General features: G+C 38.1%; 1 protein-coding gene and 2 long non-coding RNA genes across 4 annotated transcripts; 2 read left to right on the top strand and 1 right to left on the bottom strand.

Annotated features, from left to right (window-relative positions):
* Positions 1–3,023: 3,023 nt before the first annotated feature.
* LOC110569135 (uncharacterized) lies at positions 3,024–4,540 on the top strand. Its single transcript, XR_002479285.1, has 2 exons — positions 3,024–3,201; positions 4,298–4,540. It is a non-coding gene; the product is annotated as an uncharacterized LOC110569135 (long non-coding RNA).
* Positions 4,541–19,145: 14,605 nt separating this feature from the next.
* FOXG1 (forkhead box G1) lies at positions 19,146–22,141 on the bottom strand. Its single transcript, XM_012468285.3, has one exon. The coding sequence runs from the start codon at positions 21,542–21,544 to the stop codon at positions 20,069–20,071; it is 1,476 nt and encodes a 491-aa protein (XP_012323708.3). The 5' UTR covers positions 21,545–22,141; the 3' UTR covers positions 19,146–20,068.
* Positions 22,142–23,424: 1,283 nt separating this feature from the next.
* Positions 23,425–59,355, top strand: LOC105728025 (uncharacterized). 2 transcript variants are annotated; one of them, XR_010342024.1, is made up of 4 exons: positions 23,425–23,727; positions 26,416–26,558; positions 48,638–48,839; positions 59,175–59,355. It is a non-coding gene; the product is annotated as an uncharacterized LOC105728025 (long non-coding RNA). The 2 variants fall into 2 exon arrangements; XR_010342025.1 differs by lacking the exon at positions 26,416–26,558.
* Positions 59,356–72,089: the final 12,734 nt, after the last annotated feature.

The following is a 72,089-nucleotide window of genomic DNA, read 5'->3' on the forward strand; positions in this document are numbered from 1 at the left end:
TTTAGTCATGTCATCCTCTGCTCATAGGGCCACCATGAGTCGTTATCATCTCTATCAAATGGAAGCTCCTCTGAATGGTCTTTAAGTTTTTGTACAATTTACCACCAAACTCCATCTCATCAAAGATATCTTTCTCATCTTATGTCCCCTTTACTCTCTCACACACAAACAGCTTGCATATTCCAATCTCCATGTGTGACATATACAGGACAAATTCATTTCCTATAGTTTTACTAATTATTTCTTCTTTACTTCTTAGCAATATCATATTCTAGTCTAAAAATGGCAGGACTGCAATTATTGTGAGGTAATTATTTACTGAATGCCTTCAATATGCCAGACACTGAATATTGTTTAGTAGCTGTTTCTGTCAATTTACATTTCATTATTTTGCCCAACCAGATTGTAAGTTCCCAGAGGGTAGGAGCAGATCTTATTTGTATCCCTCTGACACCTCTTAATAATGATGCTAATAAACACGGTAGACCAGGTGCGGTGACTCATACCTGTAATCCTAGCACTTTGTGAGGCTGAGGCAGGCAGATTGCCTGAGCTCAGGAATTAGAGACCAGCCTGGACAACATGGTGAAACCCCATCTCTACTAAAATACAAAAAAAAAAAAAAAAAAAAAATTAGCTGGCATGGCAGGTTGTGCCTGTAATCTCAGCTGCTCAGGAAGCTGAGACAGGAGAATCACTTGAACCCAGGAGGCAGAAGTTGCAGTGAGTCGAGACCCTGCCAGGGTGACAGAGAGAGACTCTGTCTCAAAAAAAAAAAAAAAAAATTACTTTATATTGACTTGCAGCTATAACATTTCAAATTACTGTCACGATTACTAGCTCACTGACTGTATATTTTCAGTATTTTACCGTCAATGAACGTGGGTCATTAAATGCTCTAGGAACCAAAGACTGTTGGTTACAGAACTAGTACTCAGTAGATAATGTATTTAATACATGATGAGTGACTGAATTCAGTCTCACAACTTCACAACTTTAAACTGGTTACAAAAAATTATTTTGGCATTTAATAACAAAAGTTATTATAGAGAGCAGAAACTGTGAAATGATGCAGAAGACACAACACAGAAGTGAATTAAGGTTCACAATGGTTAAACTATAATAGGGCAGGAGGAAAAGCAAAAGAGGAGTCTTAGTTTCTCCCTCAAATTCACTATGAGAATTTAAATCCATTTCAAAAGGTCTTGACCTCTTATCAAATAAAACTGTTTTAAAAGCAAAATACTGGGCAGGGTTGCACATGCCTGTAATCTTAGCACTTTGGGAGGAGGAGGCGGGAGAATTGCCTGAGCTCAGGAGTTCGAGACCAGCCTAGGCAACATGGTGAAACCCTGTCTCTACTAAAATACAAAAAATTAGCTGGGCATGGTGGCACACATGTATAATTCCAGCTACTAGGGAGGCTGAGGCAGGAGAATCACTTGAACCTGTGAGGCAGAGGTTGAAGTAAGCCGAGATGGCACCACTGTATTCTGGCCTGAGTGACAGTTGATAAAACCCAGTATCTAAAAATCACAGCATTTTACCTCATATGTATAAAGAAGTTCAAGAAAACATTTTCAGGCCGGGTGCGGGTGGCTCAGGCCTGTAATTCCAACACTTTGGGAGGCCCAGGCAGGCAAATCACCTGAGGTCAGGAATTCCAGGCCAGCCTGGGCAACATAGTGAGAACCTCTTTGACAAAAAATTAGCCAGATGTGGTGGTGGGCACCTGTAACCTCAGCTACTCGGGAAGCCGAGGCAGGAGAATTACTTGGGCCCGGGAGGTGGAGGTTGCAGTGAGCCAAGATCGCACCACTGCATTCCAGCCTGGGCAATAGGGCAAGACAAACGAACACATAAACCTATATATATAGGTTTTTAAAATTATATATATATAGGAGCGACCGGTCTGCAAGGCCTCCACCCAGATCCGCATCACTGACAACATGTTCTGTGCTGGTTACCAGCCTGATGAAGGGAAAGGAGGGGATGCCTGTGAAGGTGACAACGGTGTGGTGGGGGGGCGGGGAGGGACCGTTTGTCATGAAGAACCCCTTTAACAACCGCTGGTATCAAATGGGCACTGTCTGTTGGATTGAAGGCTATGACCGGGATGCAAAATATGGCTTCCATACACATGTGTTCCACCTGAAGAAGTGGATAAAGAGGTCATTGACCAATTTGGAGAATAGAGGAGCCACTCATATTCTGGGCTCCTGGAACCAATCCAGTGAAAGAATTATTTTTGTGTTTCTAAAATTAAGGTTCCCAATAAAAGTGACTCTCAACGAGCAATATAGATAGACAGATAGATAGATAGATAGATAGATAGATAGATAGATAGATAGATAGATAGATAGATAGATAGTTGAAATACGTACATAGTTCAACAATCTTTAGAGATCCTCAACACCTGTTTGGGGGAGTCCCTAAATAAATAACACTTAAGTCCCTGTAAAAACCCATGTATTTATCAACTTTTCAACTGAATTCAGCAAAAAACAGAAGTTAGTTGACTTGAGGACTCCTACTAACCCTAAGCACAATATGCCTAAAGACAGAATATCTTTTATCCAGTAATTCCTACAATATTGCATGCCTACTAAGTGCAGACACTGGCCTCGCCCTGGAGGAGAACAAAGAAGCCTAAATCTCAGTTGCTGTATGAATTTGTACAGTGAATTCAGAAAGGGGCAAGTGATCTGAAAATCCAAAAAATAATTGTCGTCAATGGCCCTTTTCTCTCCACTTCTAGCTTTCTCGACCCTCAAATTTAAGGAAGCAAAAAAACAAAACAAAACAAAAAACCTAAAGGACATTCAAAATAAAGAGAAATGAAAGAAACAAGTTAAGATCTAACCAGACACCTGGAAGATACAGAAAACAGCTCCCAACGCTATCCGTCATCCATGTGACTGGGCGGAAGTGCAGGAGAGCAAGGGGGCCGGAAATACAGGGCCCGGCGCGGGGGAGGGGAAGAGTCACGGCCGCAAGGGTTGGAGACCGGAAGTGCAGGTTCTCCTGTGCGCGGGAGAATGTCCCTGGGCAGGGCGTGACTCTAAACTCAGGCCGCACGAGGTCTCTCAGAGGTTCCTCCCACCACAAAGCCCCATCACATTACAGAAGGCTTTTTGCAAAATAGAGATTTCTCAGCTTTTCCGAAGAGGTTCCTAAATGTGGCTGTAACCTTGACATGAGGTTTGTAGTGAAGGGGCGCGCTCTTCTCCCAGGGTTTTCTTAGGTTAATTGGCGTCGCCCAAACCGGACGGGCAAGGGAACGGACCCCTGGGCCTGGAGCCACTCGGGTGGGATTGGGGGTGCTGAACTGCCCGGGAAATGCGGAGCGGCGCCCCCTCCCTGAAGACCGAAGGGAAAAGAGAAACGGGGTTCCGGCGGACGCGATCGCAGAAAGAGGTCACTCAGGGGCACCGGAGCTCCGGTGGGGGCACCGAAAATGTGTCTGAGGGAGGGGCTGGCAGTGGCAATTTTGGAAAGAGGGGCGCTTTATGTTCGCCTGCCTCCTTCCTTGAGGCCGGGGCGGCTAGCGTTGATCCGGGGCGGCTGGCGGTGATCCGGGCCACAACCGGCCGGGCCTCTGCGGACGCCCGAGGCTCCGGTGGCGCTTTGTCAGCGGCCGCTGGGGCAAAAGGGGTGCGGGGCCGTACGCAGGGGCCTCTTTTCAAATTGAGTTGTTCAGAATAAGGTTGTCTTCAGTTTTCATCCGAGGCATAGAAAAGAAACTAGAAACTCGTAGTCTCTCTGTCTCTGCCCCAAATTAATTGAGAAATTGTCAGCCTGTCCTGCAAATGCACTTCTCTTTCTCTCTCTCAGTCTTTTTCTCCCTCCTCTCCCCACAGAATCGCTCTTCCCCTACCTTCATCCCACAGACTTCAGGAGGCCCCTACGTATTCCGCAAAACCCAAAACGACCATTTGGGCCACTTCACTCCTTCTCAGCTTTAGATGACTGACATACATCCGAATAAAACTAGAGTTTTTTGCTGGTCTTAATGTAATTAAAATGTACCATCCCTGTGTCTTCCCAAAGGTGTGGGAGGGAAAGCGTTTGGACAGGGGACTGATAGTCAGTAGGTCTTCACGACGTGGTTTATAAGATCACTTTTAAGCTCTCCTCCACCTAGTTGTCACTGAGAATTCGGTTTGAGAGGAAATGGTTTTCTAGATGATTTTTTGTCTAGATGATTTTTCATCATATTAAACTTAAGAGTTTTTCTTATCCTCTAGCTCTGTGAATGTCCAAAGATGTAATACAAACTCTGCATTGATTTCCAAAGGTCTAATTTCCAGAGGAGCCCTAACTCTCCTGTCCTGCCTGCATTGCCTGCCCTCTGACATCCTGGGAATGGGAAGAAACACTGGGATCCGTGATGGCAGAACTGCGGACCCTGACAACTTCTGATTGTTGAAAGGGGGAGGGGAGAGTGGAAGAGAGGAATGGAAAGGCAAAAGAAAAAACATTTGTGTTCATTTACACATTTCCTGTGCAGAACAAAAAAGTCCCACCATCAGCAAAAGAAGTCTCTTCCTCCAAAATAGCAGCCAAAGAGGGAAAATTAGAATATGCATAAAGTCTTTCATTTTCATTCGCACAGAGCACGATTTCCAATTTCCGGCAGATTTGTATTTAAACTGCTCGATTAATCCCAATTTCAGAACAGCATTTTACTTAGCATTTTCCTAAAACTTACCTAAAGAGTTATTACTCCCTTCCCATCACCCTGTTTTGAAGCCTTCCTTTTCCGTATTCTTCAACTGCCGATAAGAATTTCATTGATAAGACTGTAACTTTATTTTTCCGGTCCATTATTTTCCTTTTAAAACTAGACCGATGCATTGGACCACACTTGACTGCAAGCTGGCTGCTGTCTGTGAAGCCCCAACTGCAAATGAGAGCCCATTGGAAAGGATGTGTTTTTGAAATGTGTATCTAAGGGAGAATAAACATGATAGGGCCAATAGACTCTTGCAGATCCTCTCCTGTCATCAAAACCTTTCCTATTCTACCCAGGTCATATCTTTTCACGACTAGCAATAGCTGAGATGCTTGGACATAATCTACCCTCCAAACCTTTCCTTCCCTCACCCCTTTTAAGGAGTTTGTTAGAAAATCATACAATCCTCTTCAAAGGAATATTACTCTTCTTAAATATTCACAGTGTCAGTCCATTAAATTCCCCTACAGCCCATTACTAAAATATTTTGCTTTGCCACTTGTGCAACAGATCTGGCTGTATCTGAAATTTCCTTTGTTGGAAAAAATGTTATTGAGCATCATTTGAATATCTTCTCTGAAATATTATCTCTTGACTTGAGCTTACGGCTCCTGCTTTTGAAACTGTATATGTTTATTTTACTTAGTAGTAGAATGTTAAAAGAATAAAATTACTACATCTTGACTTACAGAAAAAATATATATCCTAATTCCATCCACCCCTAAATTCCTCACTCTTGCACATCCCAAGACAGAAATAAACTTTTATTTGATTCATAGTGTAATCTAAGCAAAATGTAGTGGTTCTGGCTTTCCTTTAGTGTTTATAGATCCCATGTAAACCCCAATTATAAGTAGTAAAAACTTGGAAAATACTAACATTTGTTTAGCTTTCAGTTTCTGTAAAAAAAAAAGTACGTATTTGAACCATATGCAGCATGGTGTGTAATATAGGTGCATAAGCATTTAAATATGTAGTTTAAATATCTGGTTAGATAAACAGTCATTAAGATACTGGGATATAGATGCATATTAATTTTGTTAAATGGGTGCATAAACTCTGCATTTGTGATAGGGTCTGCATGACTTACTACCTTGAAGTAACTGCTTTTATCGTTTTCTTTCTGTCATGATAAAAGTATTACACAACTTACTTTAGTTATGCATTTTTCTATTGACTTGGAGGTTCTCAGTTGAATACTATTAAAACCAAAATGTTGGGAAATAAATTCTCAAAAGCCATTCGATAGTAAAGGTAACAGGATTGAAAGCTACTTTTACTGGCAGTGCTGATTTCTTTTCTTATTGAAATAAATGATTGTTTTTTAACCAAAGGGACAATTTAAACAAATAAGAAACAATCACCATAACCAAGTTTATTTCTTAAGATTTTATTTTAATTAGAATTTCCTTATATATGGAAAGCTTCTATTTGATTTCAAGTTGCAGAACTACTTCCAGAAGAGTATGAGTGACTTTAATAGTTATGATTAGTGTAGTGAGAAAGCCTGGTGTACCATTGAAGAGTAGATTGATACACAGTTACAGCCAGAGCTGCATTTCTCTCGTTGCAGTCTTAGGCAAGATAAGACTGAACGTCACCTCAGAGAATTTATCATCAGAAATGAAAGCTCCTCATTATTTGCTGATCTTTAGTGAAATAATATTCTCATGAACTGGAATTTTTTTCATACTTTTTACAATGAAAAGACTAGAAAGAAATGAAACGAAAAAAGATTGTTCAGCCTCCCTGCGGTGAAAGGTTAAGAGACAGAAGCATGGTACTACAGCAGGGAAGTTGCATCCTTTTTGTTTTTAAATCCCTCCCTTTCTTCCATCAATTACTGTTTGGTTTTGTGATAGTGTGTATATGTCAGTTTGAAGAAAATATCTTCTTTAAAATTTTCTAAAGGTTAAAACTTGCTATTGATATTTATGTCTTTCTTTTTGTAATTTTTAAGGTGTACAGATCTTGCTTTTTACATACATTACTAGGGCTATATTACTTTGCAAGAAAGCAGAACAAAGAAAATATGTTTAACGGTTAATCTTCCTTGATCTAAAATTGTCCTTCTATAGCTAAGATCCTTCTCCATTTGGCCCTAGCTGCTGGACTGCCAAAGAATTTCTGTCACAGTCTCTGTTCTCTTCTATAATCATGCTTCCTTTCCTAACCAGCTTTCTTTTCCCCTTCACAAAAGAAGGCAGTTATAAAACAACTTGCTTTCACCTCAATATCTGCCTGATAAATATTGAGTCTAATTTTCTCCCAATTCACTTTTTAATTTTCGTTCATTTTCTTTATGGAGGGATAATGGCGCCTGGGGGTTCCTAAGATGGGAAGAACATGGGGCTGAGAGGAGAGTTGGATTACTGCAGACACAGACTTGCTGGCAGATACTTTCAAGCTTAGTCCTAGGAACTGGGGCTGGTCTTTCACCTAAACAATAAACCTTGGGAAGTTTTCAGTTCACAAAAGCATTTTTCGCTTCTTCTGAGGAAATGGGCTTAGCTTTACTTGCCAGACTACCACCAGTTACTAATATCTTTAACTTGCTCTCTTCCCTCCTGGTATACTCCCTTCACTTCATTATCCTTTTTATGTCTCTCTATCTCTAAAGGAATCAAAAGAGTTCATCTTGGGGGGGCCTAATTCCTGCTTCTTGTTTCTTGTCCTATGGGCTGGCTTCCTTAGGGCCAGTGATCCTTTTGAACTCTTAGGAACCTCAGTGACTTAGCCCTTCTCAAACTCCTCAGCTTTGTGAACTTGCGTCTCAAATAGGACAACTTACCCACTCACCAGCAGAGCTCCATCCGGAAGGCACCTGAGAATCCCTTCTACCCAAGAATTCCTTTACATATCTGCCTTCGAACCCAGTATTTTTTTTCCCCAGGTTGGTTTATTTGGGAATGTCATCTGCAGGGCTGCATGTCCATAGCAATAAAGGGGAGTGGATACAAAAATACTCAGTGCCATTAAAAAGACCTACGATATTAGACCAAGGGAGTCTCTATTAGGAAACTTGGGTTGGAACAGATCATCCATCTAACCAGTGAAACAAGAAATCAGAGAAATGCCTGACTGCAGCTGTGAAACACAAATTTCAAACTGAAATGGATTCCATCATCCTGTCAGCCAGATAAATTATTTTAAAATTGTTTCTGCTATTGTTTGCATTATTATTATTAAGTTTATTTTTATCATTATTGTAATTTTTGTTATTTATTTTTGTTGTTGTTGCAGCTATTATACTATTCAACAGAAGTTTAGAAAGATTAGTCAGATTAATTAGTTTATTGGTAATTTAAAGCTGAAAGCTAGTAATTAAGCCAAAAACTAAAAATGATCAGGGATGATTCATACTAATGTAGGATTTGGGAGGAAGAGAACCTAAATTTTGGACATAAAATTTGGCAGCTGTGAAATAAATAGGACTTGGGGATAAAAAATATGATAACTGAAATTTTCTGTCATTCAACCACCTCCCCTCCCCCAAATTCAGCTAAGATTATTCTGTGATTTGCTTGGTAGAGGGAAAAATATTCTATTTGTTTTTGTCGACAGGGAACAAAGATCCCATGTATATTCTTCTTGTGATTTGCATTTTCATGTGGATACCCTCTGCTCAGAACCAACCAAACATTTAAGATCACTCCCCTCCAAGTTTGACTCTTTCATCTCTTTGCTCTTATTATGCACCTCTCTGAAGAGGGTGCATCATGTAAGACAGGTATAGAATTTCATCCCTCTCAGACAAATTCTGTGGAATGTAAATTCAATAATGCAATTCTCTTCACAACACGCTCTGTTCTCTTTCAAATATAATTAATGTTTTGATAGTGTAGTTCTTTAACTACATATATACACACAAAAACAGACATACCCTCTAGCTTTGCTGTTTGTGTATCTAAAGTAGAAATGGATGCAGTTCTTTGAGTGACTCCTAAAATTCCTCAGCTCAGCCCACAGAGTAGAGATCTGTTTAGGTAAAAACTGCATAGTCTGTTGCATGCCCAAAAATATTTAAAACAATTAAAAAATGCAAGCCCCTAGTTTTTAATACTAATTTTTCTGTTAAATTTCATGGAAAATAAAGGATATTCTGAATTGACATTCTGATACAGACATTTACTAGAGAACAGTTAAAATAAACAAAAACACTGTCCTAAAACCCTGGTTGTCTTTTCCAAGTTTTGATGATGAAAATTGAATTTCAATCTCTTCCATTTTACCTAATTGGTGCTAAATTGACACAGATGTATAAAAACTAGCAACCATAATAACATAAGTACAATGACTTACATGAGAAATTGCTTACTCTATCAAATACCTCAGCTGTATGTTTTAGGTGAATTAACTCTCTTAATTGCTATCGGTTGTATATAGACATATTTGTATGTGAAATAGATGGTCACAACAGACAGACACAGATATGTAGACATTATGGCCAATAGGAGGTAAGTGAGCAGATGCTGAGCTTCCACATTCAAGTGTCTTATATCCCCAATATTTCATTTCTCCAAATGGATTACAATTATAAGAGATAAAATAACCTCGCAGATTATAGGGCATCATATATTTTCTGTCTTTCATATAGAAAATACATAATATATAATAATCCAATAAAAATATCAACCTTGCTCTCCCTATATTGTTACTGAGTTGAAGAAGCTAGATCTGTGGCACTAGGACACTGATTTCCAAGCATCATGGCCATTTTGTTTGAATTGTGACTATATAAAACATGTTGGTAGGGGAAATATTTTACACATTTCTCCTTTCCACAGGTTTTTTAGAGGTAGTGTGTCAAAGATTTTTTAAAAAATCTTTTGAAGTTTTTTCTTAATCTTCATGTGATATTTAATGTTTGGAATTGTGAAAGAAGATACAAGAATCAACAAAGAAGGGAGAACATGTGACTGATTTCAAATAGGCCTTCTTGCTGGATGAGAAATAAACAAAATATTTCCCAGTGCAGTTTTGCAAAAAAGGGGGAGGGTATAATTTGTGAAAATCTCATTTGTAACTTTTTGTTATGATTTTAGATAATAGCCAGCTAGGGTTCTTTTTCCATTACTTTCCTCCAAACTGTTTTCCTTGAAAGCATAAATGTGCAAACGACTTATGCCTTCATTTTCTCACAGGCTATTAGACAAATGACAAATATTTTCGTTAAATTTTTGATAGTAAAAGCCTTTACAGGTCTACAAATTCAATCTTAGTGCAAGACTAAATTACCAGTCCAGTTGTTTACATACAAGTAGCCTAATATTTGTCTTTAGTGAGCTACGAAGTAATCTATAAAAGGAAGATTTTTACAACATTGATCAGCAATGATGTGTGAGCTATCAAGAAGAAATTATCCCTCAGATATTTTATATTTGTTCTGATTTCTTCCTGCTTATTCCTTTCTTCCGATTTGTTCTTTGAGACAGACACGACTAATTCTCTGATTCTCCAAATGAAGTTTGGTTTGGCTCAGATTAATATTAAAGAAGATCACATACACGGTCGAAAAATATTGTTATTTTTCTTTAATGGGGAAAATTGGACTCCCGCGTGTCAGATCTGTGGATTTCTGAAAGGCAATGGAAATGGTACTGACATCACTTTGCACTTTAACAATCGGATTTGGTCAGGGTACAAGTTGTTTGTTTAACCCGACAGCTCGGTGCACCCCGTCGCATGCTTTGCACACTCATTAAAACGATTATTCACGACCTGTCGAGTGTTTTCTGGTTCATTCACAGGAAAGGCTTGGAGCGAGGGAGAGCAATTCAAGTCAACACTGTCCACTACCCTGATGCACGTGAGGACGAGTTGCTGCGTGCGTAAAACGACGGAGGGAGGGGAGGGTGAGTACGCCTTAGCTATAAGTCCCCTTCATCCGATGTTCTGGAATCACAATCTCGACAGAATGCCAAGAATGCTTGGTCCTACAAGGACCACGTCGTTGCTAGGATAACTTCAAGGGCTTGGCATAAGACAAAAAAAAAAAAAAAAAAGGAAAATAAAATAAAATAAATAAACTCAAAACTCTCCCTCTGCTCCTCTTTTCAACCTTCTGCAAAACTTTTTAAGTACCAGGACTCGCCCACTTTCTGCCTGCAGCCAGCCGCGGGACTGAGCGGTTCTACCTCTCAAAATGCGGATGCTAAGGAAAACTCGCCAGGGTGAGACGATTAATTCCTTTTCCATCTCCCAAGGCCCTATCATTCTTTAAAAAAAAAAATGGTTATGGTTATATTCCTTGCACAGACTGGGGGCAGGGGTTGGCGCAAAAGATGAAGAATAATAGGGTTGTTAACGGTATTTGGTAAATGTATTCTGAATTGTTAACAAGGAAGAATTAATCCTCCAAACTTTAATAAAAGCTCTATGAAATGAGGATTAAATAGCCCTCAATAAATTAGGTCACTTTTTTCTCTCAATTTTCAAGTAATCTTTCAATATTTTGTAATGATAAGAGAAGTACAGATACTAACACATCTCAATATCCCACTGTTGCTCTGTACTTATAAAAGGCACACTACCAGCTCTTTAGTTTTCCTATTTGTTCAAATGAACTCTGATATGTAACATTCCTGTGAGATATTAGTTCAAGAGAAATGTCTATCTTTGTAAGTTATCATCACACATAATGCTAAGTAATACAAAATATGAGTATATAAACTATATACTAAAGAACTCCGGATTGTCTCATTCAGCCTAAGTACCCCTGGCATAATTTAGAATTAACAGATGTTTTAAAACACAAGTATTATGTCTATATTCAAATGATTCCTACTTGATTTTTCATAAACAGCATTAATAAACCCAATGGCCAGCTTATTGTTATGAGGGTAACTTCATCATGCCAATGGAAAAAGACAACAAAGGTCTTTATCAGTTTCATTCTATTATATCTGACATCACAAAATCATCTATTTTTCTATTTTATTGAAACACATCAATACATAGCATGAAGAAAAGAATGGACGTTTTCAAGCAGCATGAGGTTTTAATCAGAAACATATTCCTAATTGCTAAAAAGCAAGTATGAATAAGTAATTTCATAATCTCCTTGGGTTGCCGTAATTCACTATCAGGTTTACTTAAAATGGATCTGTCAAGTGTGTTTCGCTTCCTATATAAGCTCTTTCAGTAAAAGCAACCCACGATAATAATCAAGAGGCAGATGCTGAAATATCTAAGTAAATAACTGAAAGCCTCTGCATAAATAAACACGAATCAATGTAGTAATAAACAAACTATTGATGTAGGAATGATCGATTTTAGTTTTCTAACCTGCAATCAGAGCTTGCAATGTATAATTAAAAGTATATTTTTCAACTTCACTAATACTACTACTACTGGAATAAATAAATAAATAAATAAACAATTCTTTCTGCCGGTTCTACCTGTATCTACTTTATTCCTTCTAGAGTATTTCTGATGGGATGGGAGGAGTACTCTGTTTTTTTCTAAGAAAGCTTTGCCAAACTTTAAAATGACATAATTATAGAAATTATAAAAGTATCAAATAATAAAATTACCACCTAATTCTTGCTCTGAATTTTTCAACCTTTATCCCAGCCTCTAATTATTCATTCAGTACATTTTAATAGGAAAAACACACAATGGTGCTTATTAATTTTAAAGATCTTTTTCAACGGCTGTAGTACATTTTGGTTTAAAGATTATTTGGGTCTTTTATTAAAACAATAAGATGTCATTTCCTCAATACACTACGGAAGCTCTCACACCTATACTTGCATATGGAGGCACCATGAAACAAGCAAGGAGAAAAAAAAACTGCATTGTGTTAATATTTTTTCGTATAATGATTGCAAAACAAACTAGTATCTGACTCAAAGAAATAAATATACTTTATTTCTAGATGTGATTTCTAGAAATTCACATCTAAAACAATGTTTTAGATTTTGCTAAGAGTTAAATTTTCTTTTTGAGAATATGTATCCCTGGAAGGCCGAATTGATTTAGATTAGCAAGCACCAGTATGTGATGAGTTTGAATATTTAGATTCTGGAGAGTAATGAAAATACAGTGTTCATATTTTTTCTTCATCAACAAAGATGCTTATTTACATTCATTCTTGAATCCAGGCTTCTCAAGCACAAGCCTTTAAAAGAATGTCTTCTTTATGAAATTCAGCTACTTTGAAAGGGATTTTTTTTCCTATGTGATATCACTGGCACACAAATATTGATTTTGATTATCTTTATAATATTGTATCACAAAACACCCTCTCAGACTTCTCTCCCATCCAGGGCCAAGAATTCAAGGGCAACCAAATCCAAAAGGAAAATATCAGTTATTATTTAGGGCTAATTTAACAGATAATTTAACTTCAAACAACAATGATCAGGTCATTAAATTTCACAGCAATGAGAAAATGAAAGAACTGAGAGACAACTCTCCATAACCCCATTACAGTTTTTAATCTTTGTGCTCAATCAACGGAATCAAAAACGTCTACGCAGGAAGATATGTTTGCACCTTAAAAGCATTGATTCAAAGAATGATACAATAGGAAAAGATGAGGAGGAATAAAATTGAAGATGACGACTCCAGTTTCTGGGAGTGACAGTGGAGTAGGCAAATTCAACCTAAGCCGAAAATGAATACCCAAATATGTTTGGTAACTAAATACTCCCTTTCATTCCAACACGAATCTCAAATCTGTAAACGTCCAACATGCTTTCCTCCTATGGGGCTTTTCTGCAAGATAGGGAAGATAGGACCAAAGATAGGGAAAAAGATTTTGTGCTAAGCAACAGACCACGATAGCTTAACCCACACCCTCACAAACATAATTTGTGAAATGTTATTATTGTAAATGCCTGTTGTGATCACAACGCTTTCAGAATGTCTGCCTACCTCAAGGTTTGATAGAGGAGCGGGTGAAGACGGTATTGAATTATAGAAATTGAGTCTTACTTGCAGGGCAGGGCGGGTGAGGGGGAGTCGGAAGTGGACCACCTCTATTCTGCGTTGCCCTTCCTTCCCATCACCTTTCCAAGATTGAAGATTACCGCCTGAGAATCTACGCACTGGCGGAGTACTCTGCCCTGCGGAGCCCCTAGGTCCCTCTCGCCAACAACGGTCCGCCCTCAGTGCTATGGGAATTCCCGACCGAGGCTACCTCTTTTCCTGTAAGACCCCTCCACCTTGGACCACAGCCTTGGTCAGAGAGAAGCAAAATGGGGTAGAAAGCGAAGGGGGAGTCGGGTAGCAAGTTGAGAGGAGAAGAGATGTCCATTATAGAGCAAATAGTTTTCTCTATTAGCCGAGAAGTGCTGAGATCTGAAACTGCACCGGGTAAACAAAAGGAAACAACTTTGGGAGGGGAAAAAAGGTGGCGGAGGTGGTGGTGGTGGTGGTGGTGGTGGTGGTGGTGGTGGTGGGGATGGCACACAGAAAATGAAGAAGAAAGGGAAAAGGTGGGGAAGTGCGCCAGTCAAGGATCTGAAGTCTCTCTTCCTGGCATCAGCCAATGTGAGCTACCAAACGTTCAGCTCTGCTTGTCCTGGGCAAGAGCGCCCTCACGTTGCTGCTCCTTGCGCAGCGCCCGGCTTCGCCTTCCGCGGGGATCTCCGCCGCAGCGTCCCGAGAGCGCCTCTCCTTCCCGGCCACCGCGCAGCCAGCAAGGCCCCAACTCAGCAGCCTAAGTTACTTCTCCACATCGGTCCAAAACCGAGAAAACAACGCCGCCGGGTCCCTACCACAACGACTTCAAGTCCCGCTATTATGCCACCTCTCCATCTTCGCCCAGGAGTCCCTGAGGCGCCGGGAAGGCCAATTAATAGGACACCGCGACTAGAGTCCCAAATTCGCTTCGGGCCGAGCCAACCTGTATCTGGCGCGTGCTCTCAGCCACTCTGGGACAGCGAGGCTCTCGAGCGTACACTGACGTCTCCTAAGTGTGCATTAAGAATCAATTATTTGCCTGAGATTTCCAAAGCCATGAACTGGGATACTCCCAGCAGGGACAAAGTCAAGCCCAGAACGGTGTTCATTTTCCTAGTCTTTCGAAGAGACGGAAGAGAAGACTCCCACACGAACCAGTGCCTCTCCCGACCCAGAGCAGCCGGGCTAAATCCGACTGGGAGCCTGGTGTGACCCATGCCAAGGAGCTGGGGGCCAGGGCGAGCTCTAGGGAAGGTTGGCCTTGTTAGTGTGCAAATAGAGAGAGAAGAGCGATCCAAAGAAGAACTTTAGAGAGAAGCAGGTTCTTGGCTCTAGAGCAAAGAGCCTTAATTGAAATAAGGATAACTAATAACCCTGTGTTTGAGCGTTAAGAACGTCCCGGAGTTCCTGCAGCAACCATAAGAATCAGAACTCATATTTCCACAAAATGAATTAATTTACAGTTTAGGACCTATTTCAGTCTCCCAGTAACCTTTCTCCGTATAAATGTGTCTCGTTTTCTCTCCATATTCCTTTGCCGTGTCTACATCCTTTTGACCTGGGGATTCACTGTGATTTCTGTCAACGTGGAAAACATTATGCATCCTTTCAGCTACTGCTGTTGGTAGCGCGCCTGCTAACAAACATTTTCCAAGAAAAGATGAACACTTAAGCCCAGGACCCCAAAGTCACGCGTTAAAACTCAGTCAAAGCAGTCAGTTACACATACTCCCTACTCCACCCCTTCCCTTCGGAAAAGCACTTTCACTTACTGATCTCGTGGTAAGAGCACTTCCAGTCCTGATATCCTTTTCCTCGGCATACTTCGGACAACCTCAGGCAGAGCCTTGGGTGGAGGGGAAAAACAAAAACAAAACACAGTAGAAATCGGGAGGGAGACAAGAGACACAAAACCTAACAATACATGGTCTATTTGCCAGCCTGGAGCCCGCTTGGCCTACATCCTCAGAATAAGGTCCCTAGAACTGACCGCTAGGGTGGGGAATGGGTGCCTTCGGGAGCCAAAATCTGAGGTGGATTATTTTAACTGCTGGTGATTGAGGGGAAAGAGCCCTGAAGGGAGAATAAAAATGGGGAATGATTGGGATAGAGAAAATAAATCCTTTTAAAAAAATGCACGTAAATGAAAATCTAGCATGAAGTACTAACTGGAAAAGATCTCCAGTGCCTTTTAACTCTTACAGGTAGGTAGCCTGAGGAAAAATGCAGACGTGTGTGTCTGAAAGAGAATCTAAATAACCTCTATTCTTCCATATCTCCAGGATCTGGCCTTAAGTAGAAAAATAAAGAGGGGAGAATTTTAATTCAAGTTTCACCTACCCTGCTTGTTGGAATGGCTGCGCAGATTTTCATGCTGGAGAGTTCCATCTGTCTGGCAGAAGCTGAAGTGGTGTTGGGGGCAGGTTATCTGGTGAAGTAGGAATGTACAGGAACCCCGCCCTCTAGGCACAGTTACACAACCCCAGCAACCCATCTCAGCCAGCTCTAAAACCTCTAATGATCTTCACCTTCACCCTTTGTTAGCCTAATTCTCCAACAGGCTTTTTAGTCTCAAACACAACCAGCCACTTTAGCTATTCATAAAATTAATTTCCCAAAAGCAAAGTTTTCTCAATGCATGCAAATTCCTCAACAATGATGTAGAAAACACATTTTAAAAACCACACTTCTATAGACTTCGAAATATATTAAATTTATCTATGTATTTGGGTGAAATATGCACCAACTTAAATATATGTTAATCAATACACTGCAAGACTAAATTTTTGCCTCTCTGCTTTTGATTTATGCAAGTCACAGAAACTACATGAAGGCCTCCATGACCATAAGTATATTTGTATTAAACCTTGTTCTAGACTTTATGTTCACTTGGTTCCCAATTTTGTAACAGGCTGAAGAAACACATTTGAAATAATACTTTAACTCCTCAATTACATAATTTTTCTGTGTTTTACATATTAATATTTTTGTTAACTTTACAACAGACAAATTCAAGTAAAATACTTTAAACTTTAATTTGGGATTTCAGGTTTTAAGTTGCGATCAGTTTTAGTTCCAAAATCTCACAAAGGAGAAGCTTCATCTTATTAAAAACAATTATAAGTATGAAAAAAACCTCAAAAAGTTTTGAAGTGTATTTCTGACAGTAACTAATTTTAACCGTCAAAGGTTGGAGACAACAAGTAACACAACATTACAACCAATTCGATGCAATAATGTATTACATGCCATTCCAGACTGTCATGTGTTTTTTGAGAAGGTAAGTTGAGGGATGATAGGATAGATCAAGGGAAATGAGATGTTCATACTGGGTTTTAGGAAGCCTTTACAAGGTTCTCTCTCCATATATCTGCCTTCATGTCTAGTATACCTAACAAACTTCTAGGCATATCCATTATATGTAATTTGGACATGGGTCCAAACAGAACTTTTACTCCAGTACTTCATTTCTATGAATTAAAGAAATCAGTTTTACTCTTGATTTCAAAGGATGATGTTTGCCATTAAAATTATATTTATCTGTCAGCCAAATGAACACTTATAATCACAAATAACTATAGTTATTTAATGTGGCCAAAAAAAAAATTCATGCAGGAAAACTTTCTTCTATACCTATATCCCTTTACCTCACCACAAGAGTTCAACTTTCTTTTTAACATTTGGTAAGCAAAATTCTGTATTTCTCCTGTGTTAAAACATTCTTATTCCACAAATAAAATCCATGGCAAAAGCAAGTAATAAATCATCACCTTTTTTCAGCTTGGACACATGCCTCTCTTTGAGCTATTTCAGTTAAAAATGTGTAATGGGATTTCCTTTGCCTAAAACCATTCACTTGGATTTTATTGCTATTTTTAATATCGGCCATAAATTTGGCTTTTAAAACAATAATTTGTTTGGGAGATGTTTTTATGCTTCATTCTGAATAACTTAAATTTCAAGGAAACTTGGACCTCTGGTGAAACTGTTCTAATACTAAGAAAATAAAATCATGTCTAATTGCTTAAAGGAGATAATTAAACTAAATGTCTTGGTCTATTTTTGTCCATTCCCCGTTTGTGTATATTTGGTTCCAGCTCTTTTAATTTTCCTGGCCCTTATATTCTTTCTTAGGCCTCTCTCTCTCTTTATCACTCACCTTATCTCTCTCTCATTCACTCTTTTTGGTGGCAATTATTTTTTCACCACAAAGATCCTCTCTCTTTCTCTCTCTTTTCCTGTCTCCGCTCCACAATCCACCCCCTTCTATTTTCCAGTATTAAGTATTCAGCATTTCAATTTCAAATCTATTCCAGTAAGCTTGCTTCTCCCTTAGGTTTTTTTTTTTTTTTTTTTTCCTCCTCCTGAGTAACTCTCTAAGTGTTTACTGATAACATCTTAGGGACAGATTATTTTTCACTGGACCCATTGTAAGAAGTAACCAGCTTATTGCAGTACTGCAGAACACATATCAGACTATACAATTGTAACAAATGAACAACTTGTCTTCCACAGATTCACCACAGGATCCAATTAGTTACTAAATCTTTTACTAGGGTTTTCTAATTATTTTCTGCAATTATAGCTATTGGGCTGCCTGAAACAATTCAAAAAATGTTTTCATTTTGTCTCACATATATACACATATACAGTATATGCATACATATGCATATGGCAAGTTAAAACAAAATTATGACTAAGCAAAAGGAACAAATCTCTAGATTGAATTACACAGACATTTAAAAGGGAATCAAAGAAATACCTCTACATTGTGAAAATTAAGAAAAGAGGCATTTTACTTCTGAATGTCTAGAATTCTAAATTGTTATAATTTCAAACTAAAATATAAACATTGATCTGCAAGTCATTACAACAGGTGATCACTTCAGCAAAATCTATATTGCAACTTCAGCACATCTTTATTAGAACTCTTTCATTGTGGGTAAACAGCCACAAAAATAAATGCTGACTTCGAAAGTATAAATACAAATATTTAAACAAAAATGTTTGCAGCATTCATAGCGCAAATTGTACCTGAACTGAAGGGCTCTGTGTGTCTATATATATTACATATGTGTGCATTATATTCACTTCTATCTAACCATATACATATATTTATTTATAATTTGCCAAGCTCTATTAACAATATACCTGAAACAAAATATATAAAAAGCATTCTATTAAGTGATTTGAAAATAAACACAGGGTAAACAACTATGCACATAAAAATTAAATTATATCTTTTTGCTGTATATCCACAGAAACTTACAGATACCAGCTGAAAAGCCTATACTTTGTTTAAAGCTAGTGTTTAAATAGGCTGCTCCTTGTAAAATTCATTCACAAAGGGAAAAATACTATTTTTATTTTTAGAGTCAGTTCAAATTAAAGGAGCAGTTTAAATTTTAGTTTGGCTGAAAAAGCCTTTGAATTCCCTATAACTTGATAGGTCTTTAAAAAATTAGCTCTACTTAATAAAAGAGACAGAAGTATCAAGATATATATGAATTTAGCCTATTTTTTATTTCTGTGTGTTCATAGTAAACATTTTTGTAAGTGACAAACACGGGCATATGACCACAGTATCACAATCAAGAAATTTTAAGACAACATTAACAATCACTCAAATTTATGCGGCATTTGCGCAACACAGGTTACATATTTGCAAGGTTTACCTATAAGTACAATAGGTATTAACATTTCACTACATTTAGAAAAAATAAAAGTGACCTGTTAGTGACCACATACATCAAAATATACACAACACAAACTGAAGGCAATCGTTAATTTTGTCCCCTTCTGATTCAATTGAATGGGCAGTGTTGCCAACTGAAACAACTTTCCTTTTTGTTTGTTTTAATACTTAGTATACCAAGTGCATTTTCTAGAACCCAATCTTTGGTCTAAAAGTAAACAAAAGAAAAAAAAAAACAGTTCTTTAAAGAAAAGGACAAAACAGTAAATGGCCAAAATAATTTCTTGGGCACCTTTACTACGAATGCTTCTTAAATACAAATTACAGTTTAACATTTTAAAACTCTCCCCATAATTTAGGTTGTTATCAAGGTCTGCGTCCACCATATAAATCCATGATAACTTATAATACTGCACACATGGAAATCTGGCGGCTCTTAGAGATAGACTTCTCAGGTTTGAATGAAATGGCAAAGCAGTCACTATTTAGATACACATTCTACTATAATTTTGACTTCCAAACCTTATATTCTACAATGTATTCTCCCCACATTGCACCTCGCTGACACTCCACACCTTGTTAGAATAATAAACAACCCTAGAGACTGAACAAACGTACAGAAATGGGAGGGGGGGGCTTAATAAAAAATACCTGGACTTATTTTTTTAATTATCATTTACAATGCAAATGTGTGTAAAACGTTCACTTACAGTCTGGTCCCAGGGATGTTAATGTATTAAAGGGTTGGAAGAAGACCCCTGATTTTGATGTGTGAAATAATCAGACAGTCCCCCGGACAGTCCCGTCGTAAAACTTGGCAAAGAGGGTCTTAAAGACTCACAGGGCAGGGTCGAGGGGGCCTGCGGCGACGTGGAGGAGGACGCGGCCCTGGCGCTCATGGACGTGCTGCTCTGCGAAGTCATTGACGGGTGCGGGACGTGGGGGAAAAAGTAACTGGTCTGGCCCGCGAGCAGGTTGACGGAGCAGGGGTTGAGGGAGTAGGTCCCGGAGCAGGGCACTGACAGGCCGCAGGGCACGGAGGCGGCAAGCGCGGCGGCCGTGAGGTGGTGCGTGGCGTACGGGATCTCCCCGTTGACCAGCCGGTCCACGCTCAGGCCGTTGGCCGTGGAGAAGGAGTGGTTGTTGCCCAGCGAGTTCTGAGTCAACACGGAGCTGTAGGGCATGGGGTGGCTGGGGTAGGCCGACGTGGTGCCGTTGTAACTCAAAGTGCTGCTGGCGCGGGGGTGGTGCAGGGACAGGAAGGGCGACATGGGCCAGTAGAGGGAGCCGGCGCGGTCCATGAAGGTGAGGCCGGTGGAGGTGAGGCGCGCCCCGCGCTTGAAGGCCAGCTTGGCCCGCGACGTGGTGGAGCGGCGCCGCAGCTTGCCCGTGGTGCCGCCGATGAACACGTCGTCGCTCGACGGGTCCAGCATCCAGTAGTTGCCCTTGCCCGGGTCGTCGTAGTGGCGCGGCACCTTCACGAAGCACTTGTTGAGGGACAGGTTGTGGCGGATGGAGTTCTGCCAGCCTTGCTTGTTCTCGCGGTAGTAAGGGAAGTTCTTCATGATGAACTCGTAGATGCCGTTGAGCGTGAGCCGCTTCTCGGGGCTCTGCCGGATGGCCATCATGATGAGAGCGTTGTAGCTGAACGGCGGCTTCTCGTACTTGCCGTTCTTCTTCTCGCCCTCCTTGCCCCCCTCCCCGTCCTTGCCGCCCTCGCCCGCCCCCTTCTTCTCCTCCCCCCCGGCGCCGGCGCCCTTCTCCTTCTCGTCCGGCCCGACGGGCGCCAGCTCCCCGGGCCCGCCGCCCGGCTCGCCCTTGCCGCCCAGCCCGTCAGCTTTGGCCCCGTCCAGGGCGGCGGTCGGCGGCGGCGGCGGCGGCGGCGGCGGGAGCAGCAGCTGCTGGGGGCCCTTGTCGTCGTCGGCGGCCGGTGCGCCCCGCGCCTGAGGGGGCTGCGGTGCCGGGGGCGGCGGCGGCGGCGGCGGCTGCTGCTGCGGCGGCGGCGGCGGAGGTTGCGGGGCGGGCGGCGGCGGGTGGTGGTGATGGTGGTGGTGGTGGTGGTGGTGCTGGGGGTGGTGGCTGTTGTGGTGGCCGTGGCTCGCGTGGTGGTTGTCGTTCTGGACCGCCTCGGGCACCAGGCTGTTGATGCTGAACGAGGACTTGGGGATCATTTTCACCTCTTTCCTATCTCCCATGTCCAGCATCACCCAGTCGTCGGGGGGAAACGGCGGCGGCGGCGCGGAAGCGGGACAGCGGCGCGGCGGGCGGCTGCGACCGGTGGGTGCCGAGCGGGGTGCGGGGGGCGCGGGCGGCAGCGGCGGCACTGAGCGCTCCGGCAGCAGCGCAGTTGGACCGCAGGCTCGGGCGCTGGCAAGTCATGTAGCAAAAGCAGCAACCACCCCTCAGGAATTAGAAAAAAAAAAAAAAAAAAAAGGAAAAGAAAAAAAGAAAGAAAAAAGAAACAACCACCGCCCCGGGGGTGAAGCTCCCTCGCTCCCAACTGTACTTCTTGGTCTCCCCCCCACCCCCCGCTCCCCCCCCCGCTGCTTCCTCCTCCTCCTCCTCCTCTCGCAGCAGCAGTCACAGCAGCAGCAGCAGCAGCCCAAAGGGGGGGAGAGCCGGGCGGCGGGCGGGCGCGTCCCGGAGCGGCCGCGGCGAGGCTGGGGAGACAGCGATCGAGGCGGCTATAGCCACAATTAATTTTCCGAGCTACAGGCGCACACTAGGGCTGTAAAAAAATTTTTGGTTTAACCTTTCCTACCGCTGGGCCAATCAGAGCCGGCGGCGTGCGGGAGCGTCTCTTTCGCCGTCGACCAATCGGAGGGGCCGGGCCCACCCACCCCCGCCCCGCCCGCCGGCTGCCGCCCCCTCGGGCGCTCGCCTCCCCCTCTCCGCGGGCCTCGGACCCCGCGGCCGCGCGGAGCCGCGTAGGGATACGCCGGCAGGAGCACGCGGTGCCGCAGCCCTTCCCTGCGCCCCTGCGCCCCTGCGCCCCCGCCACCCCCTCCACCCCGCCGGCTCCGCTCCACCGAAATCCCCCTCCTAGGGCCAATAGCTCACATTTCCGGCTTCCTCCTCATTGTACTGGGTCATTTTCGTTTGAGCGTCAATATTTGTCCTTAGTGATTAAAGTTTGTATCCAATTTTATTTTTGAAAGCGGGGGTGGTAGTGGTGGTGGCAGTGGGAAGAGTGGGAGTGCAGGGAGAGGATGCAAGGAGAGGGCAGGAAATGGAGGAGGTAGAGAGGAGAGGCACTACTTTTCCGAGTCGGCCCTGCAGGCCCGGGTCTGGCATTTCTGAGCCCTTAGGAAAATTGTGCCCTTTGTAGGTAACATTCTAGCGCAGCTTTGGATAAGGAGGGATTCGAGGCCCAACGCTGGCTTGCGTGTGTATGTGGAGGGGTGTCCTTTACCTCGGGGGAGGAGAGTGTGGGAGATTTTTTGGAGCTATGGGATGAGGAGGAAGTCGGCAGAGGAGCGCGGGGCCAAACAGGGGTTACTTACTCGATTCCTGAGGCCTGGGCTGCGGCGAGCTCCGGGCTCCGGCGGCGAGCTCCGGGCTCCGGCGCCGCGGGGAAGCCGAGCCTGGGGCTCCCGGTGCTGCTGCGGCGGGCGGGGGCCGCTCAGTAGTGGGCGTCTCTGATGGCCTTCCGAAATGAGAGGTGCCCAGAGAGAAAACAGTACCAAACAATCTCGAAATAAATCAGGTAACACATGCTATATACGTGTGTCTCTTCCTTTCCTTTCTCTCCTGCTCCAGAACGTCGCTCACGCGCGGGGTGACTCGATGTCGTTTTCTCCTTGCTGCTCCAGTCTCAGCTTTTAATCCGAATTGGAAGCGGGTAGCTGCGAGCGATCACCCTGGAAATATTTTCGTTTTGCTTGTTGACAACGGAGGGAAAATAAGGGTGGGCGTCTTATTTCTTTCCGGGTTTTTTTTTTTTTTTAGTTTCCTATTTTCACTCCCTCTTTTTTTCTTTCCGTTTCTCAAATGCTTTTATTTTGTGCGGGCCTCATTCCTGAAATAACAGTATACTGAAGCCAGCGCTTACCCACCCTGAGTGCTGCTGGAAAGCACCAGGGAGCCTTGGGAACGTCGATCCCACAGTCTCAGCTTCTTGGGCTTTGGAACTGGGAAGGTTCGGTTGAAGGTTGAAGTGAATGGGAAAATTGCGAATCGGGGGCTTTAAAAGGATCCCGTGGCCAGGGGCAGGGCTAAGGCCCAGCATTTCCCAGGGATTGGAATTTAGTGGGGAGCACATTGATCAAAGGCTGTTTCATCCCACTTGGGCACGAACCACACCACATTTTACGGAGGATGTAGCCCCAGAGAAGAGGGAGGTGGAGAAGAAGCATAAATGAAAAGCACTTTTCCCTTCCTCTGTAAGGTAAATAATTATCAAACGTAAGCATTTCTTCACTTTGATAAATTCTCAGTTAAGATATCTGGCAGATTTGGTATTTAAGCAAATGAAGGAAGGAAAATTGGTGCTTATGCTTGATATTAAAGTTAAATTGTAACATAAAGAATGCAATTGATGAATGCTTAGGATAATAGGGGGTTATTCCGTCCTCCCCACCCCCAGTCTTGAGAAAGAGAGAGAGAGAGAAGGCGGAGGAGGAAACTTTGGAGAGAATAATAGATAATTACAAATAGCTAGTGAATTTTAAATATACATCTATTAGGAATGCCACAAAGGGGCTTTGAATATTGGACTAACCTCAAATGTCCTTCCACTGTATGTATGTATCTTTTCCTATGTCTACATATCTTCTCACTTTAAAACAAACTGTATTTACATGTGGAAAAATTCAAGGGTTCCAACAATCAGTGCTGATAGTGACATGGCCCCAAACATTGATTTCCACCCTCTGAATTTCTCGCAGAGTCGGGTGAGCTAATGGGCTTTGCCTACGGGCTGGAGAGATCTGTGGGCCTTCCCCTTCCTGCTCATTTTTCCTCCTCCCACTCTTCTCCCCTCCTCAGGCCCGTTCTTCCTACTTTTCCTCAACTCTCCTTCCTCCCTCCTCCCCTCCTTCTCCCTCCTTCCCCCTTAACTCCCCCCACCCCTTCCCCCTCCCTCCATTCCTCTCTCTCTCCATTCCTCCACCTACTCCTCCCAATTTCTCCCCCTATAGCCCCCCTTCTCACCACCACTTATAATGGCACACAGGGCTCCCTCTGAGGTGGACGGCCCGGTACGTTTTCGTAGTCGGTCTAGCGTGAAATGATTCGGTGTAACCGGATTCTTGGGAAAGGACAGGTTACGTAAACATTTACTGATGTGGAGTAACTATACTATTTGTACTCTGATATGCAGGAAGGAAAGTGTTGATTAACACAGAAGAAAAAAAAACGAAATTAGCTGATTGCATGCTCATAAGTGCAAGCTGTCATTGAACTGCTTTTAAAATAGACACAGCTGGGTGTTTGTGTTGAAAAATTTCTTGTGTTTTTGCTAATACTGAAATAAGCATGATTTTGTATACCAAACATTTTCAGATCATTAAAATTTGTAATCTGTGCTGGTTTTAAACACAAAGAAAAGAAACAGAATCATTTCGATGTAAAATTTGCTGATATTATATTAACTCAATCAGGTCTGTACAAATTGTGCATTGTGCCTCCTAAAATCTGTTTGATCAATTTAATACACAAAGTGCCAAACGTGGGTATTGTTTGTTAACATTGGACATTTTATTCAAATCCGAGCTCAGCAGCAAACTGGGGGAGCATTCCTTCAATACAACACCAACTCTGACTGATGAATTTTTAATGTTTTAAGGTGTTTCTTAGGTCAAAGCTGAGCGTGCATTGTTTTGTAATCTTGTATAGAATTTTAGCAGGTGAAAATAAGTTTTTCTTCTGTTTACTTTCAAATAGCAAAAACTGGGGTTTGCTAATGAGCACTGTAATAATCTGATTTTATATGCCAGGAGCTCATATTAACTGGGAAAATGTTTTGCATTCAAATTAAGAATGTGTTATATAGTGTAAGGATTGCATGAATGCAAGTCTCTCAAAATAGGATATTCTTATAGGAATAAATAGTATATGGTTTAATATAATATTTAAAAATCTGTTCTTTCTAATGACAAAAGTTATTTGTAATCTGGCAAGAAGTTTTAATTCCTTTTAATAATTTCAATTGCACTTACGTTGAGATAGGGTGATATATATATATGTATATATACACATATATATGTGTATATGTATATATGTATATATAGCTTGTTCAACAAAACACACACTGTTTACTCAGCAGCCCCTGTTTATCTCAGCAATAGCTTTTTTAAAGAACTGTTACTAGCTGACATGGAGGGGGAGGGGGGTCCTGGACATAGTATTGTGCAAGTTGAAAGTCTCTGGATGGAGCTTTGTATATCCTACCTGCCAATTTGGGTGCAAATTGGATTTGAAGGCCTACCTCTGTCCACTTTGGGCCTCTTCCCAAAGCACTTGAAGCCCTATCTCCAGCCCCACTCTGTCCCTGTGATTACCTTCAGAAGACAGAGGGAATCAGTTGTCTGAGACCTGAAACAAATTCTCTATCATTGTAATTTTTTTCTCATGATCAATCTAACCTTGATCTCTCACACAGACATCTACAAATGTGTATGTGTACCATTAATGAATAAAAACAGAAGTCAGAGTAAATGTAATTTTCTGGTATATATCACAGTAAACTTCTCTCTTGCTCTGTCTGCAGTCCCCCAGCTCCCCCAAAGAGGTCAGGCCCTGTAAAGAGTGAGCAGTTCCAAGGGAAGAATTGCTTAGGAAATGAATTAGATTATTCCTTCTGGAGTTTTAATTAATAACCAAGGCTCCACAGCATAATTCATCCGAGTAGGGAGCAGAACATTTCATTTTTCCATTTGGTGGTGTCATTTAAGTCTTCCTTAGGGCCTGTTTCCCATTTTTGGTCAGTGATTTGCCTCTTTTCTTCTTGCTACCCGCTGGTTAAAGGAGGGTGGGCCCCACTTACCTAAAATCCACCCTGCTCTCCACTCCCTGGACAGGGTGTCCTTGGAGCAGCACCCAGCACCAAACTCTAGCTAAAGCTCTCTTCCTGCAGATGCACAGAGAATTTCTGACCTTGTGACGTTTGGGAGTGAGGGGATCCTATGCAGAGGCATCAAGGTATTTCCAGAGATCCTGTGGTAAGCGAGGTCTGCCCTCTCTGGAGCCAACTCGTCTGTAATATCTTCCTAACAGCAGGTAATGGTGCTAACATTTAGTGATTAGAAGTTACTCTTTAGCGTGTTGTATCCTTGTTCTGTGGGTTTTGGTTACAGGTTATACGATTAGGTTTGCGAGAACAGTAGTGAACTAAACTTCTCAGTAAGAGGTCTTCACACCAGGGAAGTGTTACTTTTCTGCAGCAGCCCTGCCTCATCACTCATTAGGGAGCTGCAGGTTGTCAGCGGCTGCTCTCAGAGCGCGCGCACCCTCAATGTCCCCGGGGGCGCGCACATTCGCGAGTGTGTGTGTACACACACACACACACACACACACACAGCACTAAAACTAAATTAAGAAGCCGATGATTAAGACAAGCGTCTACTAGGCCTGTCATTTCAGCATCCTTCCATCATAACATTGTGGCACCGGCAATTTTGCTTGAGAACCTCGAGTAAAAAAAATCTATGGGAGAGCCTCGTATATGAGAGTGGAAATGTTTAGCTTGTATAAGCTAGGGAGCCACTTCAAAAGCGAGAAAGTCCAAGGTGAAGAAGAGGAGCAGGAGGAGGAAGAGGACCAGGATGAGGAGAAGGCCTTGACAGAGACCCCTGGGGCTCTCCAGGAAAGTCTCTGTGAGCTGCCAGGTGTTCCAGGCTCTCTGAAGCCAAGTACATCCGCAGCCAAGAGAAAAGTCCCTGTGATCTTCAGCAAAATGTGCATGGGAGAAGCTTTGTCCCGACATTACCCAAAGAAGAACCAGGCGCAGAAAGATCCGTGATTAAATACCACCAGAGGCCCAAGGGACCTTTAGTCTCTGGAAAAACTTCTCAGTCGAATACTCTGTACAGCGTCTTGTGAACATTGTAAACATAATGTCCACTACCCTTTCACTTGTTTCTCATTATTTGCCAGTGCCCTCCAGAGGGTAAGTGATTTGCTGAAGGACTTGAGTCCCTGATAGTGTGAGGACAGACCTGTTTCATTTTTAAATCTGATCTAGTTGTGAGAAATGGTCCCACACTGGGGAAGTGCCCCTGAGACGCCAATTCCTATTTTTCCTCTAGTTGCCAAAGGAAATGGTGCAGTCAGTCCTTCAAAGGAGACAGGGGAAGCTCAAAAAAAACAAACAAACAAACAACAACAACAAAACAAAGAGTTGAACGGGTGTTGGTGAACTAGAATGAAGGAGGCTAGAGCTTAGGTTCTTAGTTTTAGCCCCCAGCTCTATTCCATAAGGGAGAAAGTGAGACTTGGCAAAAGCCAGCCCACAAAACAATACTACCTCGGATTTTCCATCAGTGGGGCACTGAAAGAGAAAAAGGAAAATAGCTTTATAAATATATATCTAGCTGAAAGAAAAATTTACAGGGCTAAAAATGCTGACCTATTAAGAGTTGGAGCTCCTAACTATCCCCTAACTGTTCTTAATTAGTTGGAGCTTCAGTGCGATTTCTAATAGAAGCCTCAATCTACTTCGGGAAGTGTTATAGGATCTTTTTGAGAACCTGTGTGCCTGTGTGGGGGGGAGGGGAGCGGTGAACCAAGATTTCTGTTTCGAAACACACCTCCAAATGGTCCCTCAGATACCAGTTGTGTGAGAAAAGATGGAAAGGTGTGACTCCCTCGCAATTATTAGCTGGTCACCTTTGAACTAGTCACCTCTTAATAGTTAAATGTACACGGAAAACACTCCGAACAGTTCAAGGTCCGTGTAAGAGATTAATAAGTATCTTATAGGAAATGCTTGCACCCACTGAAGGTCTGAAAAAATGAAAGGAGAGAAAACTTCCTAAGTCTGTAAGCAAGACAGGAGGCACGCAGAGAGCCCTTCACCCCAAAGTCTCCCTTCGCATGGGGAAAGTCATATCTACTAATCAGATTTATCTGCTTTCTTTCAAAAAACCTGGGTGGACAAACCAATGGGCAAATTTTTAGTTTGCGCTCATCTTACACCCACTTGGCTCTCACTCTCCGGTGTCGGTTCCGGAAGGTCTTCCCACCCCACCAGCCCCCGCCCCGCCCCAGCCCCAAGCCAGGGAAAATCTGTTGGAGCAGCGTTTCTCAAAAGGTCTAGCCCTTCTCCCTCCGCTGCCCACCTCCTTGAGGTTGTAACTGTGAGGGTTTCCTTCGAGGAGCATCGCGGAGCTGGGGCTCCCAGGTCTGCGCGCCGCTGCTCCCTGCGCTTACCCGCGCGCTCGCCGGGCGCTCCTTTGTTGCAGAGGCTTGCCGAGCGCAATCGAGCCAGAGGCCTTCATTCTAGGCGTCATCTCTCCAGATGTCCCCCCCTTAAAGTTGGCTTTTCAGCCTAAATATCTCGTTTTTTGGCACATCAGACCGGATACACTCACATATCAATAATTTTAGGCTAAGAGGTCATCTGCCACGGTAAACGCGGGGAAATAGAAAACAGTTATTTGGAGGTTGTATTTCCATAAGGCTCGAAACATCTCAGAGTTAAAAGACTGAGGTGCATGCAGGTGACGTGAATTCAAATATTCAATTGCACATAATGGGTATTGAACCCAGTCGGAGAGAACAGTCATACCCGTATTTCTCTCCCGCTCTTTGGAAGGAGTCGTATGCGGGGAGGAGAGGAGACGACAGACTAAGTTACTGATAGAGTGGCATCAGGAGCAAGTTACCGTTATCTTGTATAAACAAATCAACTCCACTCCTTCCACTCCTTTGTGTCAGAATCAACAACATCAAAGGTGTGGGTATTAGGGGCCGGGTTACTTTTATTTTTAAAACAACCCTAGATTCTTGTTCACCAATTTTAGCATCTTCCTTCTGGGTTTGTCCTAAGGCACGCAGGAGAGAAAGTAACGTTCGAGAAAAAAGCTGGGTCGGCAAGTTTGGCTCCCGAGCCTGTGAACTATGAATCACCGCGGTGAAGAGTTTTTCTTTTTTTTTTTTTTTCTCACCCTCTTCTTTTCTCCCGGAGTCTGAACTTGTTAGATAAGATAGAGGAGGCTACAAGGAAATAGAAACGCTGAAAAAGCCCAGCTCCTTTTGGAGAGCAGCCTGTGGGGCTGGCAGGCGGCGGCCGCGCGCTCTCCCCCAGCTGAGGGGCACCGAGCTCGCTCCGGAGCTGTCCCAACTTGGGCCTCCTCGGCTGCCCGCAGTGCAAGACACCAAGCTCACACCGCTGCCTTGGCCGTCTTTCCTTTTGGCCTTAGAATAAACACTCCGAAAGAGGAGAGAACAGCCTCTATTTGAGCTGAGTGTCTGTTCTCCCGCTCGAAACACAAAACAGGGCCCGCAAGTTTTCCTAGAAAAAGTCCCAATCACAAAACAGTCGGAGGGTGGGAAACACTAGAGAAGTCTGGAATTACACATGAAATATTATTTTCCTAATTAGTTAAAAATAATTCTCTTTTCCTATTTATATGCATATACACGCTACTGATTACACGTCCCTATTTACTTGAAAAAAATACTTGGAGTATCTTTAGTACACACTGCTTATTCTTTGTCCCCTTGAACATTTACAGCTGATAGTTTGGCTGGTTGGTATCAATTAGCACTGGATTTTGTCCCAGGATTGCTCCCCAGGGCGGACAAGTGGAGTCAACTCATCTCCAGTGACTTTTTCTCTGCTCACGTGCATATCCACGCCAGGGCTTCAGAAGCAGTTCAAAATCTCCAGCCTCGGTGTCACTTGATTTTGTTGTTGTTATTGATAAATACTGGGTCATACACAAGCCACTTGTCAGAGCCTTTGGCTCCATCTCGCAGCTGCAGCTCCTATCGGGACATTTGAGTCCTGTCCTAGGAACTGGAAGGATTTACTGGGAAAAGAATTACACATTCTCTGCTCCTTCAGTTTTGGAGATGGTCCCTTAAGATCATCACGTCTGTCTGTTTGCTGTCACATTTATTTCTTGATTGTTCTGCTATGTGAACAATGGGAAGATGTGTGCATCTTTCCCCCTATCTTTTTAAAACAATTATTGAAATCGTTTAAAAAAAGGGGTGGGGGGAGAAAGTATTGATCCCAGTCCTTTCCGTATATATGTAACCAAAAGAACATAGGCAAACAGATAATTGTTTTAATTGGTGAGGGGTGGGTGGGTTGGTAGGTAGGCCCTTTGGGGCTTGTGTAATTGGAGTAATATATACAGTTTATCTTTTAGTTGCGCCGTATATATTCTTTCCCTTGATACATATTGCACATGAACTGAATCCATAGTCTACTTGTCTTAGCATGTTTGAAGTCCCAGACACCCAACAGTATCATTACAGGAAAGAGACAAAGACTCAAGGCAGGGAGGTGACTACCTTTGGGGCCCATGGGGAATTTATCTTGACGTTGAACTTTTTTAGGAAGCGCACTCAGTGGCTCAGACTCCCTTGCTGCGCAGAGTTCAGGTCTTCCCCAAGCTGAAGTGCAGGGAGGGGGTGTGGAAAAAAAACAACTGATTTTTGACATTTCAAAGGGACTCTTTCTATTTATCAGTGTTACCGAAGTGTACGTTACTGGAGAAACAACAAAACAAGCATAGAGCTGCAATTTTCAAGAAAATAGGATCCCCAAATATAAAAATAAAAAAGTAGCAGATAAGATGTGTAATTCAATCAAATTACACAAAATTGCTTGAAAATCTAGAACAGTAGCGATCCATTATGCCTCTGTTTTATTAGTGACAAGTACAATTACTCTAAAATAAAGAACACTGGTGAATATATAATTGGCTGTAATCATGTTAGTGTTTGAATAAAAATGACGGGAACATTTAACACTTTGACAACAAAATGTTCAGAAATAACTTATTTATTCAAACAGTTTTTATTTTCCACCAAGTGAAGGAGAAACACAGTTTGCTTAGGAAAATCAATGACTTTTCCCTGCAATAAATAAATATCCAAAAGGGGAAAAAAGCAGCCCCACACCTCTATATTATTACTGTTATTATTTTTAACCAGCAAGAAGCTTAATCCTGTGTTTGAAGTCAGCGCTCATCTAGCCGCGGTTTGGTACCAAAGTCCGCCACCTAGAGGAAGAGCTCTGAAGCTCAGAACCTCTTTTTCCGCGGTGACCCGGGAATCAAAGTCAATATTCCTTTGGAAATTGCTCTCCTAACTCACTCCCCCTCCCTTACCCCTCACGTCCCCTTCTGCCCTACAGCGTCGTCACAATATTTTCTTAGTAATTGCTCTGTACAATTGACAGAAGCGCCGCGTCTCCAGCAGCGCTGTGCTCTCCCAGGAAAGCGTGAGGGCGCTGGGGAAGCTGATCAGGGAATATCTGGTTCTGGAGAGACAATCCACTTTCATCCACAGTGGTCTAGCGCAGCCTGACTTAGGGGCTCACAAAGTGACGGCTGGTGGAGGCATCGCCACATTCCAATGCTTCCCCCCGCCCCCGCCTCTGGCCACCAGTTGGTACCGCAGGGGCTACTCCCGACTTTTCCCCAGCGCCCCCACTCCCCACTTCAAGCGCGAAGATCTGAGATCCCGGCTTTATTTAATCATCTACTCAGTTGTTGGAACCCAGTGGGTCCTTTTATTCTTCTAGTTGGGTTGCTTGAAGAACTGAGTTACAAAGGTATTAAAGAGGAGGCCATGTTTGCAGGAGTACCCCTGTGGTTAGGGAGACCCACCCACGAGAGCCCCCAAGTTTTTACACTGAACTGAGTCTCCGAGTTTCAAGAAACTTAGGCAGTGTGCGAGAGAATTTGAGGTTGTATTCGGAAGCACCGGGAGCCTTTTTTGGATTTTAGTCCTGGTGGATCCTATCGGCTCTTCACGCAGAAAAGCCAACCATTGTCGAGCCCATCCTCTCAAGTAATTCTTGGAGAAGGGAGATGCTAAACAAGGGAACGTGGGTCTCTGGGAAGAAATTTACCAACAGAATTCGAGCGCCCAAAGTCTCCTTAACACCAGTACTGCAGACTCTGCTGTGAGCCCGGCGCCGGCCCTCCAGGAATGTCTTCCCGCCCCACTCATCCAAAGTTGTATTTTTATTGCCTTAGGGCACTTAGAATATTGTTCAAGCTGCATATTTCCTAGAAAGGTGAGGAAGGTACCAGAGAGGTGATTTAGTTTTGAAAAAAAAAAAAAAAAAGGTATTAATATTAGGACTTCAGTTGGATTTCTTCTAATTTTCCTTCCAGTCCCCTTCCTCCTTCCCTCCCTCCCTTCCTTCCTTGCTTTTCCTTCCCTTTTCTCTTTCCTCTCTCTCCCTCTCCCTTTCCCCATCTCTTTTACTCTCTCTGTGTGGCATAACTATATCTCATCTACCTCCTCAAGTGTGAGAGAAATGAAGCAGTGTGAGGATGGTGGAGGTGACCATTTTCGTTCTGACTTCCAGAACCTCCTTGTCAGTTCTTAATCCCAATGCTGGAGTTTGAAAGAGACATCCCAGAGATGATTCTTCTCCCTCCCAGAGACGACCTCAGAACCATGGTCTAAGACGCTATTTTTCAGACTGTGAAATTACTTCTAAGGCAGCTGAAATAAACATATATTTTTAAAATAAGCCTCCGAAACTGATGCCCCATGCATGCTTCCTCTATGGATGGAGGCGTTCCCCAAATTGTCACTCCACCCAACGCCCTAGGAGCTTAAGTCCTCAGAAATGTTTTTTGTTTTGTTTTATGCAAAACTAGCGCTTCCACTCTCAACTCCCAGGTCTATCATTCCTCTCCTGCATTATATTAACGGCGATGTTAGCCTTCCCCTACGTGTTTAGGCTGCTAATGCCGGCCACTTAACGCAACAAAAAATGCTCATCTGTGGAGATTTTCCCAAGGCTGTCCGCAATGTTGGCTGCTTTTTCTTTTCTTTTCAGGGCACGTCCATTCCTCCCTGCCCCCTTCCTCTTTTCTTGAGATGGGGACTGGAAAAGGGGTCCAACAACTTTGAGCCCAGTGTGTGAAGTTTCCCTCTTTCTCTTGCCTGCCAATCCATCAAGCAGGGTGGTGAATTTCTGGTTTTCCCTGGAGAGCAGAACTATCTGGAAGCTTCAGCGTAGCTTGGTTGCCTCTCTCAGTTAACTTGCCTTTTTTTTTTTTTTTTTTTTTTTTTTTTTTAATCTGGTCATGTCTTTCTCCTCTCCTTGGTCGGTGGAAGCGGTTGGGGATTGCCCTCACAGTCCGTCTGCGCCCTTCGTACCTCCAGGCTTCTGAAGAAAACTCCACTGGCGTTCTTTCTATTAACAGGGAAAGCTGTATTAGAGATGCCCTCTGTATCGAATTGTGTGTTGGTGTTGTGTATGTTTGCTTAGTTTTAATAACTTTATGGGGGGAGACTCTCCTGAGCTTGTTGACATTTTTCCCCTAGGGGAAGATTCTCTGCAGCAAGGAATAACCTTAACTTGGATGATGAACTTCTGTTAGTCTTCTTGCTCTATCTAGTAAATCTAGCCTGGGAGTCACCTGCTCTCATGATTCATGTGTACCTAGTGTCCGAGGAGAAGACCATCAGGGGTAATGCAAAGTGAAACTGACTTAAAGTGTGATAAATATTATCCAGTGGGTTTTGATTTAAAAAGGTGAATGTCTTAATTGTTCACAGATGGAACATGTTTGCTTCTTAGAGCTGGTGAAGTGTAGACATGTGAACTGTTTTCCTGACTCTGGCTCTAGCACTCTTTTCCTATGGATCCTTAGGCAAGTTACTTCATCTTTCCAGTTTTTTCTTAATCTGAAAAATAAGTGACCTGCAATTATTAATATATACAATATCATTCATTCATCAAATTCCCAGCACCACCATCATCACCACCAAAATATAACTTTAAAAACCATAAGAATCTTTAGAAAAAATTTTGAGGGTGAAGCAGGAAGAAAATCTCATTCAAACGGCAGCAGCGACATCTAGTGACCATAAGTTGCTCAACAGTAGCAATGAAGCTGTGGAAGAGTTTACTAAGCAGTGGATTTTTGGAGGAGAGAGCCATGGAGGTTTTTCTAATAAATCTTGATTGTCTGTCTGGCAAAAAATAGTCTTTTGATAATAAAAAATCTAAGCTTTGATTATGATAATAATACATAGAAAGACAAAGGTTTTTACATCAACTCTGTACACAGGGCAAAGAAAGTTTGTTATGAGTATTCTTCCAATGCCTTAAATTCCATGTCAAGAAACTGTTCTAAAAAGTTTTTTTTTTTTTTTTGGGGGGGCTGCAATTTATTTATCTAATTTTCCAGTTTATCACAAAATGTGTTTCTACACAAATGCTTAACAAAATTGAAAAAAAGAAATTTTTGATATATATATATATATATATATATTTTTTTTTCTGAACTAACCACTTTGATTTGAGATCAGGGAACATACTAAAAATAACATGTTTTAAGTAATCACATATATGCTCTGTCTATATTGCCTTGGCTGAAAATATTTTGGAATTCAAAGGAATGAAATTCCTGTGTCTGGATGGACTCTCTTCTTCTTAAAGCAAAGATGAAATGAACTATCTGGGCACAGGAAAAATTTTAGCAATGGCAGACTGCAGAGCCCAAAACTTTTCAGAATAACAATTTTAGCATTTGCTTGGCATTTAACATTAGAGAAAGATAGTAGAACTCATCTCATTCCATGTGACTGTAAGCTGGCCATGTGCCTGGGTGCAGTTTGTCCATGCACTTGCTGAAGTGTGTGTTTAAATTTCTAATGGCAAAGCAGCTGATGACTAATGGATATGGATTCATGTTTTGTAACTTCAAGAGAAACTAATTTTGTTTATTCTACTTTATTTTTTCACCAATATTTTCTAGATTTTACTATAAAATTTGGTCACTGACATGCTGTCTAGCTAGTTCTAGAATAATAAGATAAATGTACAAGTTGTTAACACTTGGGGGAATTTGAGCTAGTCACAACACTTGTCCTGGACCTTAGATTTCTTATGCACAAAATGAGAAAGTTGAATCTGCTATCCCTTATAACTCAAAAGATTTTTAAGTCAATAAATCATCAACCTTCATTTGGGAAGACTCCCTTCTGGTGACTTTATTGTTATTTGTAACTTTTCCATATTGCTCCTGAGTTCTCTAGTTAGGCATCTCATCAGAAATGAGAATTGAGGAGGCTTCCATCTTCTCTGTCTTCCTGTCTTGTTGATCTTCCCCTTTTTCTGCTTTTAAAAATAACAAAAATCTCAGACACTCTAGTCACCATTTACTAACTCATTGGCATGCACTCAGCTCTCCTTTGCTGTCTATCCAGAAAAATCATAGTGTGAGATAGGACCAAACTGAACACAAAGCTGAGGCAGCTGTATTCAAGTTTTCTAACATGTTCCCATATCCTCATGGTGATGATTAATTATTATGATTATTATTATTTTTAGGAACCAGAGCCAAAGTATTCTGGCTGCAAATAGCCCACATTTTCTTTCTGCTTCTGTGTCTCTGTAAATAAATTTCTTCAAGAGGATGCAATAAAATGTCTCCAAATTCTGATTAGGAACATCATTATATACTTTTAGCAAGAAGAGTGTTCACAGAAGGCAAATATCACTCCATAATGCAAATATGCTTAGCATTTAATACAGACCTCAGGGTAACTGAAGACACACACACTTATATCCATGCATGCACACACACATGAGTATGTGTGTGTTTATGTGGGTATATATATATACACACACACATATATGTATATATGTATGTATATGGAGAATCATATCTACATTGACCTGGGTTGATAGAAAAAAACAAGTTCATTACAGGGAAAATTCTAAATATATCAAAAGTTTCTTTCATAGATGCCTTTTTGTTGTTCCCTAGATAACTTTTTACTCTTCCTACTACTTGGACTTGTAGTTAAAATTCCTTATGTGGCTGGTTCAACATACGCAAGTCTATAAATATAATTCACCACATAAACAGAACCAAAGACAAAAACCACATGATTATCTCAGTTGATGCAGAGAAGGCCTTCAACAAAATTTAACAGCCCTTTATGCTAAAAACCCTCAATAAACTAGGTATCGATGGAACGTATCTCAAAATAATAAAAGCTATTTATGACAAACCAACAGCCAGTATCATACTGAATGGGCAAAAACTGGAAGCATTCCCTTTGAAATCGGGCACTAGACAAGGATGCCCTCTCTCACCACTCCTATTCAATATAGTACTGGAAGTTCTAGCCAGAGCAATTAGACAAGAAAAAGAAATAAAGGGTATTCAATTAGGAAAGGAGGAAGTCAAATTGTCTCTATTTGCAGACAACATGATTGTATATCTAGAAGACCCCATCATCTCAGCCCAAAGTCTCCTGAAACTGATAAGCAACTTCAGCAAAGTCTCAGGATACAAAATCAATGTGCAAAAATCACAAGCATTCCTATACACCAATAACAGACTTAAAGAGAGCCAAATCAAGAAGGAACTGCCATTCACAATTGCTACAAAGAGAATAAAATACCTAGGAATACAACTAACAAGGAACGTAAAGGACCTCTTCAAGGAGAACTACAAACCACTGCTCAACAAAATAAGAGAGGACACAAACAGATGGAGAAACATTCCATGTTCATGGTTAGGAAGAATCAATATCGTGAAAATGGCCATACTGCCCAAAGTAATTTACAGATTCAACGCTATCCCCATCAAGCTACCAATGACCTTCTTCACAGAACTGGAAAAAACCACCTTAAACTTCATATGGAACCAAAAGAGAGCCCTCATAGCCAAGTCAATTCTAAGCAAAAAGAACAAAGCGGGAGGCATCACACTACCGGACATCAAACTATACTACAAGGCTACAGTAATCAAAACAGCATGGTACTGGTACCAAAACAGAGATATAGACCAATGGAACAGAACAGAGGCCTCGGAGGCAACACAACATATCTACAACCATCCGATCTTTGACAAATCTGATAAAAACAAGCAATGGGGAAAGGATTCCCTGTTTAATAAGTGGTGTTGGGAAAACTGGCTAACCATATGCAGAAAGCAGAAACTGGACCCCTTCCTGACACCTTACACTAAAATTAACTCCAGATGGATTAAAGACTTAAACGTAAGACCTAACACCATAAAAACCCTAGAAGAAAACCTAGGCAAAACCATTCAGGGCACAGGCGTAGGCAAGGACTTCATGGCCAAAACACCAAAAGCATTGGCAACAAAAGCCAAAATAGACAAATGGGACCTAATCAAACTCCACAGCTTCTGCACGGCAAAAGAAACAGTCATTAGAGTGAATCGGCAACCAACAGAATGGGGAAAAATTTTTGCAGCCTACCCATCTGAAAAAGGGCTGATATCCAGAATTTACAACGAACTAAAACAGATTTACAAGAAAAAACAAACAAACAAGCCCATTCAAAAGTGGGCGAAGGATATGAACAGATACTTTACAAAAGAAGACATACATGAGGCCAACAAGCATATGAAAAAATGCTCATCATCACTGGTCATTAGAGAAATGCCAATCAAAACTACATTGAGATACCATCTCACGCCAGTTAGAACGGCAATCATTAAAAAATCTGGAGACAACAGATGCTGGAGAGGATGTGGAGAAATAGGAACACTTTTACACTGTTGGTGGGAGTGTAAATTAGTTCAACCATTGTGGAAGACAGTGTGGCGATTCCTCAAGGACCTAGAAATAGAAATTCCATTTGACCCAGCAATCCCATTACTGGGTATATATCCAAAAAATTATAAATCGTTCTACTATAAGGATACATGCACACGAATATTCATTGCAGCACAGTTTACAATAGCAAAGACCTGGAAACAACCCAAATGCCCATCGATGATAGACTGGACAGGGAAAATGTGGCACATATACACCATGGAATATTATGCAGCCATCAAAAACGATGAGTTCACGTCCTTTGTAGGGACATGGATGAACCTGGAAACCATCATTCTCAGCAAACTGACACAAGAACACAAAATCAAACACCGCATGTTCTCACTCATAGACGGATGTTGAACAATGGGAACACACGAACACAGGGAGGGGAGCACTATACACTGGGGTCTGTTTTTGGGGGAGGGGACAGCGGGGGGTGGGGAGTTGAGGAGAGATAGCATGGGGAGAAATGCCATATATAGGTGAAGGGGAGGAAGGCATCAAATCACATTGCCACGTATGCACCTATGCAACAATCTTGCATGTTTTTCACATGTACCCCAAAACCTAAAATGCAATAAAAAAAAAGAGAGTAGCTTTAAAATGGTTTGGAAGAAAAATATGTACATGTGCAAATAGTACTTAATTCCAGGTGGTGGAAATATGGATGACTGATTATCTTCTTCTTTCTGTATCTTTTATATTTTTAAATGGAAAAACTCAATGACCTGGAAGTGCAAGAACAGATTAGATATGGAAGGGGTGTGGGGCAGGTGAGAGGAAAATGTAAAGGGGAGGACAAACCTAGTTCTGGCAGGAATCGTGTTTCAGTTGAAGGTTTCTGAGGAGCAGTTGTTGGGAGAAGAAGGATATGGGGGAGGCAGGAGAATTGTGAAAATATTTAGACAGTGTACTGACTGTCATATCATTCCTCCTCCTTCTGCATTTCTTCAAAAGAAATACACACACTTACATTTCTTTTCAAAAAAAAAAAAGAAAGAAAACAAGTAAAATTCCTTATGCTTGCATAAAGTTCACAAGACATGGTTTCTTCTGTAGATTTTTCACAGACCTCATAAACACAGGTATTATTCTATTTTAGAAATGAGGAGGCTGACCCAGAGAGGCGAAATGACTTGCTCAAGAGCACACCACTAGGAAGACACAGAAAAGGAGTATGAATCCTGGCTTTGGACAGGCTGCAACTTGCACTTGGCCATTTTTAGGGTTGGAGCCTTCACACTGGGAACCAAGGGGACTGGCTGAGGCTTTCGTTAAACCTTACTAGGATTTCACCACATATATTTGAGAAATTTCAACTTTTAAAGAATTTTGGGACCCCTAGTCTATGTTTGCTTCTCCTCATTCATGTATGATTCTCCCCTCTTAACACTGACAATTTTATATTCTTTCTACAGGAAAGATAATCCTTGTAAGAAGATTGTACTCTAAACATCTTTGTTTTATCTTGGAAACTAATATTTTAGAGTTGGAGGGAATTTAAGACATTTTGTGATTCAGCAGCTCTGGAGTAAGATGACTGTCTGAATCAATGGCTCCTGAGAACTGTGTGAAATGGGAGTCCAGATTATTCTGAATTCCCTGGTGTTGCTTCCTACCCATCTCCCTGGATTTTTGGCTTTCTGCATTTATATATTTGGTTACTCCATTCTTGCTGGCCACCCTGTGGACTAGTTTTCCAGGTGGCTGCATTTTTAGCAGCCCACTGTGGACCTGGCCGAGCACTTTACTCTCAGCTGAGAGCTGTTAAGTCTTCTTGGATGTATTTTCTCTCAAGTAGCTCTCTGCTGCCCTCAACTGGTGTTCAGCCACCAGAGCTAGCACGAATCCACTGTACCCTGGCTTCTAGTGAGATATGGGAGCATCATTAACCACACTGTTTATGGCTTTTATAGCATGGAAAAATAGCAATCAGGCCCATCACATTCACTTATACCCCAGGTTCTCATTTTCTACAAGTTTTCAGATGACCCACGAAGAAGAATATCTCATTTTCACATATCTGTACTAGAGTATTTGGAAGGGCTTACATGAAAATGTAAACTCTTTGTTTAATTATGAAATTGAGATACTCTTCAGCTGATAGACCAAATTTTTGAACATGTTGTAGTCTTAAGAAATATGAAACATTTTATCTTTGATGTAAATAAGATATAGAGTATTTTATGAGATCCATGAATTACTTGTAAACTTTCTCATTTATTCAACAAATACATATTGGACACATACTGTATGCTAGACATTATTATTGGTGCTGAGACTATAGCATTGAATAATGGAGGCAAAAATCTCTTCTGCCTTCATTAAGCTAACTTCCCAGTTAAGGAGAATAGACATTAAACAAATAAGTGATATACATTTTAAGAGAATGTAACATTCCCATATCTGTTTCCTACCCCAAGTACTGTAGTAATTCCATGTTTTTAAGAACGTTTGTAGCAAAGTTAAAGAGGCATAACTAAAGGTTATAAAGGGACTATGCATGCTATAAATATTGGATTTGTTAGTTTGTGAATTCATACATCTATTGTGAATACAGGATAGACATATAAAAGTGTTTGACACAGATGAGTGTTTGAACCTTTCAGCTGAAGAGATGTTTGTCTTTTAAATCTATACCAATCTGTCCTGTTTAATTGCCTTGTGATTGGAATATCACTCTGTCATCCCCTGTAATAGCTGCCACTAAAATTCCTGCTGTTGCTGCCATTGATGATGGTATCTGTAATTCTCTTTACTTTTCTTTGTTTTTATACTGTTCTCTTACCATGTCTTTTGATCTTTCCACAGATAAACTCTGATAGATATCACTGACCAAATAGAAAAAATTTTCTCTTTCTTATGTGGTGGAACTACCAATCATAACTGGGGAAGTTTAATCACCTGGTTTTCTTTTCATTGCCAGGTCTATTTGAAATGGATGTTTGCCCTAGGTAAAATGCAGCTGATTTAGAAGAAACTAAAATATTAATCAAATAATAAGCAAGTGGTAGTGGCAATTACAGATACACAGCTTCTAAGTAACATGTTTGTATTCAAAGAAAAAAATAGTCCAAATCCTGAAAAAAATCCCTATAGTGTCAAAGTGATTTTGGGTTGCTGGGTGAGAAGCTTCCTCCTTCCCATGAATAATTTTTCTGTGTGTAACTTTCCAGTTTTGTTTTTATGATGTAGATGCCTTCTGCTAGGCAGACATAACACCATCTCATGGAACCAGTGGGTCAGCACAGGGTTAAGAATATGACGTATCTATCCTTATATGAGTTACAAATGTTTATATTTATTAACACATTTCTTGAAATATCTTTAATTTTTGTTTACTTCTGATTGTATGTATATCACAGACTTGCTGTAAAAAATTTCTAGTATATCAAGAAGGTAATAAATATAAATCATCTATTAAAATAAAACATATTTTAAATAATTTGGATCATCCTGTGGATGTACTTTGTGTTCAGCCTTTTGTTCATTAGTGTTATACTGTGAGCATTTCCACATAACTATTTTGATATTTAAAAACTACAGTTACAAATATCCAAATTATTTTACGGATAATGATAAACAATTTAACCACTGTCCATTAACCATTGCTTCACATTTAGGTGGTGTCTAATTTTTCATTATTAAAATGACTTGAAATATATATCTTTGCACATAAACTTTTTCTCCAACTCTGATTATTTCCTTATAATAGATTTTTTAATGGCAAAGTTTTTTCTTTTTTTATTACATAGTATGAATTTTTAATAAACAGTTACCACATATTGGTGAATTGTATTTCATTAAAATTGTATTAATGTGGCCAGGCGCGGTGGCTTACACCTATAATCTCAGGACTTTGGGAGGCTGAGGCAGGTAGATCATCCGAGGTCAGGAGTTTAAGACCAGCCTGGCCAACATGACAAAACACCAACTCTACTAAAAATATAAAAATTAGCCAGGTGTGGGGGTGCATGTCTGTAATCCCAGGTACTCAGGAGGCTGAGGCAAGAAGATCCATTGAATCCAGGAGGTGGAGGTTGCAGTGAGCCAAGACCATGCCACTGCACTCCAGCCTGGGTGACAGAGTTAGATGCTGTCTCAAAAAAAAAAAAAAAGTCTCTGTCTTAATGAAGCATCACCAAGTATAAAATTTTCTTTTGCCAGTTTAAAAGGAAAAATATAATACCTATAACTAGCTTTGATGTACTTTTCTTTATCTACAAGCAGGACTGAAAGAAATTTTTACAAATATTTATTACATTTTAAATTTCATCTTTTATAATATTTCTGTTGTCTTTTGTCCATTGTTTATTTGAATTGTGTGCCTTTCTTACTAATTTTAAGGGCTTTTCTAGATTAAAATATTAACCCTTTGTTATCTGGCTCAAATATTTTTTATAGTTTTTATTAGTCCTTTTAGCCTATTTACAATATTAGTTATACACAAATATAAGTTTTATGCATATTCAGATATTGAAGCTATAATAAAGTTAAAACCTAAAAGTTCAAAACATAGGGGCTAAAAAGCTTAAGCTCTGGAGTTACATTGCCTGGGTTTGAATCTGATTCTATCACTTTTTGTCTATTTACTCAATGAATTTGAGTTAAATTATTAAACCTCCATACTTTAGTTTCATTTGGTATAAGATGAGGTTAATAATGCTAATTCTTTCATAATGTTTTCTGAGGATAAAATGAGTTAAATTCATAAGGAGTATACTTTGAAGTGTACCAGGCAAATGGTAAGCCCAAAATTAAGATAGACTACTTCTATTATTGTTTACAGTATTCAAATTTATAAATGCAAAATGATTTTTATTACTTTAATATTAGTACTTTAAATATCTAAAAACGAGCTAAATATTAAAGTTTTATTAACTAAATATCAAATATAGCTAAGAATTTTGGATACCTAGTTTCATAAATTATATAAATGATTAACTTGAGTATTTTGAGGGAAAATACTATTATGTCTTTTATTCATACACTTGATACTAGTTTTATTCTTTTGTTTAAGAGATATTTGTTGCACATTTTCTACATGCCAGGAACTGTAGTTGAACAGGATAGTCAATAAGATAGATGAAAACCTTTGCGCTTCTGTAATTTGTGGAGAAACTCTAACACAATAAATTAGTATCATGAAAAATACAATAGAGAAGAATAAAGGAGACAGGAAGTGCAAAAAAATAGTGCTTGCAATTTCACATATGTTAGCCAGGGAGATCACTGAGTATATTAGTTTTCTATTGCTGCTTCCACACATTTAAAGCTTAAAACACAAATTTATTACTTTACAGTTTCTGTGGATCAGGTCAAGAGTCTAGACACAAACTACCTGGGCCCTTTGCTCAAAGACTTACAAAACTGAAATCAAGGTGTTGACTGGGCTCTAGTTCTCATCTGGAGCTCAGGGTCATCTCCATGGTTATTCAGGTTGTTGATGCAATTTAGATCATATGGTTGTAGGACTGTGGTCTCCGTTCTCTTGTTGCCTCTCAACTGAGGTTAAGTCTCAGCTCCTACAGGACAGATCCATCCATCATAATCTGAATAATCACCCTTTTGATTAGCTAAAGAAAGGAGTGTTGTTGATTAATTGCATTAAATGTTGCTGATAGGTCAAGTAAAATAAGAAGAGAAAATTGACTGGATTTAGCAATATGAAGGTCATTTGTAACCATGAGGAGAACAGATTTGTTAGAATGGTGGAGATGAAAGCCTCTTGGATGATGATTAAAAATGAATGGGAAGAAAAATTTGAGATAGTGTCTAGACAGTTTATTGAGCAGTTTTCCTGAAAGGGAAACAAGAGAAGACACATTAGCTATAGAGGAGGTGGAGCCAAGAGAGGGTTTTTTAATGGGAGAAAAGTATGTTTAATTGGTGATGGAAATGATACAGTAAAGAGGTAAAAGTAAAATCTGATGTTATAGGGGAGAAGGAAGAATTGCTGTAGGCATATCCTTGAGTAGGGAAGTGAGATAGGATCAAATGCACAAGGAGGAAGGGGTTGGACTTAGATGGGAATACTGATAACCATCTTTCATTTCGGGGGGACAGCAAAGTACATGGATTCAGTAGGTTGTGGGTATTCTCTTCTGATTACTTCACTTTTCTCAGTGGGCTAGGAAACAAGGTCAGCTAAAACTGAGCATGATAATGGAAGTGTTTGAAAAATGAGAAGGGAAGATTAGGCATGAAAATGTCATCAAGAAGAGTGGGAGAGTAAAAAACCAGACAAATGTACTATGATTGACAGGCAGTGGTGTGGACCTACCTGAAACACACGGTTATGAATTTAAATGAAACCAGTTTACCTGCTGCATGTTTTCCTAAACCATGTTAGCTGTAAGGCTTCCAGATCTAGCAAGACAGAAAATAATATATAACCACGGTTGTGATTCAGACAAATGACTTTGAACAAGACAGGTAAGGGAATTAGGGATGCAAAAAAGAGTAATTGCAATGATTGCTCATGGAATTTAAGCTGGGAAAAGGGGGGAAAGGGAGATAAGCGGGAGAGAAAAGTGAAAAGCATAAACTGAAGACCTACCAAGCACTATGGTAAATTCTTAGAATAAATTAATACAAGCTTTTCTTTAAAACTGGCCTTCTGATGACTTTAAGGCTGTACTGTATAAAGTAGGGAGGTCAAGTGATCCTAAACTTTAGCTCCTCATGGGATGCAGGTAACTCCCATCACAATGAATTATTTTGACAAACTCAAAGCACTTTCATAGCTCCTCTCCTTTGGTACATTTATGAGGGAGGCAAGGGCAGGAACTAATATCTTGTTTTATATGTAGATGTAATACATTTGTTTTATATCTAGATATGAAGAGGTAAGCATAAAGAGAGGATCCTTGGACACAGTTTTATAATATACAAAGTTGAAATTATTGCTAACTCAAATCACTGTTTCTCTGTGTGACTGCTTTTAGCTTCCTCAGCTCTAGTGCTCAGCAACTCATGTTGCCTTATGTGTTCCACATTTCCCATGGTAGTCTTCTTCTCAAGATTTTAGGCAGTAGCCATGCACTGCAGTTTTCTCTTTTCTCAGGCTTCCTTCATTGAAAACTTCCTGTGAGGTTCTCAGTCCTACTGAGTAACCCCCTAACAACTTTGGTAAATTAATTCCAACTTGACTTAAGTTCTTAATCTTGTTTTCTATCTTAGAGTGATGGTTTTCAGTGTGCTCTTCCCTCAACCCACAGTGAGAAACACAGGTTGTATCATGACCTAGGTCACAAATACATATATCTACATATACACATATGTAGATATATACAACTGAAATGAGAGTTTTCCAAAATACCCTTATTACTTGTGATACACTCTGATAGTTTCTATTCTATTATATTCTATTTAAAAACTTACTGGTTGGGACTCAACTAAGCTATTTACCAACTACTAATGGTTGATGGACTGCAGTTTGACAATAAAAGGGGCTTTTGATGCTTATAATACAGGTAGGTTATAATCATAACTCATAACAGATTTAAGTATTTTACAAAATAACTCCTAATTGAGACCTGGTAGGATATGTGAGTTTTAGTAGCTTAAAAGAGCTGGGAACCGGCAGTTAGTAGAAAGACTATGGAACATCAGAAGCCCCAAATCCTAGACTCATTCTAACACTTAATAACTTTGACATTGGTTTCTTATTCTACCCTCTCTCATGTTCTGTCTCTCTGAAATGGAGTTCAAACCACCTGCCAGGTCTAACTCTGAAATGTATTCTCAAGAGCAAGAGAAATGTAAGTCATGGAGGTTTATAAATAGCAAATGTAAGACTCTCTAATTTTATTTCTGGATTGAGTTTATGTTGGGACTCTGAAAGTCAGACAAATGCTCCAAAAGATAAGAATACTCCCTGTCATCAACTGCTTTGATTGATCTTAAGTTGCTATATATTATTCAAACATATTGAATTATTTGAATATTATATTGTTTCTTATGTATTCAAATAAAATTTATCAGAAAAATCTTTTAAGCTTAAAAAATTATCTACTTGATATAATGTGGTGTCTTAAACTTTTTATGCACTTTAATAAAAATTGAGTCATGGTTTTTTATTAGGTTTTGGTATAAATCCACACACTAACTTGGAAGGTATAGATAGTTCTAATACAGCTGCTGTACATTTTCTTCACAGCTTATTTGTAATGTCATTAGTCATTGTTAGGTCTGTTAGTCAGAAGTTTCAAATCTATAATGAGACTCACTTGTGGTCATCAATTTTAGTAATTATTTTTTAAAATGTTGACATAAAATTTAGTGTGTTGAAATTCAGTTTTGTTCACAGATTTCTCCTTCTGTTCTTTTGCAAATCAACATGGATAATCTCAAAATAGCAGTGCTTCTGTGCAATCTAAGCATTTTGGATGTGTCATCATATTAATATTTTGCCCTTTTACTATTTCCATTAATTAATTTTGCCCTTTAACTTTTACTGATCAATGTGGACTAAATTGTAATTGCAACATTGCTCTGAAATAATACCAAATTAAAGCTGATAGTGTCATGCTGTGAGCTAGTGAGGGATATTAACATTTTTGAACACGATAAATTGATTGAAAACCAGGTAGACTTGTAACTGACTTCAGATTAATGTTTGAAATCTAGTTGTGAAAAATTTTGAATATTACATTAATTATTCAAGTTTCTTTGGGGTGTCTGATAAAATTCGGGTGGGGTGGAAACTTGTAGCTTTACATTATCTTTATCCCATTCTACTGTTATTAGAAAGTTAAATTATGCAGTGATGTAAAGAAGGAATTCAGTAGTGTATCTGATAAATGTCTATATTAGTTCCCATAAGGGATTTAAATATTAATTTTAATATAGATTGCCCAATATGGTTATTTACTCATTAACTAAGCATTTTATCATTATCTACTCTGTACCAGATACTATACCAGATGATGAAGATAGGGTAGTGAATAAAATGTAGTTCCTACTCCAGTGAGACTCAGAGTCTGGTAGAAGAGATGAAAACATAGTCATATGTATAGCATAAAATTAGTGCCACACTGGAGGTGTGTACTGGGTTCTATGAAAGTACAGAAGAAAGCCATTTGGGTCTTCAGATTGCTTCATGAGAGAAATGTCATTCAATCTCTGTCTTCAAAAATTATCTTAAAAACATCAATCTAATACATGAAAATGTAGTAAGTATCAACTAATTTAGAAGAACTTATGATAAAATAACAGAACCATTTCTCTTCAACAGCTATTTGGATTCCTGGCTGTGAACTCTTTTAAGTACTTTTTTTTTCCTGAGACAGGGTCTCATTCTATTACCCAGGCTACAGTGCAGTGGTGCTATCACAGCTCACTGCAGCCTCGACCTCATGGGTCAATTGGTCCTCCCACCTCAGCCTCCCAATTAGCTGAGACAACAGGTGCAGGCCACCATACCTGGCTGATTAAAACAAAAAATTGTGGAGTTAGGGTTTTGCCATGTTCCCAGGCTAGATTTTTAAATACTTCATTTGTATTTCTTTTTGTGATTCCTCCGTGATACTAAATTATATTATTATACTTACTTTGGGTGGTTTAGAGTTATTTATAATTCATTACTTCCACAGGTTACTTTTGTGATAATAGTAATATCCTGATACACTATTATGAGATATTATCACCCCCATTCTTTCCTCTACCTTTTACCTCCCTTAGTTCCCACCATTTATTAACTAACCTATTTTTATTTTATTAAGACTGTTATAATTTGTACTTTGAAATTAAACAGTAACCAAATCTTTCACTCTTTCTCCATGAATTAAGTCTGGAAATTTACATTTTTATGACTATGCTGAGTCATGCATTGTGCTATGATAGAATACATTCTCTTTTCTCATTATCAATTGCTGAAAACCATGCCAGAGATTTAATTTTTTTCCATTTGTATCATGGCTTTTTATACAACTTTCTTCCTTTGCTTTCTTTGGGTTAGCAATTGCAATGGACTTTTATTTCTTTCTCTCTCTGGTTTTTTTTTTTTTTGGCTTCACTATATTACCACATTTTTTGTTTTAAAGAGGTAACATATGTCTTTATTGTGTTTTTCATACATTCTCCCAGTGATTCTCAAATGGAGGTATTTTCTCACATGCCTTCCTCCTGACACCATCCATCCTTCTACTGTAATAGGAGTCAATTACTCTCTAGAACTGCCATACAGAAATATCCTGCATTGCTTTCCTGGGTGGGACTCACCCTTTTAGAATCCTGTCTCTCCTCTTCCTTTTCTTTCTTCTCTTTATTATCTTACTCTTTTTTATTTCTTGTTTTGTTTCTTATTTTTCTAGTGAACCCTTTCTCTAAAGGGTATGTGGTAAATACATACTGTATTAGCAGATGCTTTTATTCTGTTGTGTGTGTATATATGCATGTATATCTATATATGTGTAATTGAACTGGGTGTATCATTTTTGAGTCAAAAATATTTTCTCAAAAACTGTAAGGTGTTGGTCTATTTTTCTTATCTTCTTAGCATTCAGTGTTGGTGATATCTTTAATCAATTCTCATCTTTTTTTTTTTTTTTTTTTTTTTTTTTTAGAATTGGGGTCTCACCCTGTCCCATAGGCTGGAATGCAGTGGTGTGGTCACAGCTCACTGCAGCCTTGAACTCCTGGACTCCAGTGATCCTCCCACCTCAGCCTCCCAAGTACCTGGAACTACAGGTGTGAGCCACACCTGGCCAACTCACTGTTTTTAGATGACCTCTTTTTAATCTTGGAAGCTTTTATGATTAATTCTAGGTATGGGTCTTTACTGTAATCATTCCACTTGACATTTTTTCACTTTAGATACTTGTATCTTTCAACTTGGAAGAATTTGATTCTGTCAGTTCTCTGTTGATTTATTCTTCTCCATTTTTCTGATATTCATGTTGCTTTTGGATTTCTATTACTCAGATGTGAGGCCTCCATATGACTTCTTTAGGTCTTTTATCTGTTCCCTCATGCTTTCTGACTCTGCATTTCTGCTTTACACTGTATCAGAGTTCTCTATTTTCTAGATCTTTACTGTTAGTTCTATTTAGTACTTTGTTCTGCATTTTCCAGCTGTTAGAGATCTGTTATTATCCCTCGTTTTGTGAAAACTTCTTTCCTACATTCTTCTTAGTTATGTATTAATTCTATTTTTTGTTCATTTATATTTTTATTTTAGTGCTGTCTCAGAAGCGATGAGAAGATGTATCAATAAGACCTAGTATGAATTTGAGTCAGAAGTGTAAGAAGCAACAGGTTATTTTAGGGTTAAAGTAATAAACTAGAAACAGCAGGGAACATTTAGCCGAATTTTTTTTTTTTTTTTTAGATGGAGTCTCAAATCTTGCTCTGTCACCCAGGCTGGAGTATAGTGTGGCTATTTTAGTTCACTGCAACCTCCACATCCCGAATTCAAGCGATTCTCCGGCTCAGTCCCCAGAGTAGCTAGGAGTACAGGCACACACCACCATGCCGAGCTAATTTTTAATTTTTGTATTTTTAGTAGAGTTGGGCTTTCACCATATTGTCCAGGCTAGTCTGGAACTCCTGCCCTCAATTGATCCACCTGCCTTGGCCTTCCAAACTGTTGGGATTATAGGCATGAGCCACCACGCCCAAACTGCTGAAACAATTTCTAGGTGTTGTATTATGGAGGGCCTTGTAGATACACTCTATTAAGGACACTGGACTTTATCATACAAACACTGAACGTTTTAATTGTGAAAGTAGTAGGACCTTGTAAAGAAGATATATTTAAGCACTATAAGGATTAGAGGCCAGAAGGACAGTTAGAAGCCTGTTGAAAGAATTTATATTAGTGACAAGGATCTGATCTAAAGCAGAAAGATCAGACAGAAGATGAGGCAGAAACAATAAAGAGATAGTACAGAAGAAATTTCCAAAATCGACTAAAAATATGAAGACAGAAAATGCTAAGAACCCCAAATAGGATAAATGCAGAGAAAACTACATGCAGTCATATCAGAATAAAACTTCCAAAAACCAAAGATGAAAAAAAAAATCTTACAAACAGCCAACAGATAATAAAAAAAAAAAAGTACCTTCAAAGGAGCAAATAAAGGCAAAAGAGGAATTTTATCTTTCTTCTCAAAATGAATAGTAAAATCCACAAAATAATGGAATGATAATCTTAAAAATGCTAAAATAAAATATGACACAGCATATAATTAAAGTCTAGTTTACATCTACTTTTGCCTAATGTTCTATGTCCCTGTTCATTAAGACAATATTTTGTCTTAAGGAAATGTCCCTGTTCATTAAGAAAATATTTTATTCCTTTATATTTTTGTGGTGCTGATGTCCATAAAATACATCATTTAAATAGTTAATTTTGTAAGATGATGGGCTTGGTAGAGTAACGGAGATTTAAATCCTTGCTATTTAATCTGTTCTAATTGGTTAAAGGTAATGCTCAATTTAGAAGCAAAAAGTGAAATTGCAGATTTGTTTTTAAATCCCTTCAGCTCTAAAGTTTAATAGTTGCAAAAGCATTTCCTTATAACTATAAGAAAGTTGACTCTTAGATTAATTGTGGCAATATTTTATAAACATAATAAGGCTAATATTTTGAAGAAATGAAAATAATTGTCAATAGAAGGCTGTGTATAGTAAGGGGATTATAAAGATGTAGGTTCAGAGCAGACCACTATTTATTTACGTAATAGGTGAGATCTTGTTGTGTTTCCCAGTCTAGAGTGCAGTGGCTATTCACAGGCATGACCATAGTGCACTACAGGCTCACTCCTGAATATTGGGACTACAGGTGGGAACCACCACACCAAGCTGTAGAGTGGATCTTTTCAAGAACTGTGAGATAGCAAATACAGAAATAGGACTGTGCAATTTTATGTCCAGACAGACTATTATGAAAATAAAATTGAGCTCCATGAGCTCTGGAGTTAGATTGCCTATGTAAAAACTTCAGCTCTTCAATTTACCAGCTGTCTGACCTTGGGCATGTTTCTTAATCAATCTGCATTTCACTTTCTGCATCTGTAAAACCTTTTAAAGATTGTGGCATAAAGTTGAAAGCATACTTCAAATGTTAGCCTTTATTATAATAAATGAAAAGTCGGCAAAGCCAATGCATTCACAGTAATTGTGTAATATATGAAAATTTTGCTGGATTCTGGTATTTGGCTTAGGCAAGGGAAGTTTCTGAAAATCTTTACATTTTATGTAATGTTAAAAGAGTGAAAAGAAAGACAAACAAAAAAATGTTTTTCAAAGTATGCTAGGAATTTTGTTGACACTCCACATATATGATTTTTTTAACCCTAAAATGAATTTATAATGTAGGTGTTATTTTTTGTTATTTTATAGATGGGAAAACTGGCTTAGAGACGTTAGATATCCTGGATTATTGTCAGTTTAAGAAAATAATTTCAGCTATCAATGATTAAGTGGGATAAATTTCAGTGGAAGAAACCGAGCTCCTTACATACATCCTAGAAAAAACATAAAAGGTGGTCAACTGCCTCCATATAAAGCTAATTCTTAAAAAAAAAAAAAGTTCAGGGGTACATATGTAGAGTTGTTACACAGATAATTTGTGTATCATGGGGGTTTGGTGTGCTGATTATTTCATCAGCCTGGTAATAATCATGGGACCTGATAGGTAGTTTTCTGACCTTATTCCTCCTCTCACCTCCACCCTCAAGTAGGCACTGGTGTCTGTTGTTTCCTTCTTTGTGTCCATGTGTGTTCAATGTTTAGCTAATTACAGCCTGCAGACTTAATCACAAACTCCGGTTAACAATGCTGTGTTGCTTCCTACTTTGGTTATTTCAACCATCTGCTGATTTCTTGTCTTTTTACTACTATTTCATTTGCAGCAGAGCCAACCAATCCTAACAAAATTGAGTAGTAGATGAAATACACCATTTCATCTACTGAAGAAATACCTGTCTCATTTTTACATTTTTTACTAAAAACTGTTTCAATAATTCATAACTGAAATCAATCATTTATAACTGGATATAAATTTAAATTGTTTTTACTTCTCAGAATATTATCTCAAGCTAACTTGAAGTGGGTAATAAAAGATATTTTCTTCTATTAAAGAAAAGCCAAGCATTTTTGTGTAAATAAGGGAGACTCTTTGATGTTGAGAAGTGATGTTTTCAGGAATTCCTGAAATATCAATTATTTTGGAAGCAATTCACCTATATGTCATGCAAACCCTAAATAAAATAAAAAATCTAGAGTGATTATGGAAATTTGCCTGTTGAAAAAGATCTAGATGATTTTTTAAAATGCTAAATGTTACTTTCTAATAAGTATATTTTTTAAAAAAGTGGTCACCAGACTGCCTGTAAGCAATATGAGAGTTCCAAACTTTTATATGAAGTGGAATTATAAAACCTGATTATGTACAACTGCTGTTCTACCATGTTTGGGGTATATTGGTAGGAATACTTGCTAGCTGTGCATTCTCAAAGATTGCTTATACTTGGAGATATGAATGTTTGACCACTCCCAATTGGAGCCAGGCCTATATTGATCAAAGATAACGGAAGCAAGTACTGATGATGGTATTTCTTTGACAGTTTCAGTTAACAGGAAATATTGGTCTGAATTAGGGTGTAACAAAGAGAACAATGATTCGGTAAGTTAAAGAAGATAGAAATTGATTTGTCCTTTACATAACAATCCAAATTGAGTGGTTCAACTTTGCTCCATGAAGTTATTCAGGAATTAAGTTTCTTTCCATCGATTGCAGTATTATACTGCAGGACTGTCATCTTCTGCATGGCAGAGACAGGGTCAGCTGCCATCCCAGCTGATGATAAGGGGAAAGATAATATGGAAGTAGACACATGGTCCTAAGACTTACGGCCATCAGGGACACATATCACATTAAATTTTGTGGAGAAAAGAAGTCCACTATGAAAAGGAGGCTGGAATTCTCCATTTAATCTTGCATGCAGGAATAAAAGGAGAGTATCTTTTGGTAGACAACTAATAGTCTCCACTTTATGGTTTGTGGTGTTTGTTGATCCTATTGAAGTTTCCTGATGGTGTGCATTTTTTTCTTTGTGAAAAGAATAAAGATTAATATGGTTCTGAATGGAACCTTAAATTGGAGTAATACTACCTTTATTTTTCTGTAGACTGTGTTTTACACCTGCCTATACTGGTGAAAAATAATAATTTTTTATTGGACATGAGTTTCATACTCTTATTTTTTTCAACTTATTTGGTCTTGGGAAAATAGGACCAATATTAAACCTCTCTAGTGATTTAACTATGTCTTGTGAGTCTGTTTCCAGTCATTTTCATTTAGAAGATTCTACCTCTAACTCTGCAAAGAAAAATACATTCTTAGTAGATCAAAATACATTTAAATCTCTTTCTTTTTCCTAAATTAGGTTCAAAAAGCTTTGCTTACTAAATAGCTTATAAAGTGCCCTCTTCTGAAATAACCTGCAGAGATAACTTTGATGGGAAGTTTACTAGGGAAATAAAACAAAGCCCCCTTTATTGTTAATGAATAATTCTTCAACTACAATTTAATATTAGAGATTCTATAGTTAAAGAGAATAATGTTCATTTATATAGGATTGTAATTATTTTCTAATTTCCTGTTAGGACCAAACTTATGTTTTGATGTAATATTGGGTTTTGTATGTCACAAGTCTCTAGTAGATCCCAAAGCCCCTTTTAATCTATCATTATGCTCATTTACTAGATGATGTCTAAGTTTCTCAATTAGAAATTATTTCTCTTGGCTTAAGGCTTTACCTTGCTAAAACTCAACTATCTGTGAAAAAATCAACCCTTTAAACTTTACAATCATTTTACATTTTATCTGGTTGAATTTGTTGTTGAGTTTTTTGAGTATGAGTTAGCAGAATGCTTGAGGCAGCTGTTTGAGGGTCCACTGACTATGGAAATGAACACAGAAAGATTTTTGTTTAAAAGATGAATTTAATTTGTGAATTTTCTCTCCATTGTACGTCACTTTGAGTTCTGGCTGATATACAAAGAAAAAAGTCAGCTGATTATGACCACTATAAAAATTTATAATGTGCAAAGGATGTACACCATTCCCTGAATATTTTGTTTTTATTTTAAATTAGAAAATTACTGTTGTTGATTTAAATAAAGGACAGCATCAATGACAAAATCAACATGAATTGAAAATAGTGAAATTTAATTTTTATAAATGTGTGGTAAACATTCTAATGAAAATATATTTTTTCATTCAAGGCACTTTAGTGAAGAAATGTATTGGTGATAAATTCAAACAATAAGTAAAATAGGATTTAAGTTACATGTGGTAATAAAGAATTGATCTACTGTTGATATTCTGAAGCTATTAGCAATCAAATGTTGTCATTTATTTTCAGCCCTTGAGCTACTACTTAGTTTTCTACTCACCAGTTCTATCTTTTTTAACAATTGCAAACAACATGGCTGGATGATGCGGGAAGAACTCTATCCCTAATTGGGTAAAAAAACAGGCCCTGCTTGCAAGATTAGTTGAATGTTTAGGTCCTTGTACATTGTGAAAATGAGGTTTAAAAATTTGTGTTAGGTAAATCTTTTTTTCTTTAAGTTAGCCTTAAGGCATTATCATGGCTGCCAATAACACTATTGCCGTGAATCCTTGAAATTTAATGTTTAGATTTAGATTTAAATGGATAACTATATTGTCAACTCTGTAAATGCTTGGCCATTTTATTAATCTATTTCCTAGTGCTTGCATATAGTATACAGTAAATAAATATTGAGTGGATGTCCAATAATTCTTTAATAGATTTATTTGTCACTTTAACTTGTGAGTAATTATTGATTCTTTTTCTTTAGGCTAAGGGTAAGCCAAATGAACTGGAGAACAGAGGAGAGATTAGACAAGGGCAAGTATGTAGACGTGTGGTAAAAGAGAACCCTGAGATAAATGTAAACAATGTGCAATACAGGTTTAAAGGATAGAGTTTGTACACAGTTTAGCAATTCAGGAATGCCTCCAAGAGGATATGGCATTTGAGGTTGAACCTTGAATGGTTTGTGTGGCTAAGTGGTGAATTGTGAGGATAGTCATGGCAGAGAGCACATTCCATACAGATCAGAGCAAATTCGGATATTTTCCGTCTCTGAACATTTATAGTTATTTTACAGCACTTGCTTCACACTATGTTTTAATTATTTTATACTGTTTATACTTCTCATGCCATCCGCTAAAGTATAAACTTCTTGAGCGTTATGTGTTAGTGAGTCTTATCTTTTCTGCTAAGTCTATGAGTGTGCTGTATACAGGCCTGGCTGCTTTAAGTCATCGTTCTATGAAGAATTCTTTTCTTTTCTTTTCTTTTCTTTCCTTCCTTCCCTTCCTTCTTTCCTTCTCTCCTTCCCTCTCTCACTCTTTCTCTCCTTTTTCTCTGTCTCTTTCTTTCTTTTCTCTCTCTTTCTTTCTCTTTCTTTCAGAGTCTTTGCTCTGTTGCCCAGGATGGAGTACACTGACGTGATCTCAGCTCACCGCAACCTCCACCTCCTGAGTTCTGGCAGTTTTCCTGCCTCAGCCTCCCAAGTAGCTGGGGCTACAGTAATGCACCACCATGCCCGTTTAATTTTTGCATTTTTGGTAGAGACTGGATTTCACCATGTTGTCCAGGTTTGTCTCGAACTCCTGATCTTGTTATCTGCCCCCATCGGCCTCCCAGAGTGCTGGGATTACAGGGGTGAGCCAGAATTCTTATCTTTCTATGATTGAGAATTAAATAAATTTTTCTTCTTCAGGTGCTTTCTCTTTTTTTTTTTCTTGGCCTTAATGCCTTCTCGTGTCACTCTATATTGCCCATCTGAACAGTCCATCTGAATGATCTTCACTATTGCCTTCATTTTAATGACCATAATTTGTTAATGAATTACAAATATTTACCTTTAGACCAACTTATTTTTGAATTTCAGATGTTAACATTCAACTGCTTACTGAACATCCCCATCTAAATGTCCCACAGGCATCTCCGGACCAACACAGTCAAAACCGAACCCCTCAGCTCCTCATCCCTTCCCCTCAAATTTCCTTTTGATTTTTGTTCACTATCCATTATTTGTGTAAGTCAAAACCTAGGTTTTCAACAAGGAATCTGGCTTAACATCACAAATCACCTTGGCATGTTCATTAAAATAGGATCTGGTCTACAGGTGGTAATTGAAAAGTTTAAGGCTCTCATAATGTAGCTTATGTATCATGATACTGAACTGTGTTTTATGAAGCAACAATACCTATAAATAGCACAGAAAGTTTTATAATGTGCTGCGTTAATGAAGTTTTATTTGGGACATACTAAGCAAGCTACAAAAGTTTGGCTCATCTTGAGATTTAAGCCTTTTCTATCTATTATTTTTCATGCTCTAGCTTATTGAAACTTGTGAAAATAGCATTCCCATAAATTTTAATTTGAATATATCTAACAGCCTTCTAGATTTAATTTGTTTGTATGTTTCCTAATACTTTGAAACCCTGTGCCGTAATCAAGCCCACTGCTTTTTCTAGTCGGCACATAACACCTTTTGTCTTCTCTCCATAGCATTGTCAAGAAGGACATTTTATTCTACACTAGCCATTGTGTCCAGTCCCACAAGTACCCAAAATCTTAATACTTTAAATTAAATTTAATCAGGTTCTTGTACTGAATTATTTCCACTATCCTAATGTCATTTTGCTTCATATCATTTAAATTTATATTTTAGTAAAATTTTTGTTTGTAATTTTTGGTGCTCTGATCTTTAATATGTAGAAAGAATTTTAGCAAAAATTTATGTGGTTTACATTTGGGAAATGCTTTATCTTTCTGTTGAAGTTTCACCATATATGCTAAGATACTTAAACTCTGAAAAGTAAAGGCTTGTGGAAAATGATACTTATTTAGCATGTCTAATCCAGCAGTTCCCATGGAACTTAAAAAAATGCATAACATTTGTTATATTATTTAGTATGAGAGACCTACAACTTTGAAATTGATACTTAGCTTCATGAGTACCTTTTCTATTTCAGAGACTACATGAGAGGAAATCTTTCATTTGTAAACATTTTACTTTGTAGACAATATAGGAGTCTTTTTTCCCTTTCTGAAATGGCTTCCTTCATTGCTCACCATTGCTTCAGATGATTTCCAAAATTCCTTGCCAACTAGTTTTAGGCAAGCTTGCTTTCTGAAGGTGAGTTTCTCTCTTTCCCCTGTCCCCATCCTTACATTGCCAAGTCTGTGTGTCCTATTTCTTCTACTTTTTTGCTCTCTTCCTTTCCTTTCTTACCTTCCAGTTTTTGTCTTGCTGATGTTCTTTCAGCTTTATAGAATATTATTATTTTTGTGCTGTCACAATGACTTTACAAGAAAACATACATTACAGAGTGGTTGTTTACCTCAGAATGCTTCAGTTAACAAAGTATTTTGCATAGATTTGCTTTAGTCTGAAATCTCTGTACCTTCAATGAGTTCCATCACCTGACTTTTCAGAAACACATCAGTTATATTAAAACGAAGCATATCTGTAACATGCTTATAAGCATGTGCTAATGTAATAGCACTAAGGGAAGAAGAGTGTTTCGGCAGATAAATTTTTAATTAATTGCTTTAATAAAAATAGCTAAAACTCTATCTTCTGCACAGCATAGAACATGTACTTCAGTATTTAGGTCAGCTCATACAAGACAATTAACTGGCAGGGAAGTCAGTGCTCTTTGTTACATGGATACAACAATATCAGAGAACTGTTAGAATAACTTAAACTTCTGTAATGAGCTTCAGGGCTTTAATGAGAAGATTTTTCTATTCTTATGTGATCAATATTGCTCTGTGCTAGAAAGATAACTTTTTTTTCTGAAGGAAATGTACAGAAAAATAGTTCAAGATAAATGATTAAGAGGAAATTAAAAAGTGGTTAATCCCTTATAGCCCAAAGGGGATTAATTATTGGTAACAAGTAACTGCCAGCAGTATAGGTAGGCTCTTCAAATAATCATTATAGCTTAGGATAAAGTAGCAAAAACTATTTTTAATCTACCAGCATTTTAACCATTTATTTTCTGCATTCAGTCAATCAAGCAATTAGCGTAGACTGGCTATAAAATTGTATTAAAGTTTAGAGACACTCATATAATTCACAGTTGGTCTTGAGTACTTTTTCTATAAAAATAGTCACAACAAATCAATACATCAAAATGGACAAACTGGTTTGATGTGTGTTTATATGTATGTCTAGGTACACACCTGTGTGTGTTTGTGTGTGTAGGTATGTAGCTGTGTGTGTGCGTATACAAATTTGGAAAATCAATAGGTTAGAAGAAACAGGATGACGAAGGAAAATGAGAAAAAGATAGTTATAAAGAGTCACTGATAATAAGCAAAACATTAGGTTATGTGGCCATATATAAACAGTGGCCTTTTTGTACAAATACATCTGTTTTGAGATATTAGATTCCACTGACATCAACTGAAGCAGATTTCAGGATGTCAAAGAGAAGTAGTGAGAAGTAGAAGTGACTGTAAAAGTAGTAGAAGTAGAAGCAGTGAAGATGTCAAGAAGTTTGTGAAAGAAGTAAAATAGAGGTAGATGGTCATCACATTTAAATAAAGGTTAACAGACTCTGGATATATGGTTAAAGATATTTAGGAAAATAGAATGGACTTTAAATTATACTTGGGGAAACTGATTGTAAAGAAGAAGGAGTAAAAGCAAATACTAGAATAAAAACACTGGACAGGGAAACTATTTGTTATTGGTTTCAGCTATCTCCGAATGTGTGTTTAGGTTTTAACTTCAGCAGGAGACATCACATTTATTTAAAAGAAGAGCTACATTGATGATGTCATAATCCAGCTATGCTTCTTGAAGCTTATGGGGAAAGACAATCTCTTGTGTGCAGTCTTTTCACTCCCACTGGGCCACATAAAAATGGGCATGGAACCCTTCCTTACCCATAGGTAAGGGGGGCCACACAGGCTGAACTGGGCTTATGGCCTTATGTGGGAATATCTTTTGCTATTTCAGACTCAATGTATACTTCTTTGTTCTGCTTAGGTGTGTGTCTGTATAGTCCTCAGACGTCCTCTCCCCACAATTTTTTTCCAGATACCATAGAAGGGAGGTCAAGGTTCTTTCACTACAGCACCAAGTGGAGTATATGAAGCCACACTGCCCACGAGGGCTGCAGCGTGAGTCTGCTAGCTGTGAAAGACAGATGCATTACAAGGGGATGGATTTAATGCACTTTTCCTCCCTTACTGTGAATAGATGCTGCGCTTCTTGAACCTGGAATGTATGTTGTCTGTTCTCGATGACCTTGAATCATACACTGTCTTTTTTTTTTTTTCCCCCCTGGGTGGCATTTACCGGCCTTTTAACATTGGCTTCACTTGTGATATTCTATCCTGCAGCACAGCCTGAACACCCAGTGAACAATGAAACAAAACTTCTTCCCAAACTTCAGTGAGGATTGTGCCATGGTTTGGAGGTAGGAGAATTTCAAGCCGTTAATCATCTATCAATACTGAATGTGACTGAGAATGGCTCCTTCAGGTCTATCAGTTTATTGCTGCTTCTGTGTCATTCTTAGACCAAACAACAACGGTAATCAACTCGGTTTGGCTGATTTGTGCCTTTAGTTCAACCTTCTCAGTTGGACCACACAGCCATTCTTCTCTTCAGTCTTATAGTCTTTCCTTCAGGAATTCTGCCAGGAATAAGCAACAAGTTTCCTACTGCTCTGGGTACCCCCTAGACCTCTCTTATTTCATGTTCAGAGGAATGAACTCCACATACTGTCTTAAACTCCACCTTTCTTCTGTTATTTTTTTTCACATTTGACATTAATATTCATTAAAACTAGAATCTGAATAATTACCACCAAAGATATTGTTTACCCTTTTTTTTTTTTTGCACCAGAGAGCTTAATCTTTAAAATGTTCTGTGAGAGATGGGAATGGTAGGTATACTATCTTTCTAGTGTGGCAAAAGTAGGGAAAATAACAAAATAATTGTGTTCATATTAAGATTATTTGAATATAAATATTATGCCAAATTTGTGTTTAAGTGTGCATGCTATTTTTAAAGAGTGATATATATATATATATGTATATATACAGATCTTAAGAAACAGCAAAAAAAATTTTTTTTATCAAATTGGAGTCAAGGAGGCATGGAAATTCTTTTCATTTTAAGTGCTCCTAAATTCCTGTTTATTCTGTGGTTAAAACTATATCATAAAAGATAATTTGAGATTAAGGTAATTAATCAGAAATTTTAATTAAAAAAGAAATTGAAAAAATAAGTAAAATTTCCTGTGGAATTCTAGGGTTTGACATCTACACAGATAACATTCACTAGGTAGAATAGTAAGTCTTTTCTTTTCTCTTATGAAAAGATTTTTCTCTAATTGTCATTGACTATAAAGTAAAATGAAGCTAGATTATACAAATATTCTTATTGATTAAAAGTTTAAAATTGCCAGTCTCCCAAGAAATATACCTGAATTCAAGGATATCTGTGGCAAAGAATATCTTCTTGCAGTTTTTTTTCCTACAGTAAATAAAGGGTCAGCCAACATCTAATAACTCACAACTGCATCTTTTCTTGTTAGAACATGTCGCCCAGCACTTTTTGATTAGATGTTCTCAGATAATAGCTGGGGCAGATTGACCAAAGGAGAGCAATTTTTTTTAATCAGGATAACATAATGATTCTATCACAAACTTTAGATAGGGCTATGGATACCACCTTTTTTTTCTTTTTGTCTATTAATAGTGCTGTATCTTTAGTGGAATTAAAGATGAGACCTTCTCCAGGTTTCAATACAACTTTATAAAAGGGCATAACAATGCCTTTAAAATAAAATCTATTAACTGTTCTACAGAGAAGCCAATTTTCTAGTAACTTGACCATAACTTGAGGACAGGGACCCTGAAAACTCTAAGCATCTGCCTGAAATCTGAATTATCTGCCGACTAAAGTCAGTAATCTTGGCTCTTCTCTGCATAAGTTATTTTGTGGACATCAATTTCATCACCTATGAAAGAAGAGTTGTCCAACATGTTCTGAGGTCTTTCAGTTCTAAGTTCTTTGGATAATTTGATTGGAACCCAAGAGATATCCTAAATCTGACTGGCATGCAGTAAATGTTTGTTGATTATGAAAAAATATTTGACTTCCAAATGGGTAGTAAAATATCTTGTGTGGACATACTATGGCAACTTAACACTTATAATTTTGGAAGCAGAATAAATGTAATTAAGTCACAAATGCAAATAAATATTTTCTTTACTTAAGTCAAAGAGAAATAGTTGCCAAAAAACAGTCTGAATTAAGAGAAAAAAAAAAACACCCCATATACCGGTTGAAAATAGTAAATATTATTTTTTTATGAAGTGCCAACTGGGTGGTTTACATATATTAACTGTAATGATGTATTTAAAAAGATTTTCACCAAGTTTAACTGCATTTATGCTTTATGAATATCACCAGTGTAATTATTATTTTAAAAATATATAGCTGGAGAAACAAACATTTAGACAGGTAAGAAAACAGACTGAAGTTTTAAATTTTATTTTTAACAGTCATTCTAAAAGAATTATTTATCATTATATATTTGTATGACTTACAAATTGAAGTAAAAAACATGGAAGTGTCCTTTTAATTAACCATTGTTATACAGAGAAAGTGAATTTAAAAATTTTATGTATATGAAGTTACTAATAATTTTTTGAGCACATAGAGTGTTCTACATACTTACCTATATTTACTTTTTAATTCTTATAACAGCCCCATGAACTATCTACTGTTATTTTCATTATTCCCATCAGGCAGGTGAGGAAACTGAGGTCTAGAGAAGTTCATTAATTTGGCTAAAGGCACACAGTCAATAAGTGGTAGAGACAAGGTTTGAACCCTGGCATTCTGGTTTTATGCTTTTAACCAACTGCTTATTACTGGTATCTTATTGTGATGATTTTGGAAAACACTATTTATTTATTTGAAATGTATTAATAGTCCTTATTTATCTACAAGTTTAGTAAAGAAAAAATTAACCTTTCCATATATTCAAACAAGAAGCATAATTTTCTCATTTATTATCTGCAATTTCTGTTTCTCTATGCTTTGTGAAATGACAAGCTTTAATATCAACATTTAATTTTGTTTTAATTATTTGTATGATTTGCTTGCCTTTGTGCTATTAAATAGAATGTATAAATGCTTTTTCTGCATTTAATATTTAATATGTAGGGAACCCATTTCTGATGAATTGCCATGAATTGAGAAACACTCTGTATGTACTCCATGAAATTATAAGTAGCCAATACATGTCTCTACACATTCCTTTAGGAGGCCTTATTTAGGTCTGTTAGAGTTATTTTAACCCAAAATATATTTCATTTAGAAATGATTGGATCATCTGTTTTACTCAAGCAATTGATATTGAATCACATTAATATTACTTCATTTTTTTCCCAGAGGTTTAAAACTTCTATCCCTTTTACTGTTTTTAAAAACTTAACACTGACAATTTTTATATGTCTTGTGATATGAAATGTAATAAATTATAAACAAATCAAGAATAATAATGAAATAAAAGGAAGAAAGTTGAGGAAAAATCAAATAGTATACAGTAGTTTCTTTTTTCAGTAAGGGAAATAACTGCTTATTTGCAGTAGAATCTATCTATTCCAAGATCTTTTAAGGATGATTTCTGTTGCAAAGTGAGAACATTTGAAGTTCTAATTGAAAAATGCAGTACTTCTGCCCTGGTGAGAATAGATAAGCTTTCAGGTTTCTTCTTACGGAAAAGATAAGCCTGCTGCTACTGCTGCTGCTGCAAAAAGAAAAAAAAGTCTTAAAAATATGTTAGTAGGCACATGTTAGCAGGAAAACAGTTCCCTAGGGCTGGAAAAACAAGCATCTGCCATTGATTTTGTACTCAATTGAACTTTAGAGAGTCACATCGATACATTATTAGATGAGGAATTACACAGGTTTCAGTGAGTTCCTAATGAAACCAATATTTTTAAAATTAAAATATTTTGATTTGCTTAACCTTAAATTTAAGTTGTATCATGTTAGTCTTATTCAAACTCATTCAAAATGTTTATGGGATTTTTTTCGTGAACTTTTGATAATTTTTTTTTTTTTAAGTTTGCATTTCAGTGTTGTAAATACAGCTTATCTGAACTCTAGAAGTCATATTGGTCAGGGTTTCTGGAAGTAATGAGAAAAGTTCTCTAGAGTATGCACCTATCACTTAGAACGCTTTGTGGAGCAAGCGACTGAAAATGTATTATCTTCCAGGGATGGCATCAAAGTGAGTTGGTTTAGCAGCTTAGCCTTGTCATCAAACATTCCAGTATTCCAGTTCTTTCAGCCTCTCTACTCTGCTGCCTGCAACAAAAGTTTATACAAAGGCTGATTTCTTTGTGATGTGAGATGGCTTTATGTTTGTCCAGTGTGTGTGTGTGGCAGGGGGAGGGGGGCTTTTCATGTGTATAAGTGAATTAAGTTGGAATCATTTAGGAAAGGGAGAGCAAAAAGGAAGAAAGAATACTGGATGATCATCAATTTCCAACACAGGAGAGAATGTAAGTAAAGGAAATCACTGTCTTTTAATGATAAATTTTGTATGTAGCATGTTCTAGTAAAGTTTGGCTCCACTGGACTTGTATTACTTTGTAAAATGTTCAAAGCCATATTGAAAAAATTCAAATGTTCTCTGTTTATTACTCCCCTTTTGGAATTCAGTTATGACCCCTTAACATAGAGGCTCTAAATTCTTAATCATATAGCTGTGAAATTGACTTTTAAATGGAATGTAATTTTATATATTTGTGAGTTTTTATTGTATTCATTTCTTATGGCAGATATTGCTCCTTATTCTCACAATCTTTATTTGGGCCATGGATGTTCTGCATTACTGCTTGGCAGCCTCCCTTGCAGCTAGGTGCAGCCATATGATCAAGGTCTGTTCACGGGAATATAAATGAAAGTGATGTGTACAACTTCCAGCTAATGCTTTCAAAGGAAAGGTGTGATACTTTAGGGGTGGTAGAAAGAAACAACAATAAAGGAGCCCAGATACCTGGTCATTTTTAAACAGAAGATCTAATGTATCAGCCTAGATAATTATGTCTACCTTGTATAAGCCATTTTAAATTCAGGCTGAACTTATATCCTAATGAAGTAGATAACCAATATTAATAAAGTATCTAGAAATTAAATATGATTTTCTATTGTTTTTTGATTTTCTTTAGATGAAGTCTTGCTCTGTCACCAAGTCTGGAGTGCAGTAGTATGACCATAACTCACTGCAGTCTTAAATTCCTGAGCTCAAGCAATCCTCTCGCTTAACCTCCCAAGTGGCTGGGACAACAGGTGCATACCACTATGCGTTGCTATTAAAAAATATATATCTGTAGAGACAGGGTCTCACTATGTTGCCCAGGTTAGTCTTGAACTCCTGGTCTCAAGCAACTTTTCCATCTTGGCCTCCAAAAGCACTGGGATTACAGGTGCGAGACACCACCAGGCCTGATTTTTTTTTTTTCTTTTACTAGAAGTTGGATTACGATCATTCTGAGTATAATGTGAAATACATTGCTTCTTGTTGAATATTTTTAGGAAAGGAGTAGCATCATATGGAGCTTCCAACATTCTTATTTTGATTTTGTAGTTTTTTAATGCACACAGAAGACTTAACTGTTTTGAATGAATTTACCCATTTCAAGCAATTAACATCCAATCACTTTACTTAAAATAATCAAACCATTTGTATATATATATACAGCATACATTTCTACTGTTTACTGTCTCAAAGCATTTTAACAAGCTATTGTGCTGGCAGAATTAATTAAATCTGAAAAGTGGTATAATAAAAACAATAAAAAGCTATAAGAATGCATTAAAATAGAATACAAAAATAATAGAACCTAAGGTTTCTAAAGTTCTATTTGACTAGTCAAATGTTCCTTAATAACTGGATGCATCAGAATACATTGTTCATTGTAATATTAAAGGAATGTAATGAAATGAAAATTGAAGCAATAGAGAATTCAGTATGCACAATTATTTTAAATTCAAAATCTTACCCATAATGAACATAGCTAAAAACATAAAAGACAAATGATAGAGAAATTAAAAGCAATTATCAAAGGAATTCTCAGCAGAAATTTCTGATTTAAATTAAAGCCTATGATTAAAAATCTCCTGCCTCTTTGTCCTTCTCCATGCTTCCCACAATTCCTTACTGCTTTAGCACCTTGTAACTTAATTTCTTTTCTTTAAAGACAATCATGCTATGCTTGATCCATGGCAGGAATGAACGTATCAACTTTACATTTTATCAACTTCACATAGTTCTGGTTCCTGTATCTGTAAGTCCTAATGTGTAACTTGTAAAATAACAAAGATGGAAATACTATTGAATAGGGACCATGAAAAGTGGCATTATTTTTCATCCACATGACTGTTAATTTTTTAAATAAAAAAGAGGACTATTTTAGTTTTAGGTTTTTTTTTTTTTTTTCAACTGAGGTTTGAAGTGGAGTTTAGTATATTTTTGTGGCCAGGCCTGGATTGAGATTATCCAGGTATCCTACGTAGTTAAAAGATTATGGTGCCTCATCCCCAGATGTGATACATTTATTCATTCAATCAAAAACTGTTTTTGAATATTTGCTCAGGTACTCTTCTAGGCACTGAAGATACAACAGTTAACAAAATGATTTGTTCTTATTATTTTCACATTCTAATGATTTAAATCAGTACTAATGATAAAACAAACTTGTGGCAATTCAAAAAAGTCGTATTTTGGTTGATAAATCCTTCTTGCTTTTTTGGGAAATACCAAACTATTTTACAAAATTTCTGCTCTTCTTTTGCTCCTACATTGTGCATATACTTAAATTTCATGTTGGCTATTAAACACTGATACCATTTATTTTCTGAGTATTTTTGTTCATTTTTCAGATGCCACTGGTAATTAGTTATTTTTCTTTTATAGTAAAAACTCTTCAGCTAATATATTTGTTTTCCCTTTTTGAAGAAACTGTAACTTCATAAGCTCTAAACTGAGCAACTTGAACAAAAAACTAGGGAAACTTCAAGTGGTTTTAAAAATTAAAACCATTAATTGTGTTTTACTGGAGGATGTTGCCAATTAATTTTGTTTGAGATTCTTTATTTTTATGTTTATAAAATGCAGTGTGTATTTTAGGAGGACATATCCCAGATTTTTTTCAATGTAATATCTGATACATACAAAAGTATATATGTAAAATATGGTCAAATTATTAATCATAACAACAAAACAAACAACAATAATACATCATTTTAGCCTAAACACTAGATCATTAACAACATTTTTATTTGAATTATTTAAAGAAAAAATAACCTTTTAGTCAGAGACAATTTTCCAGGTTATATGACCCACCCCAACTTTTTTTTTTTTTTTTTTTTTGAGACAGGATCTCTCTGTTGCCCAGGCTGGAGTGCACTTGCATGATCATATCTCACTGCAGCTTTGATCTCCCTGGCTCAATCGATAATCCCACCTCAGCCTTCCAAGTAGCTGGGACTACAGGGGCGTGTACCATCCTTGGCTAATGTTTTAAAATTTTTGTAAAATTTCTCACTGTGTTGCCTCTTTCTTATATTTTATCTGACATCTATATAATATTAAAGTAGGCTAGAGTGTTGCCTTAAGGAATATTTCATTTTCTACTTTTTAAAATGCTAAAAGTAAGTTTTATTCTGAAATAAGTCTGAGTGTATAGAAAAATTGCAAGACCAGGATAATGACGTTTTACCTAAACCACTTAGAGTGAGTTATCAATACAATCCTCCATTATTCCCAAATACTTCATTCTGTAATCCTTACAAAGACATTCTTCTACCAATACAGTAATCAAAATAAAAAAAAATTGAAACATTACTATCATTTAATTTGTAGTTCAAATTTTTTTTTTTGCTAATGTCAGTAACAAAAGATTCCATGAAAGATCCTATGTTCCATTTAGCTTTCTCTTAAAAAATTAGTTTAGTTTTTAGAGTTGTTTTAGCTTCACAACAAAATTGAACATAATGTACAGAAATCCAAATACCTTCATCCTCCCCCAATAATTTCCCACGCTACAACTGTTGAGATCCTGCAACAAAGCGGTGCATTTGTTATAATCGATAAACCTGCATGAATACATCATTATCACTCCAAGTCCATAGATCACCTTAACGTTTACTCTTGGTGTTGTGAAATCTATTATATTTGACAAATGTGTAATGACATGTATCCACCTTTATAATATCATACAGAATAGCTTCACTGCCCTCAAAAATCTGTTCCACCTCCTTCCCTCCCACCTAACCCCTAGCAACCACTGATCTTTTTACTGTCTCCACAGTTTTGGGGTTGTCCAGAAAGTTACTTAGTTTGAATTATATAGTATGTAGCCGTTTCAGAGTGGCTTTTTTTCCCTTAGTAATACATATTTAAGTATCCTCCCTGTATTTTCATGATTTGATAGCTCATTTATTTTTAGTGTTGAATAATATTTCATTCTCTACATACACTATAGTTTATGTATTGATTCACTCTCTAAAGGACATCTTGGTTGCCTCCTAGTTTTGCCAATTATGAATGAAGATACCGTAATCTGCGTTGAAGATTTTGTGTATGCATGCATTTCCAACTCATTTGGATAGACACAAAGAAGTGCAATTGCTGAATCATATGGTGAAAGTATGTTTAATTTAGTGAGAAACTGCCTACGTGTCTTCCAAAGTGGTTGTATGATTTCACATTCCCATCAGGAACAAATGAGAATTCCTGTTGCTTCTTGTTCTCACCAACATTTGTGTTGTCGATATTTTGAATTTTCACCATTCTAATAGGTGTGTAGTGGTATCTCACTGGTGTTTTAAGTTGCAATTCCCTAATAATTTATCATTTTATGTGATGAATTTCCATCTGTATCTTCTTTGGTGAAGCGTCTGTTCAGATCTTTTGCCCATTTTTTTTTTAAATTAGTTTTTTGTTTTCTTACTATTGAGCTTTGGGTAACAGCCCTATATCAAATAAGTCTTTTGCAAATATTTTCTCCCAGTCTGTGGCTTATCTTCTCACTCTGGTGACATTGTTTTCTGCACAACAGATTCTTTTAATTTTAATGAGGTTCAGTTTATTTATTATTTCCTTCATGAAATCACACTCTTGATTTTGTATCTAAAAAGTCACCACCACACCCAAAGTCATCTGGATATTCTTCTATGTTTTCTTCTAGGGTATTATAGTTTTGCATTTTATAATTTAGGTCTGTGATCCTTTTGGAGTTAATTTTTGTGAAGAGTATAATGTCTGTGTTTAGATTCATATGTTTTGACATGTGAATGTCCAGTTTGTGCTCATACCATTTGTTGAAAATCTTTTTTTCATTGTATTATCTTTGCTCCTTTGTCAAAGATCAATTGACTGTATTTACATGGGCCTATTTGGGTTTCTATTCTATTCCCTTGGTCTATGTGCCTATTTTTTCCCAATACCATATTGTCTTGATCACTTTAACTGTATAGTAAGTCTGGAACTTAGGTAGTGTTAATCCTCCAGCTTTTTTTTTTTTTTCTATATTGTGTTGGCTCTTCTGGAGCCTTTATCTCACCATAGAAATGTTAGAATCACTTTGTTGATAGTCACAAAATACTTTTCTGGGATTTCAATTAAGATCACATTTAATGTATAGATAATTTTGAGAACTGACATCTTGACAATATTGATGCTTCTATACATAAACATGAAACATCTCTACATTTATTTAGTTCTTCTTTGATTTCTTTCATCAGAGCTTCATAGTTTCTCTTTATATAGATATTGAACAAACTTTGTTGGATTTACCAAAGTATTTCATTTTTTTGGTGCTAATATAAATGATATTGCAGTTCTAATTTCCAATTCAATTTGTTCATTGCTGGTATATGTTATTTTTTGATCTTCTTCAAACTCAAACAGTCTCTCAGTCTTTCCTAGACTTTCCTAACTTCTAAATGAAAATTTTATGCAAATTTTTTAATAGAATGTCTCTAAACTTAGGTTTGTCTGATTTTTCAATATAATTGGATTCAGGTTATGCATTTTTGATAGATGTATCTTAGAGTGGTACTGTGTTCTTCTTATTGCATCCTATCAGGTGGTGCATGGTTTAAACTTGTCCCGTTACTGGTGATACTAACTTTGACCACTTTACTAAGCAGTGATTACCAGGTTCCATCACTGTAATGTCACTCTTTTTATCTTTAAAATAATAAATATTTTATGAGAAGGCATTTAATGGCTATACTACTATCCTATGTATCATTAAACTGTTATGAGTTAATTTTTTCGATTATTGACTGCTATGCAACAAAACACTCAAAAATATAATGGCTTAAGATAACTGTTTTATCTTTCACAGGTCTGTTGGGTTGAGTGGGCTCAGTTACATCATTCCTTTTTGGCCTCTCATAATACTGAAGTCAAATGACAGTTGGCCTGCAGTCCTCAGAAGCCTTGTCTTGGCTGGATGTACAAGGTGCTCACTGACATATATAGATCTAAAGTTGAGTCTGACTGTCAGCTGGAACCTCAGCTAGGGCTGCCAAAGGTCTCCAACCATAGCCTCTCCACATAATTTAAGCTTATTGTAACATGGTGACAAATTCTGAGACAGAAGAAGAGAGGAAGGAAGGGAGTTATGAGTGTCCATTCCAGGAGACCTAGGTGGAAACTGCGAGACTTTTTATAATCTAGACTTGGAAGTACCAGAATATTACTTCCAGTGTATTCTATCTGTAAAGCAAGTTATATTTAGTTCATGTCTTGATGTGAGAAATAGTATTGTGTACAGGGAAAAAAGAACTTCATAGCTATTTTTGTAGACTGATAAAGTTGTTTCTGGGCTGAGTTAATAATGCTATGTTAGCTATTTATTTCTGATTTTCTAGTTCTGTCATTTGTTCTACATTTATTATTAGTATTTGGTGTTAGTTGGGATTCCCTAGGAAAACAGAACCAGTAGGACATATCTTTATGTTTTCCATAAAGATACACACACACACACACACACACACACAATCCACACACACATGCACATTCAATCTGTTGGTGGCCTGACTAGAACAATAGGCAAACGCAAGGGGAAATTTGTATCTTTCCCTGACTGCTTCACCTGAAATTGATATCAGTCAGTCTTTTCCTGCTCTACACAGGGACTAACATCATGAGCCCTCTGGTTCTCAGAACTATAACACTAGTTTTCCTGGGTCTCCAGCTTTTAGAAGGTAGAATCATGAGACCTCTCAGCCTCCATAATCGTATGAGCCAATGCCTTGTAACAAATCTCCTACAAACATATGTATAAATGTACATATAAAAATATAATAATATCATACAAATATAGATACATATATTTATGTGTATATATGTAATTACATTTAAGGCTATTTACATGTAAAGAAAGGAAAAGCAATATAAATATGTGTTTTCATCTGAAATAAATTTCAGATTTTGTCTTTGTTTAAATTTTGGGCAATGCTGCTGATTACATTAACTTACAATATAATTTCACTTGCACCACCAGAGTAAAATCTTAGTGTGTTTTATTCATCTAATAAATTTATAACATCTGTATGGCTTTATTGTGATATTATTTCAACTTAAAATGTAATTCCAAAATTCATAGTTAATTTTAAGGTGGACTAATTCTAAGCTGAAATAATCAATAAATAATCTTTGGTTATTTGAATTTATCTTCTTAGAAATTAAAATGAGTATTGACAGAAAAAGCAGAAATACATGGTTACCACACAATCGTTTTTACTTATGTATTCTTGGCTACATGTACTTGTTCTTCATTCAAATTATGACGGTAAAATCATTCCTGTATAAACGGTATTTTAATATATGCATTGTAAGTTTGATTATATACATAGTTTTGAATTAGGGAAAATTATTATGGCATATATTAAAGAGTCCTTGGAAAGAGTAGCTCCAGCCAGCTCCAGGGTTGGCTAATTAATTGTATCAAAAATATCATCAAGTACTTAGACCCTTCCTCCCATTTAACTCTCTCGTCTTTGGATGTAACTACATTTCTCAAACATGTTTTCATTGGGATGGCAGGATGGTTTCCACAGTACCAAGTATCACATCTAGACATGACAATTTTTTTTTTTGAGATGGAATCTTGCTCTGTTGCCCAGGCTAGAGTGCAGTGGCGTGATCTCAGCTCACTGCATTTTCCGCCTCCTAGGTTCAAGTGATTCTCCTGCCTCAGCCTCCTGAGTAGCCGGGATTACAGATGCCCACCACTGCACCCAGCTTATTTTTGTATTTTTAGTAGAGACGGTGTTTCATCATCTGGGCCAGGCTGGTCTCGAACTCCTCGTGATCCACATGCCTTGGCCTTCCAAAGTGCTGGAATTACAGGTGTGAGACACCGCGCCTGGCCTTCTTTGTTTTTTTAATTTAAGTTACCATCTTCAGATGTACGGTAATTTTATCTATACTCTTATATAAACCACAACCAAAGTCTAGATGTAGAATATTTTCATCATTCCAAAAGGATTAACTTTGTTGTTAATCATTTTCCCAAAATGTAAAGGCAACTGCTGTAATTATGTCCCTATACTTTTCTTTTCCAGAATGTAATATAATGGAATCATGATGCATGTGGTCTTTAGTTTGCATCTTTCAAGGATTCCATTTCTTCTACATAATCAAATTTACCTGTATTTATGTTTCATCTTTCATTGCTACTATTGGTCATTTGTTTTATCTCTCTCTATTTTCCTCTCCACCTTAAGAGTGGCTAGGTCTTTATCAATTGTATCAATTTATTCAAAGATTGGGTTTTTTTGTTCATTTTTTCATATTGTTTTATCTATTCTACTTAATTTATTTCTGATCATGCTGATAGTGTTCCCTTCCACCTATGTTGAATTTAATTTGTTCTTATTTTATTGTTTTTACAGGGAGACACT

The sequence above is a fragment of the Aotus nancymaae genome, unplaced genomic scaffold (assembly GCF_030222135.1).
Source record: "Aotus nancymaae isolate 86718 unplaced genomic scaffold, 86718_ANA_hifiasm-v0.15.2.pri h1tg000011l, whole genome shotgun sequence".
NCBI lineage: Eukaryota > Metazoa > Chordata > Mammalia > Primates > Aotidae > Aotus > Aotus nancymaae.

Bases quoted from the DNA above. Each gene is read 5' to 3' on its own strand.
- FOXG1 (XM_012468285.3), bottom strand. From the start codon at position 21,544: ATGCTGGACATGGGAGATAGGAAAGAGGTGAAAATGATCCCCAAGTCC.